The sequence below is a fragment of the Colossoma macropomum genome, unplaced genomic scaffold (assembly GCF_904425465.1).
Source record: "Colossoma macropomum unplaced genomic scaffold, Colossoma_macropomum, whole genome shotgun sequence".
NCBI classification, from domain to species: Eukaryota; Metazoa; Chordata; class Actinopteri; order Characiformes; family Serrasalmidae; genus Colossoma; species Colossoma macropomum.
In genome coordinates this window covers 8,144,125-8,216,213 of record NW_023494785.1, presented here as the reverse complement: position 1 = coordinate 8,216,213, position 72,089 = coordinate 8,144,125, and the positions used below count along the sequence as shown (strand labels likewise).

Here is a 72,089-nt window from a genome sequence, read left to right as displayed (position 1 = left end):
TTCTGTGAAATCATAAACCAGTACATTTATACATCATCTGATTCCGCCCATAGTAATTTAGCTCTGCCCATTCATGTTGAAGTTGTAAGGAGTGTTTCAGCCTCTGACTCCTTTTTGAATGAGACACAATACAGGGCAGCCAATCAGAACAGAGCTCATTAACATAGATCAATCTTAAAGACGAGGGATAAAGAGAGGTTAGAAAACAGTCATGTAAAAATGAACTGAATGTTTTTGGTATATAAAACCACAGTAAAATATATCATGAGTGGACTTGATGGGGGAGAAGTAAAATCCAAGAAAATTGTGGGATATGAGCCTTTTTAAATAACTATTTTAATTCAAGCACTTCACTTAAGAAGAGCAACTAAATATAGGCTAATAAGTAAAAGGATGGCATTTCTGATCCTCATTTACGTTTATACTAACAGCATGTAGCCCACGCTCTTATCCACGGTGACTCGAGCACTATTGGGACAGGATTAGTTTTGCATGGGGAGGTGAGGTAATGCCAGTTTATCTCAGCACGTCTGTAATTTTTCATTAAAGAGAAAAAGGCCAGAAAGACACATTAGTGTTTGTAGTATTAAATAACGTCATTAAGAACACCACACCTCCTGTAACTCTGACTATGCTCTGTTGTAGTTTATCAGTTGCTGCAGCTGCAGTCTTGCAGGTGGTTGAAGACCAAGCAGAGTAGAACAAAATGGCCCCAAGAAGATGTGTACCCTTTAGATGCTTTTTCCAGAAAACTCTAAGAGGAGAAGATTAGCTTGATAGGTGGACTTAGATGAAGTTCAGAAAACTCAAACTAAATTTTACGAAAGCTAATAAAAATGGCTACTAAAACTGCCAAAGCTCTTACATAATAATCTCAATTAAGCTGGATTTGGCATCTTATTTGCCAGCTTCTAATTTTAACTTTCAGTTCTACCTTAAATGCAGTGGCACTTTATACGAAGAATGAATTTTGTAAAAAAAAAGCTGCCGAATAAGAGCCAACATCATCTTACCTCAGTAAATGCATTAGTTTACTTCAGTAAATGCATCCTTAAACAGAAAATCCTTCAAGTTCATCTTTCATTTGTTACCCCAACAGCAACAAATCAAACAAAATCAAGGTGATACGCTCAGATGTACTGGTTAATATACTTAAAAATTTGATTTAAAGTGAGTATTTCCAAAAAAATGTGTTTTCTTGCCTTCACTGAATTGGTTCTGGCCATGTTATCTCATCTCATAACAATCCGCCACTGCACTGCCAAATGAACCTGAAGTTGTCTACCAAAATGGTGGCAGTGCAATTGTATGATGTCACTGGAATACTATGGATATAGATAAAAAACGTAGGTAGACGTCAACGTATGACAAAGTACCTTTTACTGGAGTACTTCAAATATAAAAAATGTAAATTTTAGTTACATATATTTACTTTTTATTTCCTCTCGTCGGGTGAGATTATGGGGTTTAGGTAACTTTTAGTAAGCCAAATTAAATGCCCTCGCAAATGATCAACGTCAGCCAGCAGGCCACACTTTGCGCAGCCTGGTCTAATCACTGTTTGAGGTCTGACACATTCTTCTCTCAAGATGAAAGCACTCCAAGTGACTGATGCACTAACACTGTAGGCAGATAACCTAACTCACCTTGTGAAGTAATGCTACATTTATGTCAGACATAAGCAACACACCAACTAGATTGGCTCTATACCCTGCGGTCACCCCAGATGGCTGATTATTTGAGCTTTGCGGTTCTTTGAGACGCACTTGAACACGCAGAGTGCTCGTGTTTCACCTTTTCACTAGGAGTCAGCCTCCATTTGTGGCGCGTGAGAGTTCACATGCCCTGAGCCGGCAAGACCCAGCATGCCTTTTAAAACCCCAGATAACACTGTATACACACTCATACGTCCTCTCCTCACACACCTGGACCATCCAGACGTCCGTTTACGACAGCCACACTGAGCTTTACGTCCAAGGCAAATGTCCTGGGTAAGGTGAATTTGAAATGCAAAACACTTGGTTTTGGACTGTCAGGAAGCTCAGTATGAATCTCTTTGATTATGAGGTGTGATAAGCAAAGAAGGAGCAGGAAGGATCAGCGCTGAAGCGTTTTGTTTTCACTCGTTTGACCTTTAACCTGAGAAGCTGAACTTTGTTTCCATTTTAGCTAAGATACACAAGTCCCTTTGGGCTGCACCTGGCTTTGTTTCCAGTTAGTCATCGTTGACTAGAAAAACCCTGCTGACTGCTCATAGTGATACAACTCCTGAGGATGTCCATAACTCTGTAAAGCAGATGTAAAGACATGGCTACTTTTCCATTTTATGAATCTTGCTCTGTTAGTAATGTGATCTAAGAGGGCTGAGAATTCAACGATTTTTGTTCAGGTTGTCATCAGTTTCAACAGGAAACTCTAAATGAGCTCACACACTCTGATGGGAAAAAAAAAAAAACTGCATCCGACAAGAAATGAAGCCATGTGCATCTTTTATGCAGTGATAGGAACATGGTAGCACAAAAGCTCCTGTTCTACGAAGTGTAGTTGCCAGTGGGGATGTGCATGCGGCATGTCCTCTGAAGGCTTAATTAAACCAGCGGTTTTCATTTTTTTGGGCCCGTGTGCAGCTTCATGTGAAGAGCCCCTTAAACTCCAGTAACTTGCACCGATCAGGCGTAACATAATGACCACCTCCTTTTTTCTGCACTCATTGTCCATTTTATCAGCTCCACTTACTATATAGGTGCACTTTGTAGTTCTACAATTACAGACTGTAGTCCATCTGTTTCTCTGCGTACTTTGTTAGCCCCCTTTTACCCTGTTCTTCAGTGGTCAGGACCCCCATGGACCCTCACAGAGCAGGTACTATTTGGGTGGTGGATCATTCTCAGCACTGCAGTAACACTGACGTGGTGGTGGTGTGTTAGTGTGTGTTGTGCTGGTACAAGTGGATCAGACACAGCAGTGCTGCTGGAGTTTTTAAACACCTCAGTGTCACTGCTGGACTGAGAATAGTCCACCAACCAAAAATATCCAGCCAGCAGTGTCCTGTGGGCAGCGTCCTGTGACCACTGATGAAGGACTAGAGGATGACCAGCACAAACTGTGCAGCAGCAGATGAGCTATCGTCTCTGACTTTACATCTACAAGGTGGACTGACAAGGTAGGTGTGTCTAATAGAGTGGACAGTGAGTGGACACAGTGTTTAAAAACTCCAGCAGCACTGCTGTCTGATCTACTCAGACCAGCACAACACACACTAACACACCACCATGTCAGTGTTACTGCAGTGCTGAGAATGATCCACCACCTAAATAGTACCTGCTCTGTGAGGGTCCATGGGGGTCCTGACCACTGAAGAATGGAAAATGGAAAATGAGCATAGAAACAAGGGGGTGGTCATAGTGTTATGCCTGATCTGTGTTGAAAGTGTTCAGACTAATACTTTCCATGGTTTACTTTCTTAATTTGATTTGTTATGGCTGTTTTTGAAACCTCCATCTGGAGAGGTGTTTTGCAAAGCCAGATTTCTTAGTTGCTTGCATCCCCTGTTGAAGGAGAGGTACGGGACTTTCTTATTAGTCAGTCCACACTTTGGGCCTAAGTTGTGTAGTTTATGGAGAGATCCTGCTTTGTGAAATATCCTCCAGGTCATTTTACAGACAGCGTCACATTGAGTTTGTTCTTCAGTCCATATAGCCACTGCTGTGGAATCAGTCCCCTTTATTATCCATGTTAGAGCTGACAAATTTGGCAAGCTAGCAAAGTATCTCCTCTGTCTGTAGCTGAAACGCATGGTATTCACTGCACTGATGTATTTCAGAGACTCTATGGGTGGGCATATAGATGAACTTTCTCCTGACTGACCAGCAGCCATCACAACCAGACAGATAGTCAGTTCACCCAGTCTTCAGTATCAGAGTTAAATTTGTCTTTCACCAGATGTCCTTGCTGAACTCTAGCCTTGCTGCAGAATGGCACGGTAGATTTTGCTGCTTATGAATGTATTTTTGACCGAACAGTAAGAGAATGTGTTTAATTTCCCTCCCAGTCCTGGTGTTCTTGACTGGGCCAGAGAGCATCTCACTGCCAAGTGGACATTCCTTCACGGTAACACCATTCGCACACGCCTGCCAAACCCGGCAACGTGTCCTGGAGGCCTAGGGCTCCAATGTTTTCCCAGTAATCCTCCGACCCGGCCCATTTGGACCGACCTAACGTGATGTGACAGGGCGGACTCCTTGGCGTCGCTAGAGGACCCGCCCTGACACTCAGTCGTATGGTCTTTCACCACTCCCTTGCTCTCCCCCTCTATCCTTCCATCTCTCCCAGCAAATAATGACAATGGGTGTGGTAATCATTCCAATGACACGCATTGTGTGAGAGATATTCTCAGTGCATTTCACAATACAGCAACAGCAAAATTAGACCACACATCTGGCTCCAAACTGTGGGTGTGGTTGGAGGCAACAGCTAACAGTATTGAGTAAAGTAGGAGTTGAATCTATGTAGAACTGGAAGGACACATTAAGCAAGATAGGAAAACAACTATGGTTCAATGTCTGCTTTCTTTCAGGCTGGGAGGCTGAGAGAATGTCGGTTAAAAAGCATAGAAAAAAGAAAAGGATCAGACTTGGGGTCTCATTTATGAAACCTTCTGAAACTTAATTTTAAATATGTTTTAAAGGTCCCACTAGTCATATATGAGTGATTTGTAAAAACTTAATCACGTAAACTTGTGTTGATCTATGAACATATTTGCGTCACATTCAGAGTTTATGAATCAATACTTACATGTGCTTTGTTTTACAGATGAGCCAGCTGGTCTTTGTCATGTTCTTTTCTTACGGCTTGAAGGGTTTTGTTGTTTGTGTGTTGTTTTTCGTTTTTTGGGGAATGGGGCTGATTTTACAATAAGCAGATAACATTTTTTGCTTCCATTGAAGCATCTTTTACACATAGTCTTATAGTGTGAGATGTGATCTAGATGTGATTAGTAACCAACCCTCGTCCTGGGATCTACTTTCCAATAGAGGTTATTTTTAGCCTGAATCTAAAGTGCTGCCTCCTCCTTCCGTAACGCTAATGCATCTGTTTCAGACAATCATGGACTTCAGAAGAAGATTAGCTGAAGCAGGTGTTGCAGATTGTGTTGAAATCCTATTCTGCAGGAAGGTGAACTCCAGAACCAGAGTTGGAGAACACCATCATAACAAGAATGTGTGGGGACAATGATGAGAAATTTTGGCCTAAATGTGGGTGGGAACAGATTTATTAGAGTGGAAACAAGTATGGAAGCTCTAAACCAATTTAATATCTTGTGAACACACAGCTCAGTGTGATTTTGTCGGTGCTGTTGAGCAGTAAGCCTGTTTTTAGCCCATTACTGTAATGTAAGTTAGCATGGCTCAAAGGTCCCCCCGAAAAACTCCAACTAAGCGTATAGATTCATGCCACTTGTGTGGAGAAGACGTTACATGCAGAAAGGAAAAATTGCATTTCCCTAGCTTGTGTTGCCAGTTGAACTCCAGACGTTAAAAGAGCACAGACTAGAGGAATTTGGGGGTCGGTTTTAGAGAGGGCGGACCCTGGTTTGCGGTGCAACCCAGCTCCAGAAGTTTAACAAGTTGTCCCCAGATGTACATTTTCGTTACAAGATCACGTCTGGCCCCGTGAGACTGCTTCACACAATGGTGTAGGCCTCTCCTCACTTTTTTCCAAGTTTGGAAAAAACATGGCTTGGCTGCAGTGAATAGATGGTGGCGAGATGATTGGTGAGCTTTGATCATCTGTAATAAAACATGCCGGGTGCCTTACCAGTGCTGACTCATGTTCCTGACAGAACGCTGCTCTGAAATAGGCACGAGCAAGTTGGCTACTGTGTGCAGTGAATGTATGAAAGGAACACAGGCTTGAGTGCCCTGAAACATGTGTTTGGACAAGTTCTCATTCTCGCATCCTGCCTGCTGAAGCCTGTAACAAACCACAATACCTTTTGGGTGCGGAGATGAATCCCACAAGAATGAATTGAGTGTGCAGAGACTGACATCTCCCCCTTTTGAGCACCCATGTCTCGACGTAGATGCAGACATTCTTGACGAGTGTCTGGTGTGAATATTTTGGAGATATTGAAGATGTTTTGACATTGATTCTTGGACCTTGGAGTACTTGATTTGTTTTACTTCCTACCAAATGCTCTGAGGTGCATGAATGTGCGATACTCGAAATGGTGGCGACATTTGAGGAGTCCGAGAACTACAACCACCCGATTGCTATGACTTCATGGCATCTGGCATCATCAACTTTCACCAACGCTTAGGCATGTTAGCATTTGTTTGCTCGACTATCCGAGACATCTCACATTCCTCCAGGGGGTCTGTCCCTGCAGTTGGTTAATGTCAGTAATTCGGTCAAAGTCAAAGTCAACGTTGTCATTCCGTCTCGCCGCAGCCATGTGTTGTGAGCCATTTTGGTCAAAAGCATAAGCTAATTAACTATGTGTAAAGTATGCTTTGTATTTAAGACGCTTCGCTAAGATGTGTGCATGCCAGTGCACATTACCAAGGACCCTGCCACTAATTACACTGTCCCACTTCTGACTGTGCAGTCTCTGTTCATGCAACATGATACTTGCAGATGTAGCAGTTCTGCTCCAAACCCTAGCATAAGGGTGCACCATTGAATGCTTTTGAAGATTGCTTTGATGTTCTTGATTTTAAAGTATAGTGATATGATTTCTAAAGCTTTCTTCACACTGAAAAAATCAGTTTCCTAATGCCTGAAGGATCTGAATATGGTGTCTCAGTACATCAAATAAATTGTTTAGCTTCACAGTTGGTGAGATAAATATTCCTAATATCCCTAAAGTGTTGTAGCAATTCCATGCACCTTAAAGACCCAATCATTAGCTCTGAAACTACTGGTTTGGACAACGTACATATTAAATAGGAACAGTATTGATTAGTTGAAACCCAGGAACTGCCTTCATGGTGAAGTGATTCCTGCGTGGGCCTCTAAGCGCCTGCTTCTTGGGGTAGTAACAGGATTTATTTTGGTTATACTTTGTATGCGTTTCTACGGTGCGGATCTGGGTCACAAACAGCCCATCCAGTAGATCAAACAAATTGTGAAAGCACTCTAAAGCCCTATGTGGCTGGGATTATTTTTACTTTGGGAGCAGAAAGTGGTGGGTAGAGTAGCCTAAACCTGTACTCAAGTAAAAGTATTGATACTTGTGTAAAATAATAAACAACTTGAGGAGAAGTACACAAGTACCAGGTCAAACTACCAAAAAACTACTGAAAAAGTACTGAATAACTTTTAGAACTGCAGTGGAACAACTTCTTAAATCCAGCATTTATGAGGACAGAAACTGAACTTTGTTACGCTTTTTGGATCTTTTCGGTCTGAAGTAAAATGCTGAATCTCCAGTTCAGAAGTGTGACCAGTCACAAAACAGTGCGGAGATGTTGTCACCAACAGAACCTGAAGAAATTTTACATAAAAAAAAGGTAACTGAGTAAAAGTAGATTTCTTCACTTATTATTATACATAAGTAGATGTATGATCAACTGAAAATACTCAGAGTACAAAATTATCAGTATTTTACTTACGTACATGTACTTCAGTAAATGTAAGTAGTTACTACCCACCTCTGGGGAGCTGGGGAAATGTAGATATCACTGTAGTTTCTCAGAGAATTTAGTCCAGTCAGAATCCGCCTCATCAGTCATTTTTACAGGCTGTGTGATCCTGCATCAGTAAAAATTCTGGCGCCTTATACAAAATAATGTAAAAAAATGACTCCAGATTATATCGATCCTGTGCAAATTACCATGATGGTAAATATTCTGTGATATGCTGTGGGAAATGTGTTTTTTTTTCTGTAGTATAGAAGCACTCGTTCTTGTATTCTCTCGTCTCAAATCAAGATGTTTGTTTACAACTCTGAACATTTAAACATGTGAAAGGAAAGAAAAGTTTTGAATTTTTCTGTGAAGTTGACTGTTGGCTGCAAGTTCCTAAGCAAATGACAATGATAATTTCATTTAAGATAGCTAAGCAAAGGCAAACAAAATGATTAGATGAAGTATTTGGATATATTTTCTGCTTGTGAGCAGCTCAGTGTATTGCATATGTAACTATTTAGATGTGACAGCGGTGCATAAATCCAAAGGCCACTTCCATCTCTGAAATTTATCAATCAGTCATAATCATTACAAAATGTGGCACAATTACATTTCCCCGCCTCCCCATTGAAAACGAATCCTGTCTTCATGCTTGAGTTATTAAAAAGTCTCATTGTTTGACAAAGTCGTGAATCCAAACCTCAGATATGAAAGCTGGGTTTTGAGTAACGCACGTATGTATGTGCCTACAGGGATCGGGAAGGTGAAGCGGAAAACAGGGATGAGGGAAACAGCATCGAGTGCAGAGGCGGAATTTTACGCAGACAACGGCGAGCGGCTGTATGACTTGAACCTCCCGGCGCTGGTGAAGTTCAACTACACGGCCGAGCGGGAGGATGAGCTCTCCCTCGTTAAGGGCACCAGGGTCATCGTCATGGAGAAGTGCAGTGACGGCTGGTGGAGAGGCAGCTACAATGGCCACTCGGGCTGGTTCCCCTCCAACTACGTGACGGAGGATGCCGATGGCTCGGCCAGCGGAGACATGGGCTTGTCTGAAAAGCTTGCTGCCGTGGTTCACAGTGCCAACGGGAACAGGGTTCTGCACACGGTCCAGGCGCTCTATCCCTTCAGCTCGGTCAACGACGAGGAGCTGAACTTCGAGAAGGGCGAGGTGATGGACGTTCTGGAGAAGCCCGAAAACGACCCGGAGTGGTGGAAGTGCCGTAAAGCTGACGGGCAGGTTGGCCTAGTGCCCAAGAACTACGTGACCGTGCTGCAAGAGTCGCAAAATTCTGCCAACATGGCTGGACCGCCCACGCCTGACTGTGATTACATCGAGCCTTCAATGAGCGGCCGCTTTGCGGGCAAGGAGTGGTACTACGGCAAAGTGACCCGCCACCAGGCAGAGGTGGCTCTCAACCAGAGAGGCACGGAGGGAGACTTCCTCATCAGAGACAGTGAATCCTCGGTGAGTGGCTCCATCTCAGCTACCTTGAGTTATGAGTTTTGATAAACAGTAGCCAGGTTCTCAGGTTGATCCCTGGGTGGTTAGCTGAAGCTGTAATGTTTAATTTTGGATTTATGTGTATCAGGTTAAAAATGTTCGTATTTCTTGAATATATAGGAATGTCCTGATCTGTTCTAAAGGAAAGCGTCTTTCAAGGACTTTATTAAACTTGGATCGACGTCTGATCCTTTCCTAAAGATATTTTATTCCATAATGCTCTGTTTATGCCAAAGTTGTAGAGGTGACATCAATGGATATTATATACAACTAATAACAGTCAGCCAAGATGTTGGTAAAGGCAAAACTGGGCTAAAGCAGGGAGGGAAATTTTGAGTACCTGGCTAAAGTGTTTATAAGTAAGAGTAACGGTGTTCAAAGCTAAGACAAAAGAACATGTTGCACATGTCAGCCAAACGTGAAATAAGAAAGCAGAATATTTAAGACTATCAGATATTGATTTCTAAAAAGTTGTTCAAAAGTCATATCATAATCTCAGTTTTGCTTGTTTACTCCTTATACAATGATGCATTTTACTGTTAGTAAAAAAGTCTTTTTTTTTTTTTCTTTAAAAACCTACTAAGCTTTAAAATGAGCTCTATTTTATTGAAGCACTTCACTTAAGATGAGCATCTAAAAGTAGTCTATCGGACTCCCCCACAGTAGGGCTGAACAGTATGACAGTATATATCGTTATCATTATGAATTGTCACAATGCAATACAATATGCTAATCTGAACATTTCATGTATATTATCAGTACTTGTAGAACACTGACCAGCTGCAGGTTTCATGATAAAGAGAGCAAAAATAGTCCCATTTAACTAGATTTAGTGCAACACAGTATGCCAAATCACTGTATTCACAGTTTGTGATAGTATATATTTTTTTAAATATAGCACCTGGTTCTTTTTGCTCAGTTCCAACTGAAGAAATGTCTGAAAAAATAAATATAGTGACTTATTGTGTATCGTGAACATATCAGAATATTATATTTTTGCCATATCGCCCACCTCTACCCCACAGGAAGAAATACACTGCTAAGAACACATCACAGTGTGTGAATGAGTGCTATGTCAGGATAGATTTGTTACAGGATTATTCATTCCAGCATTTGCTGCTGATATCGGCCCGATACTGATATACCATTTCTAGTATCAGTTTTTAAAACTATATACATATTAAAAATGAAGTGAGTTAACTGTGATGTTTTAAAGTAATTGGCAGGCTAGTATAACTTACTCAAGTGACATTGAGTTTGTCCTGAACCCACCATGTCTTTGTCTCCATGCAGCCCAACGACTTCTCCATATCGCTGAAGGCCCAGACCAAAAACAAGCATTTCAAAGTGCAGTTGAAGGACAACCTGTACTGCATCGGACAGCGCAAGTTCGGCTCCATGGAGGAGCTGGTGGAACACTACAAAAAGGCGCCCATCTTCACCAGTGAGCAGGGCGACAAACTTTACCTGATCAAGGCCCTGCCCGCCTCCTGATCCGGACTGTGGCCCGGACCGGAAATCTAGAACCACATGGCAGGACTGAGAGACTTGGAAAACAAAGCATTCCGACAGCAGAGAGAGAGAGAGAAGGGGAGAAATGGTCTTTGGACTCCCATATTCATGCTCTGAGATGGTTTCATGGGCAGACACTTCCATATATCAAAATACAGTTATGTATAGGGCATAGGTGATGTATTTTGATGTCAACATGTATTAGAATTACACCTAGGTGTTCTTTTGTTGGTATATATCCTTTTTTTTAACAGTTTCTTTTAGTAATTGTGTCTTTTGATTTCCGACTACCGAGCAGCCATTTGGAACTTGATCATGTTGCTGAATTCCAGAAAACTGAGAACTTGCGTTGCATTTTTCCCAAAGTGTTGCGTATTGCCTGTGTTTTAATCACGACGCTTGAATAACACGACGCAGTGAGATTATTTAACTTGATATATTTATAGGGATCCAACGTTTCTGCTAAAAAATAAAAAAAAAAAGGGGGTGACCAAAGCCTGTTGCTCAGAGTGAAGGCTGGCTGTATCAATCAGGCTTAAGGCTGAATGTTTACAGATCATGTCAGCTGTTTTGCTGTTGCCGAGCAGCTTAGCAGGATGTAGTGGCTGCATGCTTCCTGCTCACATCATGTTGTACTGAGGACACTTTATGTTCAAAGTGTTGGTTCCTCGTACAGTGATTGCTTGTTTCCTTATCAGAGTAGCCTGGTGGAAGCATTAGGATTGGCACCCAGGTCACCGACTGATCGTAACTGAATCCCAAACCGCTTATTTTCTTATTTTGAACAGTGAGGCCGATTCAGTGATGGCGACATGTTCCTGCTTACTATAACACTGTTGCTGAACTTGTCTAGAGCGTTGTTGAGCTACCTGAGTGGATTCAAAGGTCCTTTTCACAGTGATCTGCCAGGGAATATGAAAATGAGAATTCTTTTGCCCTTATCCAGAAGGTCTGTCTGTGTCTGAGTTGGTGAAACAGGTGTTTGTTTGTATTGTAACTGTTATCAGTGGTGGCGTATTGCTTCAAAGCTTCACCAGGTGTTTCGTACAAGTCACTGCATTGTGCTTGTGTGCTTTTTTTTTCCCCCCGCCAAAAGGCTGCGCGCTAAACAGGGTCAGAACTGGGTTTCTGTGGTGTCTTTTGGAAGCTGATGTGGTGGAGCAGTTGCAAGAGTCAGTGTTCAGAATCGTATTGGAAACGTGGTCAAAAGGAAGGAACCCAGGTGGGCTGGCTGATTGCGATACGTGGCAGTGGCACAGGTTCCTGTTGTTTTTTTGTTTTGTTTTTCTTTTCAGTGGGTCGATAAACTGCTCGAGGATGTTAAGATGTTCCAGCGAGGAGCTGACGCCAATATGTAAAACCTCAGCAGATAAGAGGATGTTTGTGAAGGGGAAGGTGGACCGAGTGGACTAAGCTTACAGCCTGGGGAAGATCACCCCTTGCAGATTACTTCCCCAGCTGTGGGGAGTTGGACTGGGACGAGAGTGAGGAATGGGGATTTTCAGGGAGCGTATGGAAAATGTGCTCACACGCACACATAGAGATGCAGCATTGTGAGTCAAGGGTGACTATGAGGTTTACAGTGAAATTCAATCTGGAATATCTATCAAAAAAAGGGGACATGAGGCTCTAAGAGGGGGGAAGAAGCAGATAGTGTACAAGTGAATAGTGTGGATTATATGGTAGCCATAGCTTTTGACTTTGTGTTCTGGCCAGACAGTCTGTTCTTTAAAAAGAAAAAAAAACAGAAAAAAAAGTAAAGAAAAGTGCCTTTGTTGCTGCTGCTCCTACCAAAGGTTTAGCGTAGTAGTGTCTAACCTCTCTCCTGGCTAACCACACCTCTTTTGTTATTTGAGTACTGCTTTGCATGTGCGTAATCTGTCTCTGATGTGATTTTTTTTTTTTTTGCTCTTCAGAGGGACGATGTCCAGCTCCTGCCCGCTTCCCTATGGAAATTGATCTTACTGTTAAGCCCGTTGTTGATTTACGTTGATTCACAGTGTCGATATGTATCTGAAAATTTGACTCAGTTGTTCATTTGTATAGCCTAGTATGAAGTGACCTTACTATACAGCTGTATCACTCATCACGGTTAGCTGTTATTCTGTGGTGGATTTGCCTGTATTTAGGACAGTCTGACTGTAAAGTTCGTAGTTTAGGCCACCCAAGGTTTCATTTCTTAAAAGGGGATTGTTAGTCCTGTACTCTAGGTCATATTTTTATAGTTTTGAATGAGCTGCTTTGCTGTTTATTGCGTTTATTGGGACCTTATCAACTTAGTTCTTAAAGGGGAATTCCACTGATTGATAATATATATATATACATTTACACACAATGTGTCTAATAGGGTAACAGGCATTTTCACATTATGTCAAACTGAAAAACAACAAAAATGGAAATACGAGGTTTTTTATATACGATTTCTTTAACAGTGGTGATAGGAACCAGGCATTGCAATGCGTCTTCAACGCAAATGCAACCATTTCATATACTATTCTACACGTGTCTTCTGTGTTTTATATGTAATGTTGATGGTAAAATACTGGTAGATCTCAAAAATAGCGTTTTCCTTAGAGGCTATTTTGCCTTACAGTGCTGTGCATGTATCGTTCCAGCATGAATACATTTTAAAAAATACGTTTTAGCCTGAAACCTTCTCAGAACTGTCGTTTTGGGCATCAGGCAGCATATTCATAACCATTTCATTGAAGTACTTTGTGAGGGTGAGTGTGGTTCCTGTCACCACTACTGTGAACAGTTCTTATGTTTCTCTGGAACAGAGTATTTTACATCAAACCAATCTGAATGACTTGGTTTACATCTTAAGGATTCAGTTATGCAGAAATTTTGAAAAGCTGATGGAATTCCCCTTTAAATAATCTTTGGGAACAGGAGTGAGAGGATATTTAACAGTGTAGTCGTTTGCAAGGTTTTATTTCTGAATAGTCTTTAATATGTACACTTTTACTTTCCCTGCGTCTCTAAAATGTCCACATGTACATCCAGCAGAGCCGTGCAGGGTGACGCCATGACTGTGTTGCTGTGTGAATAAGGACATTGCAGTCTTTTATCTCTTGTTTAAGGATGTTCATTAAATGCAGTTGGCTGGTGTTCACAATTTGATCTCCACTTTAAAATTGGCTCGTTTCCCTGTTTGTCTCACAGCAGCTGGAATGGTGAGTGTTTGTGTCGGTCACTCTTTAGCCTGCCTCCACCAATCCAGTACTGTTTCCTGACATACCATGTCCTGTAAAGGGAAATTTCACCATTTTTTTTAAAACATAGTTCAGTCATTGTCATGTAAACAAACCCATTCAGTGTGGTTTGATGTGAAATGGTTCATTGTAGAGAAACGCATCTGCTCGGATTAACAGTGGTGTGATGGGAACCAGGGGTCATGATGTCTGCAATGCAAAATATAGCTGGAGATACAAGGTTTTCTTCCAACAGCAGTGATATGTAATGTAATAATATGTAATAATAATGGTAAATATAATGTGTAATAATAATGGTAAATAGTGGTAAATCTGAAAAAGTATGTTTTCTATTTTTCCTCACAGTGCCCTGCACCGTACTTATTTTGTGGAATACCTTTGCGTGGTGAGAACATTTTATATGTGATGTTCAGACGTCTGGTTCGTATCACCACCACTGTGAACAATTCTGACTCTGTATGTTTCTCTAGAACAGACCATTTCACACCAAACCACTCTGAATGACTTTTACATCTTGACGACTGCAATTTTGAAAAATTGGTGGAATTCCCCTTTACATTTCCTACTTTAATAGCGCTGATCTAGGATCAGTTTTTCCAGTCTAACTATTGCCCTTGCATGTAACTGATCTTGGAACAGCGCTCATATTTTAAGCCCTTGATAGACTTGTTGACCAAGTGCTCTCCTCACTATTAATCGAGCCACTAGCTGCTCCAGAAAGATCCTCTTTAATGATTTAGATGCTGATGACTGCAGCATGCTCAGATATTAAAGACCCACTTTGATCCTATAATTTCTAACCTGGAGCATTTTAGAGAGATTAATTAAGTACTGACCCTGAACCTGTGCTGAGGGGCCAGCGTGTTCGCGCTCTGTCAGACAGAGGAGATGTGGAGGAAATATGGGCCAGACAATGCTGTGAAACTGACTGTACTTATATGCTCACTATCTACATGGAACTAAAACTCGTCTTCGTATCTAATAGAAGTTTATTAGACTGTTCAAAGGAAGTAATAAAGTACATAAACCAACACTCCTTTCTCTCGTGTCGTATGTAGAGAAAATGCACGGCTGTGGATTAGCGAAATTAAGGTTGGGTAAGTGCCTTAAAGTGAATTGGTGTCAGAATGTTCTGAGTGCACTGAAATCATGATATTAGACAAACGAGATTATCTGTTGTGTGATTATCTTTGAAAATGATGCCTGAAGAGTAAATAAAAGACAGGCTTGCATTTCTTTACCAAACAATTCCACAGTTTGTAAATAAATGTAAATATATCTTCATACTTTATAGTTTTCGAGCTACTTTTACTGTGGAAAAGTTCAAATCTTTGAAAGGGGAGAATTTCCATTATTTCCAAACTGAAAAACTATTAGGAGAGTTGCTCAGCTGCTCCATCCGGTGGCTAATTTAAAAATTACTTTTATAAAAACAATTTTTGCAGATTTCCCCACCAGAACATGGAAAAACAGGATTTATTTCAGTGTAATGTGCTAAACATGATGTTTGCTCTCTGCTATTTTCTTCTCCTTTAACGTCCCATTTAATATATTTTTAGTCCTTTTATAATGAAAAACAGGGTATTTTCAAAAGTTCTTAAAGGGGAATTCCACCAATATTTTTAAATTTCTGTAATCAAATGGTTAATATGTCAAGACAAGTCATTCAGAGTGGTTTGATGCGAAACGCTTCATTCTAGAGAAACTTGGTGAGCCAGAATTGTTCACAGTGGTTGGTGACAGGAAGCAGACTTTAATGCCTGAAGAGTTTAATGGCTCTAAAAGCTAGATGAAAGTGCAGTTACCATACCATTTTACCTTCATTGGCATTAAAGTGCAGTTACCATACCATTTTACCTTCATTGGCATTAAATTTAAAACTCAGAAGACTCGTGTAGGTTCACTGGTGGTTTTGGATAGTAGATAAAATAGCTAAATTTGTGTTAAAGATGTCCTGACCCCTGGTTCCTATCACCACCACTGTAAAGAAATCAGGGTTGGTCACTTCTCTACAGTGGACCATTTCACATTAAACCACTCTGAATGACTTTGCTTACATCTCAACAACTGAATTATGCAAAAATGTAAAAAAAAATGGTGAAATTCCCCTTCAGTGTTTGAACTAACTGATTGCTTTAGAGTCAGCTTTCCTCTGTAGATAGACTTGTTTATTAGCACTTTTAATCTGTTATAGACCTTAACAGGCTCTGTTTCATTGTTCTGTCAGGTCAATTATTTTGCGGTAGTATTTCAGAGAACGTATTATTGACATTAGAGTTTAGCGAAGGTGCCCAAACCTGTTCTAGATGATCTTTGTAAACTACAGCCTGTTGATTTAGGTTATGCAATAAGCTTAACTTGCTTAAAAACACTGACTCTTGTGTAGTGAGAGTACTTCCATGACTCTATTAAGGCTGTTTAGACTCTCACAAGAAACAATAGTTGACCAGATTTATGCTGATATGGACCATTTTTGTGCACTATTTCGCAGATCTTCCTCCTCCTTATGAGGGTATATAAACTAAATGGTGTCACTTCTGCTGAAAGCTTTTTGTCTGCATAAAACACTGCAACCCAAAGTAGTAATCAGGGGGCCCTGTTACTCATTAGCTGTTGTGCTGTTGCCCACACATATTGTTTTGAGCAGGGCTCGGCCTTATTGTCTCACTGTTCCCAGACCATAACCACATTCATGCAGTCTTCGTTTTAAAGGGAGGTTCCAGTGAATTTTCAAAATGTCTGGATAAATAAACAGTGAAGATGTAAACAGTCGTTCAGAGTAGTCTGAGGTGAAAGGCTTTGTTCTAGAGAAGCTTGGTCAGAATCGTTCATAGTGGGGGTGATAGGAACCAGATGTCTGAAGAGTTTAATGCTTCTAAAAGCTACATCACAGAATGCTATTATACAAAATGGTTAGAAATGATAGTTTTGAGAAGGATTTGGCCTAAAATGTGTTTGGTTTTAAGCCATTCATGGCAGAGAGTCACATGTAGGACGTTGTTGGGCAAAACAGTTACCAAAACATCACATATAAAACTCATAGGGCACGTGTAGGTTCATTGCTCATGGATAGTAAATGAAATGGCTATTTCTGTGTTGTCCCCTGGTTCAGTAGGTTTCTTTATAATCATCCATTTCACATCAAATGACTCTGAATGACTCTTTACATCTCAATGACTGAATTTTGCAAAATCTTTCAAAATATTGGTGGATTTCCCCTTTTACATCTGCATTTTTTTTTTTTTACTTTAACCCCCAACACTTCCCATTTTCACTGAAGAAAATATGATGACCTGCATGGGTTTATTTGTAAAATTATACTTGCTTTTTCCATTACTGGCAACATTACACCAACAATATGTTCAATATTTGTTCAAAAGTGTCATTTCCTACCTGTAATATAATACATGGGCATCATATGACCTGTGCTACATATGAGCCTGTGATGGGAAAGTCTGCCACCTACAGGGATATATTACAACATGACTGCAAGTAAATAAAAGACAGGCTTGCATTTCTTTACCAAACAATTCCACAGTTCGTAAATAAATGTAAATATATCTTCATACTTCATAATTTCTAACTACTTTTACTGTGGAAAAGTTCAAATCTTTGAAAGGGGAGAATTTCCATTATTTCCAAACTGAAAAACAATTGGGAGGGTTGCTCAGCTGCTCCATCTGGTGGCTAATTTAAAAATTACTTTTATAAAAACAATTTTTGCAGATTTTCCCACCAGAACGTGAAAAACAGGATTTATTTCAGTGTAGTGGTGCTAAACAAAGCTGTTTGTTATCCAAATGAAAACGTGAATGATCGCCGTGTGATGCGTGCATTCCAATACTGGAGGATGAGAAATTTATGGAACTATGCAATGTGTTCTTTGTTTAGCAGCCTATTAGCTGCTGCCTAATGTCAGGCAGTCTTTTGTGTCTGCTGAAGGAGCTCTGACAGAACCACAGGCATCCTCTTTTATTCTGTGGCAGTTTGCTGAAAAGGATCCAGCCGAGGCATCTGCTCTGGAAGAGACCCCAGCCAGAGCCTGCAGAGCACTGCGCAAACACTCTCTCCTCTGAGCTGAGCTGTACAGTATTTATGCCTTTAAACTAAAACACATTGGAATGTTTAGTTCAGAGAAACTGTACACAGTTATTTCAGATGATCAGCCAATCAGCCAAGACACGTCTGGTGTCTGAAATTTGGTGTATTGCATACCAAAAAATAGTAGCAGCCATCCTGAATAGGGATGCACTCAAACGTGCAATCAGGAAATTTATTATTTTAATTTTGGTCGATCTGTGTTGTAATTTTATCATGTAATGTGCACTTGGGCTGTTTTTTTGCGTGCTGATTTTACATCTATGCCAAATGCTGTAGCATAATTTTGCAGGACTCACTGTGCTAAATAGCCAGTGACCTCTAACTTGTGATAGAGCACTTTACTCCTGTTAAACTGTCCCAAAAGCATCTTAGCATAAATATGATTCTTAAACAGTAAAGTGAGTTCATCACACTGAACACTCTCTCTACCAGTTAAGATCAAAGTATGAAATACAGGGGTCCTGGGGGGTCCAGGATCCTCTAATTAACCTCTTGGACCCCTTAAATGTCTCAATCAAAATTCTGGATGGTCCCTGAAAATAAACTTATGACATTATACTGGCTGGTAGGAGAAAAATAGACGCTCAAATACAAACGAAACAAAGTCATTGTTGAGCTGCTTCACCTACAACTGGTGCAGCTTCTGTTTTTCGTATTCTTAACTAACTAGAGATGCAGCACTGGTCTGCCTCAGGGTGGCGCTGTAGCAAACCAGCTCACCCAGTTGGTCCTTTATAGCCTAGTAACTGAAACTCTGCCCAGATACCTCTGAAAAATTTTACAATATGCCGTAGAATACTCATAAATGTAAAAAAACTGCCCAATTCACCAAGAGATTGATGGAAAGAGTGAATTGTTTCTCATCTCTTTAACTGAAAATAAGGAGATGTGTAAGATCTCAGTTAATGTGTAGAAGACCAAAGCAGAAAAGAGCATTTCCACAAAAAGAATCGTTGAACCAAACATTTCTATCAGTGCTGCTATGGTGAGTGAGTTAGCAGCCAGCCAGCACTGGACAAGCCAGCCAATATGGGACCCCCGAATACCAGGGGGTATTTCGCACACTGGTTAAGATGATCTTAACACTAAGATGCTTCTGAGAAACTAGCCCCTGATTTTTCCTTTAAGAGTTATAATGCCAGTTTGGCCAATTTACCAAGAAAATAATGTTATTTCTGTTGCAACTTTGGCAAACAGCAGAGTGAAAAAGACTGGATAATAAAGAATTGGCCAGTTTGGCTGCATAGAAATTGGAATCTGCCACACAGTTTCATGATCAGTGCACCTCTAATCCTGCAGCCCTGCATTTATTCATACGTTTGTCCATTTTTAAGGACAACAGCAACAGAAACCACATACATTTGAGATTACTGAACAGCAAGCTGCGGTGCAAAAGCTAAAGAAGCGAACGTCGGACACTAAACATGTCTTGGCTGAAAATCAGATTTGTCCGGTCAAACATCTTTAACCCATGGGTCAATAATTTTATCCGCAAAAGGCCAGTGTGGTTGCAGTTTTTCATTCCAACCAAGTTAAGAGCTCACCTTGAATAACTAATGAGTTATTTAAAGGCAGAACGACCTATCAAATAAGTAGAATCACGTGATCCTGCATGACTGGAACGAAAACCTGCAGCCAAAATCAGCCCTTTGTGAAAAAGTTTGACACCTGCTTTAACTTTTCAGGTGTTTGAATCTTGAGAGTAGTGAGTATGTACTGTATACATGTAGTGATCTGGAACATAGCTTAAGTGCTTGGAATGACCAGTATTGTAGATGTGATTAGTGGGTAGGCCAACAGTGACCGCAATTACTTCAACTGATTACCAAAAACTGTCCATTTTCCAACACAGTGTCCACACTCTCCACTGGGCATGGTCATTAACACTTCGGTCATGTCAAACAAGGGGCAACAGAAACGTCTGTGATCGGTCAGCATGGTTACGGAGCACTTCAGACATCTCAGTGGTTTGTTAGTGTCCATCCGTGTGGTAACATTGTTTACAGGAACTAGGGGTCGCTTAATTTCGATGCAGCTAACACACGATGGCTATGTGTAATACAGCAGTCGGCAGCGTTTGGAACGTGATTTGCTAAGCACAGAAGCCGTTATTGCGAGAACGATTCGTATACGATTATAAGTAATTCCCAATTAGTGGAGAGGGAAGCGGAGAGGCACATCAGAAGTAGAGCCGGTCAGAAATGGCTGCTGGGAGGTGGGTCATGACCTGCATGCGAATCCACCAGTGAGGCTCCATTGGGTTGTAGCGCGTGTACGGCCGCTTAGACGTGATGGCGTCTGCGATGTCGTCCAAAACCGGCGTTACGTCTCGCTGGCCGCTGTTGCAGTAGGAGCGCATCAGTGCCATGTACTGCTCAAAATGGGCCTTGCCGTAGTCCTCCTGCACATCAGAGGGCGCCTCCTTCCACAGCTTCTCCGCTGTGGTGGCCACAATGTCCCGGGTCAGGATTCCTGTGGCCACTATGAAGTTCCCCGGCTCTATGACCGACACTTTCACGCCCCAGGACTTCATCTCGTACCTGAGGCAGTCAGAGAAGGCCTCCACTCCGTACTTCGAGATGCAGTAAGGAGAACGCAAGGCATTTCCCATCTGGCCATACATGCTGGCTATGTTCACCACACGGCCTGGAAAACAGAGGACAAGATCAGCGTCGTGATTCGGCTCAGTGTGTAAACGAACACGCTGCCCGTCAAATGTTTTGGGACACAAAGCTGTTCAAAATGGTTAGAAATACACAGTTGCATACGAACACTTGAGGTCAAATTACAGATTTTGCTGAAGTGAAAATACATGAACACATTATTTTCAGAGAACACATTTAAATAGGGCATTTTTCTGCACATTCCAGGACACAATTCCTATTTACTTGCTGATTTTTTTTTTTTATTTGAAAAAAAATTAAACAAACTATATAATGTGCCAAAAATTTTGCAAAGGCCACATTCTCTGTTTTATTTTTTTTTTCCAAAATGTTAAAATCAGCCAATAAACAGTAACTGTGCATTAAAATGGGCAGAATTGTGTTCCCTGTTAATGCATTAACTTATTTTGACATAGAAAATCACCAAAACGTGTAATTTGATGCCTGAACTTCTACAAATGACTGTAAATCAAATTATGTAAACTGCAAAAACAACATTTTGAATTCACCATTTTTGTGATTTCACAAAACCTGGCATATTTAAACAACTTTTTTAGACAGTTTAGACTCATTCATTCACATTTACGCTATAAGAAGGATTCTAGCCTGGACGACTTTTTGAACAAGGCACAATATAAGGCAGCCAGTCAGAGCGCAGGTCATTTACATATAAGTCTCAAAGACACAGTGATGAAACTGGCTGTTTCATACTGAGGGATAAAGATAGGTTGGAAATGGTCCTGTTAAAATTAACTATGACTGTTTTTGGTACATAAACCCACACAAATGTTATAAAAGGACCACAGAGAAATAAAATAAATGTGGGAAAACAGTAAATGATACAGGTCCTTTAAAGACAGGTTTCGGGTGTTTAAACCAGCTTTGGGCCCAAATATGTGCTTTTAAATATGTGCTTTTAACAGTAGTTTCCAAAAGGAAGCTGTCAATTCATTATTTAGACAAAACCTGCTCTTTATACCAAAGAAAACACCTTGACAAACTTGAAGCTGAGAGTTTCAAAATACAAATGGGTGACAAATTAAATGAAAAACCACCATAAAGTGTCTTTGTAAGGTGTTGGGCCACAACGAACTGCCAAAACATCATCTAAGTTTCTTGGTCTATATTCTTCTATTAGTAAGTTAAGAGAACATTTATCTGCGTTTTATATTCTGTTAACTTATTATTTGAAGCTCAATTAACTCAAAACTTTAAGGCAACCAGGTTACTTAATGTTATAAGTTAAAACTTGTTCAGTAACGTCTGCAACTGCACTGAGTGAAACACTGTTCTTCCAAAATGTTTGGTGTTTTGATGAGAGCACTGTCTAACATGGTCCAAAAATCTCCCACAGGTGTTGACCTGAGTTGTGATTTGGTGACTGTGAAGGCTGTATCATCATTTACATACACATCGAACCATTCAGTCACCCCTGTCAGTGGGGATACTGTATCCTGGAAGAGACCACTCCTACTAGAACAGAAATGTTGCATCACAGGATGAAGGTGATCAATCAAAATAACTTTATTTGCAGTGACCCTTCCCTCTCAGGGGACAAGATGAGCCAAACCATACAGCATGCCAGCAAAATGCCCCCAGCAGCATAACAGGGCAACTGGACCCCCTCATGGTAGGGGTCAAGCATTCAGGCCTGTAGGGATTTCTCTGTGTACGCTGCACATGTGCTCACCCCCATGTGGCACTCACTCACAATGTGGTGAAGGATGAGTCATCTGACCATATCACTTTACTCACTGTTCCTAGCCAGATGGGCAGCCTTTGTGACTGAAGCTCCTGCCATCCGTGCCCCAATAACGAACCTTCTTCAATAGTTGGATTTCTTCCCCCTTCCATCCAGATCCAAAATTAGGGTCAGCTGGTCCTGCTTAGCATTTCTATACATGCCTCAGGGCTAGATTGCATCATGCAGCACATATCGGGAAGCATCTGCATCTGTATCTGTTATGTTTTTCCAATTCGTTGCCTGTCTGTATATCTAAAGTATTACTCTACAGCTGTTTTAAGTTAGAACCTTTACTCGTATTTTTCTTGCTTAATTGAGAAGTGACTGCAAAGTGTCCTCAGACCTTTGACAGGCAGTTCAGTAAAGTGATCCAGACATGCATCGTCAAATATTCAAGCTCACATAAGGAAAACACGCATTCTAAGAAAATGGTTGAAGCTGGACTGTAATTAGGTTAGTATGCACATCTAAGTAAGACCTTAAACTCAAAGTCCATTTAAGATGTGAGTCATAAAGCTCTGTCTGAAATTTCTTCTGTTACAAAGTAAAAGATTGACAGGGGCCCCAAGTGGGCCGCCGTTCTACCAGATTAAGGCCAGTTACAACCTCCGTAAGATTAGGAAGGAGACCCCATACTAACAAGCTTCTTAGAACTTAGAAACATCCTCGAAATTTCTTAGAAGTACCTTTTCTGACATTCAGATTTCTGGCTAACTCAGATATTACTTTTACTCTTAGCAGGCACAGTTATTATTGGAGTTAATATGTATATATTATATATATAAATATATATATATATATATATATAGAGAGAGAGAGAGAGAGAGAGAGAGAGATAGATAGATAGATAGATATAAATATAAATGTTGAAATTATATATCATAATAAATTATATAGTTACATAATGTATTACATACAGAACAATTTAACTTGATCTAACCTATCACTCTTACAACCGATGGTTCTTCAAGAGTTCTTTAGTAAAGAAATGAACACTTAAAGAACCCTTTGCATGATTAAAGGGTTCTGTGCATCGTGAAATGGTTCTTCAGGTTGATGGAGAATGTGCCGCAGATGGTTCTATATAGAACCCTTTTTTATTTAGTATCAAAATGGGTTCTTCTATTATTACAGGCTTGACATCATAACAATAGAAGAACCCATTTTGGTGCTATATAGTACCATTTTTAACTAATGTTCTATATAGAACCATATAAAACACATTCTCCATCAATCTGAAGAACCATTTAATGATGCACAGAACCCTTTAATCATGCAAAGGGTTCTTTGACTGTTCATGGTTCTATATAGAAGCATTTTCTTTACTAAAGAGCTCTTGAAGAATCATCTTTTTAAGTGTGTACATCAAATAAGCTATCTTCACTTACACTGATTTCTCTGCTTGTTGCTACAAGTACAAATAATATAAAATTACAATATGCTTTTGTTACTGCTGGCAGTAACTGAGACTTGTAGAATTAAAGGGGAAATTCTGCCGAGTTTTCAAAATTTCTGCATAACTAAATCATTAATTAAATAAAGTCATTCAGAGTTTGATGTGAGCAGGGGTGCCCAATCTTATCCACAAAGGGCCGGTGTGACTGCAGATTTTGATCCCAAACAAGCTGAAGCATATCTGATTCCACTTGCTTAATCATTTGCTCTTCAAAGTATCGAGCAGGTCTGTTCCTGCTTTGTTGGAATGAAAACCTGCAGCCACACTGGCCCTTTGTGGATAAGACTGGACACCCCTGCTCTAGAAAAACTACTTCACCATTATTACCTTACATATAAAAACTCAGAAGACGTGGTTTTGTAAAGTAAATAAAATGTCTATATTTTGATTGTAAATATGGAACAACTGGTTCCTATCAACACCACAGTAAACAGATCAGTAAGAATCTCTACAGTGAATCTTTTCACATCAGAATTCTCTGAATGACTCTGTTTACATCAACAATTTATTTCTGCAGAAATTTTGAAAAACTGATGGAATTCCCCTTAAGGTTTGCTCCTAGCATTCTTCTTTCCTCTGCCGCTCACCTTTAGCTCTGCGGATGAGCGGGAGAAGAGCTTTGGTCACTCTGATCGTTCCCCACAGGTTGACCTCTGATACCTGCTTGTACGTGTCCATTGTAGTGAATTCCACCTCACCAAATGTAGAGACCCCTGCATTATTCACCACCGCCCACAGACCTGGCCAACACACCAAACAAGACCGGAGGTCAGTCAAATCACACTGCTGATAGCACAGACTGCTGCACCTGTATTATTACGGTAAAACTGCCCACAGTGTCCAACTGAATGTCAAATCACGCAACACTGACAGTCAAATTCAAAGCTACTAACAGTGACTGACATATAGATTAATTTAATACTATAAACACAGTGAGTGCGTACAAGAATTCATCCACTTACTTATTTCATATACTTCCAGTGAATAAATCCACTTCAAATTTACACATATAATGCCTTTTGACTTAGCTGTACTTCTAAATATGAACAAAAAATATGAATTCATAAGCATAAACAAAGACACTTTAAAAAACTGTTAGGGACCCCCAGATGGTCCACATTTTTGCTCCAACCCAATTCACAACACATACAGAAAATTGTGGACCGGCTGGGGGTCCCTGAGCACCGGTCTGAGAACCACGGAGGAAAAATATATTCAAATGCTACAAATTAATAACTAATTAGTACTTTGTTGCAAAACCGCTGTTGGCTAATCCAGCTTTGAGACGTGCTAAGATGTGATTAGCTTTTTGCAGCACTGTGGCTCAGTTTTCCTCCATTCCTCCAGGAAACCCATCTTCAGCTTCCCAAGGTTACAAAGGTCCTTCTGATGGACTCGCAATTTCAAAATCCTCCATAAATCTTCAGTAGAATTTATATCAGTAGATTGTCTAGGCCATGGATGCACCTTCACCAGTTTTTAGAAACCAGTCTTGACTTATTTTGGGTATATGTTTGGGGTTGTTGTCCATCTTGTACCTTTTCTTGGCCAAAAACGCTCCCGGTATATCACTCCATTCACATTTCCTTTGATGACGTCTACTGCTCCAGTGCCGTTTGTAGAGAAGCAGCCCCAAATCATGATGCTCCCACCTCCGTACTTCACTGTGTGTATGGTGTTCTTGGGATTATTCACACAACCCTTCTTTCTCCCAACATGATGAGATGAATTACTGCCAAAGAGCTCAGCAGAGTTTATTTCAAACTGTTCAAAGACCGATTGGATTTGTCTAGACGTTTGTACTAATTTTAGACACACATCTTTGTGCTTCTTTTTTGGTTTTATGTAGAGTGGAATGGAGATGATGACGATGTAGTTCAGTGCTTGTTGTTCTCTGTGTAACTGTCCCATTCATTCTTCGTAAGATCTTTGTGGACCATGGCTTTTGGAGTAGGATGCAACCAAGGAGTCAGGAAAATCCTCAGGAACAGCTGAACCTTATTTTAGGTTATTCTGGGTCACTTTAATTGATGGCAGGGGTACAATGTCTACTGTTTAACATGAGTTTGTGGTTGGTTGATTCTGAACACAGCCACAGCCCCGATCATACGTGCACACACATGCAGCCAAATTAAGTTTTTTATTTTTTTATTTTTTCACTTTAGGTTATAGGTTGTATTTTGTGCATTAAAGCTGACATGACTTATTTAGTTTTTTTCATTTTTAACCTCATAAAACTTGCCATTTTTACAGGGGTGTGTGTGGAGTTTTTATATCCACTGTAAGACAGTGAGGAACTGTAGAGTGCATCCACAGAAGGGTTTTTAGGTTTTAGGGGTTAACAACACAATGTGGTTTGAGGTGAGCGTGTGATGATTTAGGCATGCAGTTTTATGGTGGTTATAAGCTTTCGTCACTTCTCAGTTACATTAGCCCCGTAGCTCCACTGCAATACAAAGGCAGCAAGTTTCAGACACCAAATATTGTTCTCTAAACTTTTACTTCAATGTATAGTGGGCAAGATGTAATGAATAATGCCAGCCTTTATCAGATGGTCAGTGTGCTGGCCGTACTCACCTTTCTCTGAGTCATCCAGGTTGGCCTTGATGAACTCTACAGCCTTTGAAACCTCATCTTCATTGCAAACGTCCAGCTGAACCACTTTCATTCGGTCGGAGTGCATGTTCTCCAGCTCCACCGCGCCCTCGCCAGCCTTATCCTGTGGGCACAGAGCACCTGGAACACTCAAATATGGGCTTTCCTTTTACTTCTGTCTGACAAATAGAGCACAGCTCTAATCCTGAAAGCTGAACTCTGCAGTTCTAAGATCTTTCCTTGACCTGATTCAGCTCAACAGCTAACTAACTAAGCCCTTCATGAACTGAATCAAAGGTCTTACAGTAGGCAAAGAACTAAACCATGGGCTCTCCAGCACTCCAGACAGGACCTTTATCCCATTAAAGTCTGAAATTCTAAATATTCACATTGTTGCTGTAGGAACAAAATCCTGTACCTCATAAATGGTAACTTTCCAGCAAAAGGGAAAAATGCTTGGTATAGTTTAGTGGGTAACACCTCTGCCTCCTATGCTGTAGACTGGGGTTCAAGCAACCTACACTATACCAATAAGAGTCCTTGGGCACAGACTCCTAATACTAACTTCACCTACCTGTGTAAAATGATCACATTGTAAGTCGCTCTGGATAAGAGCGTCTGCCAAATGCCATAAATGTAAATACTTACAAGTTTTAATGTAAATTCTAAAAGATTTGTTTCCAAGTGATTCTGAACCATTTGCATTTGGCCATTTGTCTTTAAATATTCACACAACGTACAGAGCTGCTGGAGCTTTCAAATAGTGGGGAAAAAAAGAATAAAAAAAAACCTTTTTACCACAATAAGACAGAATCCAACATGTAGGCTAATAAAAAAAATATTAGATGTTTGTCCAACATTTATAAAACATTTTATCACTTTATATCTATTAATTACATTGCATTTGCTAGATTTACTTGCTGGGCACGATAAGTCACTTGAAACATTGGCACTATACTGAATGGCTGCCAATTTTAGTAACATACTGCAATTTGAAAACCAATCATAATGTTTCAAAATTTTGTAATAACCAGTCTTTAAAAAGTCATACTGTAAATAAACAGCCTATTGCTAGTCTCAAAGTGTGCACCAGGATAACATGTTTGCATAGTTATAATCTGAATGTTATAATCTGAACTGTAAACAGTAGTTGTGCTTGTAATTTCATATTTATATGAATTGTAGTTTGTTTCTTTGGTGTTAGAAAGAAATATGAGGGGTTCAGTAAGTTTGGGCACTCCTGGTCAAATTACACACTGACATGGCTTCTGCAGAAGTTTTGGCACATTTCATATTTTATCTGTTTCCACCAATATTTGTGGAGTTAAACCCAACAAATAAATAGAAACTGTGCAGCAAAATTTGAAGAAAAATATGAGAAAATTTAAGTTTATTCTCTGTGGACAATGCGTTGAATTATCTTCACTTAGAAAGATTCTGACATATTAAAACTTGTGCATAAGATTTTATATATATGTATATATATATATATATATATATATATATATATATATATATATATATATATATATAGATAGATAGATATATATATAGATATATATTAATGTATGTATATAAGTATATTTTAACATTGTGACAATACATAACCCTCTGGTCATTTTGGTCACTGATGTCATGATGGGATGTTTTCATACTGTCCCATCCCTACCTGAGACCATATTAACATGCAGTGCACTACATGCACTACTACTCCACGTAACACAAACTAGACCATTTGTTTCAATGCGTATCGCCCAGAAGGATCTGTAGTGAACGTCTGCTTGTGAAACCAATTTATGGCTTTATGTTAACATGTTAACCGTCTGTTAATGCTCAAGAACCCTTACTCAACAATTTTGCAAGTGTTCGTTAAATCCATTTCACAAATTAACCCCCCGCCCCCCACTTCCTCCCTAAACCCCAACCTGTGGGTGGAAGATATTAACCAACCAGAGACCACAGCTCTGTAGTCCACCTCCTGCTGAAGTTTACCACATTACCTTTAAGAGGCACCCAGCGAAGACAGTGAATCCGAGCTTGTGGAGGTGTTTGGCCAGAGAATGACCAAAGCCACTGTCACATCCAGTAACAAACACCGCCTTCCCCTCCACCTGCAAACGGAGAGACATTGCACAACGTTACGTCCAGAAAGCTTGCATAACACTCCTCTTAGCATGAAATGGGCCATCTTTTGGCAAGAAAAGCAAACAGCACAAAGTTCTTTAGCTAAACCAGAAGCTTAGCGCTGGTACTGGCATGATTCACTGCCTGTAAGTAAGCAGAGAAGGAGCTGTTTAAGCTTTTCCCACAGTCTGTGGTTTTAGGCATTAGAAAGACCCCGAATACCGCAAGAGCGTAGCAGCAGTAGCAGTGCATACTGTAATAGCAATATGGAACCGCATTTTACTGAGAATTAAAGGAAAATCATACGAGCGCTGATTTGTAGATTGAGTTCAGATAAAGAGCAACACTTATTGACACTGTGCTCTGTTGTCACTGGCTGATTTTCGTCAGCCAGTGACAACAAATGTTACCTTGATGTTTTTGTATGTGAGCTGAATATAAATGTTATGTGGGCTAGACGCTGCTGTATGTGGGGCTGATTATTATTTATTTTTGACAAGTTTTGCTCATTTTGGGTTTGGCAGTGTTTTTAAGACTGAATACTTCAAAAAATAAATAACTAAAACCTGAAGTGAACAATATTTCATGTCCGTGTTTAAGTCCACTTTGAGCAACACTGGAAATTCCTTCACTGTTTGTTAAGAAAATAAACAAAATGAACCCCTTAAAATCCCAGGCTTATTGCATACTGAGGCTTATTATTCAGTAACTACGAGCACTTCAATGTAAACTGGTTGAGCTGTTCTTAGAGTATAGAAACATGTAATAAAACATGGATGTTTTAAGGGGTTAACATGACTAATGTGCAATATCTCACTGAGTACGTTTACATGCACTCAATAATTCAATCATAATCAGATTTCTGCAGTTACCTGATTTGAAGAGAGCTGGATTTTAGCTCAGTAATCAGATTTCTCAGTGCATGTAAACTCTTACTCTGATTTCTTTCGGTTTTCTCAGTCTGAGCATGTGCGAAACAGACAGCGGTACCGGAAATAAGCGAGCAGCGTAAACCAAATACATTCTCAACGAAATGAAGGATTTAAATATTCTTCATCTTCTAGATGATTTATGTTCATATTTTCAGGTAAAGTGGCTCAATGTTTTTTAAAAAAAGCTTTATATCACGTTTACGTCACGTCTTCTTCTGTAGCAGAAATGTGATTACTGTCTGACTCCTGTAGACCTGGAGTTTCCCTTTATCTGATTACTCAAGTAATGTAAGAACACTCATTGTTTCTACATCATCACAATTCTGAGTGCAATTTGAAGACTCTTATATAAGATTTCTTTTTTTATTTCAAGCTAAACCGAGCCATGTTGCGAAAAACAGAAGTAGTCCTACACACATGGGAGAAGAACACAAGGACACACTGTCTAAATCATGGCCAAGGCAATTTCCCATGAGCTGAGTCACGAATAATGGAAAACAGGAGATGGGCTTGAAAACGTAAAAATTTCTTCACAAGTTTCAACGTGAGTTAACGTGAAGGCATTTTACTATCATTTTGGACCATCTGTATTGGCCCGGTAGGCATGAACAAAGACAAAAATGAAAGCTTTTTTTTCCTTCCTCTGTTATTTTTATGGAGTTACAAGGTTTCGTTCCAACAGAGACAATATAATCAAGGGCCGCTTGTTCTTTTAATGTTTGCATCAGCAACTGTTGCATGTTTTTGAGCCACGTTAGGCCTTGTGGTCTGTGGCCCCTGAGCTCTGACCCCAATGGCTCGGTCAGTAATCCATCTCTGATTCTAAAGAGCTAAGGCTGCTACCAAAACGCGGTTCATCTTCTCTCCTTTGATAAGGGGCTGTTGATAATGCGTTTAAACTGTGGACAGAGGGTCACATTTTATCATGCTGAATCCTTTATGATGGGACTGTATGTCTGTACTATATATATGGTACAAATAAACACATACACTAGTATGTTATAAGGAAAATACAGCCCATGATTTTCAGTCCAGTGGGTAATGCAGAGTAAGACCTTCATTGTGCAGTGTAACTCTGTTTCTCTGTGCATATGACAAGTATATGAGAATAAACTCTTAAACCTGAATCCTGAAAGGCAGCCGTAAGAGACGAGGGGGTTGGGACCCTCTTTAAGCAGATGCAACAGATGCAGCGTTCGATTTTGAAAGCAAACATTAACAGACTTCAGTGTGGAAATATCACTGAAGTTGCGGTCGAGTCTGATGTTGGCCAAGAATGTGCTGTACTGAATTCACTCTAATACAAGCTATACTACTGTCGGCTAGACTTCCAGAGATTATCAGCGGCTAAAGGGGAATTCCACTGATATTTCTAAATTTCAGAATAATTCATTTGTTGAGATGTGAACAAAGTCATTCAGTTTGTTGTGAAATGCTCAGTTCTGGAGAAACTTAGTGAGTCAGAACTGCTCACAGTGGTGGTGATAGAAACCAGACATCCACCTCTCAAAGCTCCCTCACAGAAAGTTATTACTTGAAGTGCTTACAGATATACTGCCTGATGTATGTGACACTGTTTTACAATTGTTCTGAGTTCTTGGGCTAAAACATATTTATTTAACCCCTTACCAAGCCATGGGCCCACTGTTATCACACACTTCTGTAAACTAAGAAGAGCTCCCTTAGTTTGCGTAGATGTCCCTGTAGTTAATTAATAATAAGCCTTAGTATGTAATAAGCCTGTAATGTTAAGGGGTAAAAGCTGTTCATGGCAGAGGGGTACATGCAGGGCATAATGAGGCAAAATAGTCCCCAGAGAAAACTGTTTTTTTAGATTTATCACTATTTTAACATCAACATTACATATAAAAACCCAGAAGACAGGTGTGGGTTCTCTGGGGGTTTTGGATGGTAAATAAAATGGCTTTATTTGTGTCGTAGATGTTGTGACCCCTAGCCCCCCTGGTTCCTATCACCACTGCAAAGAAATCTGAGTCTGTAAGGTTCTCTACAATGAACCATTTCACATCAAACCACTCAGAATGACTTTGTTTACATTTTGGCCACTGAACTGCACAGAAATTTTGAAAAATCGATGGAGTTCCCCTTTAAGCATGCACGAAGAGACTGTACGGGTTCTCTACGCAAATAAAACGAACACAACTTTAGATCTGACCTCTATCCTCCCCTAACAGCCTGGCCTGGACCACAGTCCGGCACAGAGAGGGCAGAAAGCACCCACCTTGACGGATCCCCGGGGCAGCCGAGGCAGGGCGATGTAGAGCACGAAGAGCGCGTAGAGCAGCACCACGCACTCGGTGGCGCTCGCCTCGGGCAGACCGCACAGCCGGGCCACCAGGTTGAGCGCAGACGGCAGACCGAAGCCCAGGATGAGCGTGAGAAAGACGGAGAAAGCGACGAGCAGAGCGGCTCGGACGAGCGGCAGCGAGGCCATCTTGGCGGACTCAGATTCGCTGAGCTGTGGCTTTAACCGCTGAAGGGGACGGGCTGTCTGAGAGAGGTCTGATTCACTTCACAGAACCGACTCCTCCGAACTGTCCGATTCCAGAAACCGAACCTCCGATTCAGTGATTCATTTTAGAAACACTTTAGAAACAGAGTTTTCAATAATTATGACGTAGTATTTTTAATAATGACTTAGAATCTCATAATAATGACGTACTTTCTTATAATTATGAGAAAGATGCCCTTTATTATGAGATATTAAGTCATAATTCAAAGACAGTACGTCATTATTCTGAGATGCTAAATCATAATTATGGAAAACTCGTTATTTCTCACTATTATGACTCACTACGTGGCTAAAATGATGTGTTAAATAACAACACTACAGAAGTCCAGCACGGAGCCCTGCTGGTGACACCCACTGTAAATAAAAGTAATGCATGGCCACGACTTTGTAAGGCATGGGAATGAGATACTAATGCATGGCCATGACTTACTAAGTCTTCGCCACAACGTAATTGTCTCGTTTCCACGCCTTACTAAGTAGTGGCCACGCATTAGGATCTAATTCCCATGCCTTACTAAGTCGTGGCCACACATTATTTTTATATTCTGTAGTCCAGAGAGGCCATGAGGTAATTATAATTTTCTGCATGGTTATCTTGAGATCATGGCTTAATCATCTTGCGATCTCAAGATAACAAAGTTAAACAATCAAACAGTTGTCCTGTCCTTGAATCATCACTCTTAAAATGCCTTTTAGTACAATATCGTCACTGTCTACAAAAAAGTTATCTCCATTTTATATATTATTATTTTATATTATGTTAAAATGTATATCATGCTGTGAGTTTACCGGGTTAAACTGTAAAAGCTGATTATCTGAATTTGGGTATAATTTGAAATCAGAAGTCGTCACAGACGTATAAACGCTGTAGAAACGCTACGAAACAGCGTGATTCAATTGGACGTGCGAATCGATTCGTTTAAAAGAGTCTGTTCAAATGAACGATTCTGTTGACGAGTTGCACGTCGCGGACTGTTGCTGCTGAGTTTCCATCACAGGGCGCTGGATCGACACGTTTCAGACTCCGCCTCTCGAGAAGGAATAACAGTGACCAAAACCCCACAGAGAGTAGAAGTGTGTGAATAGCTGTTTTGCGGTTAATATGCTGTTATTCTGCTGTGTTAGAGCAGATTAATCGCGCCTGAATGTAAGATTGTAGAAATCGCTGAGAAGTAAAAGCAGAGTAGGAGTGCCTGACTGACCGTGTGCGCTGGGGGGCGCTGTGGGACCTGAGTACACACGGGGACGTTTAATCAGTGCAGATGTGACACCGATAAGCGTACTTCCTGGTAATCAGCAGAGATTTTGTTGTCTGCGTTAGTGCTGCGCATCCACACCGCCCTCATTTAGTACTCCGTTCTCTCTGCTCTGTTGCTAGGATACGTCTTCCGGTGCACGTAACGCTACTACAGTCTGTTTACAAACCGAGCGGCCGAATTCCGACTCCCCGGCAGAATCCGACTCCCCCTCGCGTGCACGCGCTTCACGTAAACATGTGGACGTTACGGACTGCACTCAGGATTTCTTAGGTTATTTCTGTGTAAATAACGCTTCATCTTTAATTTACCTTCACAGCGAACAACACAACAAGATCTAAAGCCAAACAAAGACGCTCACCGCGACGGTTTAGTTTAATATTACGAAATAAAAACGATTGTTGTTGCTGCAGTACTTGAGAACTGGTGGGACTGAATGGCTTTCAGTCATGACGATAAGTGTTACGACACATTAAACACAGCTTTAAACCTCTGGAGCAATAAAGCTCACATCTGAGGACCTGACGCTGCAGTATTGGCCGACTTGTTTTACTTGTCATTATTCAGCAACCAGACTTTCATTGCTTGCATAGCTGGACAAATTAACGAATTAGTATCCATTACTGCATAAAAGAGTTGCCTATAATTAAAAATTGCAGTAAGAACAGTTGTTGTAATGGTAGTAATTTAAGATTAATTTTGGCTGAAAAGTCTTCAGCTTTTACATAGTCAGAAGGTGTTTTGTGAACCTGTCAAAATGATGCCCCTCATATCTCTGGGGATGCATTATGACTGGAATGATTAACTTGTTCTGCTGACTTCTGGTTCATAGATTACAGCATATAAAGCATATGTCTCTAAATTCAACAGGGGGGATTTTACTGGGGGAGTAGAATTTTGGCAGGATTATTTTGACAACTGCCGAAATTACACTCCTCCTCTGATCTCAGCACTGCAAGGCCTGCATGACATCTCCTTTATTTTGCTAGCATGTCCTGGGCTGTAGATTGTGTCCTGAAATGCATTTTACTTTTGATTTAACAGGAGGGATTTTACTGGGGGGAGTAGAATTTTGCCAGCGCGTGCACGTGAGGGGGGAGTCGGATTCTGCCGGGGAGTCGGAATTCGGCACAACACCCGGTTTAGGAGGAGACTCCACTCTTTACTCCGCAGCAGAGGAGGATATTTCACAAAGTAAGACCTCTCGGGCCACTGGATGGTTTGAGTCCAGCTGGAGCGCCTCTTACTGGACAGGCTTGACATCTGAGTCAACAGTGGACAACCAGCGTTACAGCCCAGCTCCCTCATCGAGAAGGAAACAGTCATGAGGAGCGGAAGATGCTGGAGGTGCATAGATTGTTCTAGGCTTGTGGGGTCGGATACTTTATTTTTCAGCAAAAAATTAATGTGGAAAGGAAAAAACACTGTATTGTTCTTATGCTTAAGTGGGCTGAGACTGACACATTTGTATATTTAAGAAAAAATATGCAAGAATTGATTACAAAACAACTCCCAGGACTCACACAAGAGTGAGCTTGACTGGGTCCCATAACAGCAACTCAACTGGGGCCCTACATCTGTAGCCCAAACTGTGGCCCATAAATGTACCTTAATAGGGGCCTACACATTAACCAAACTGTGGCCCATAAATGTACCCTAATAGGGGCCTACACATTAACCAAACTGTGGCCCATAAATGTACCCTAATAGGGGCCTACACATTAACCAAACTGTGGCCCATAAATGTACCCAATTTGGGGCCTACAACATTGCCTCAACTGGCGCCCATACATGTACCCTATTTGGGGCCTACGACATTAACCCAACTGGGGCCCATAAATGTACCCTAATGGGGGCCTACAACATTGCCTCAACTGTGGCCCATATATGTACCCTATAGGGGCCTACACATTAACCCAACTGGGCCCCATAAATGTACCCCAATTGGGGCCTACAACATTGCCTCAACTGGCACCCATAAATGTACCCTATATGGGGCCTACGACATTAACTCAACTGGGGCCCCCAAATGTAACCCAATGGGGGCCCATAAATGTACCCTAACTGGGGCCTATAACATTAACTCAAATGGCACCTACAAAATGTCCCCTTTGAAGGTATCTGATTATCAGATAAACCTAATTTGTGAAAATTATTCATTTTAAGAAATCAGTCTTTAAAGGACATGATCAGAGACTGCTGCCTTGACTGTTCCTGCAACATACTTTGTAAAACGCTGTTGGAGTTTAGGCCTACAGGAGCGTCTTAGTTCAAAAGATGATTCTTAAATGGTAAAGCTAGCATCACAGTGAACACTCACTCTACCAGTTAAGATGATGTTAAATGCTAAGATGCTTTTAGGGAGCCCAGCCCAGTTCTGTTTTGTAGGAGTAAAGTAGTGGCTCACTCTCATATCCTGGCTCAGAAAAATATACAGAAGAGAGACACTGTGCCCAAAGTTAAAAGGCCAGTTTAGGCCAGCATACCCGTTTAAGCAATTGAGATGTCAGAATAGGTGCCAGGAGTGAATATGAAACAAGACAAGAAGCCCAGCATTTCATAATCTCACTAAACTTTATTTTGCATGTGAAAATATAAGACAAAAAACAGTTGTGATGTGTAGAGAGAAAGAAAGAGAGAGGACAGCAGCTTTAGCTGTCGGCCTAGAAAGAGACATAGTAGTCCACTATACCAAAAAAGACTAATAAGGGTCAACTCCTGTGATGTGATGCAGGTGTTCACACTGAGCAAAACTAAAGACACCGTAACTCAAGTGCACGAAAAACGAACGAGGGTGAAAAAGGCATTTGCTGTGATCCACTGTAAACAATCAGGTGAACAGTTTTTGTCCTCCAGGGAAGAAAAGCGAGGTTATATTGCTAAGAGGTTTAAAAACAGGTGTGTGAACAGAGATGACTATGGAAGTCATTCAATTGGCACTATGGACACCAGGTCATTGGCATCAGTAGACTTAAGGTCTCCTCGCTCGTGTATGTGAACACATTGAACGCCTTCTTGGAAGTCAGTGCTACTAAGCATTACCACCTCTGTGTGAACAAAGGTTGAAATTCAGTAGAAAAAAAATAAGCAAGCAGGCGACCACATGCGGCACATGTACAAAAAGAAAAAAGCACTCCCTTTTATACTTCCCATTACAAGGCTGAGCATGTGGAATATGTTGCAAGAGCTTTTTTGTTGTCAGGTAGGGAGGCGCTGGCTGATAAACAATAGTTTCACAGTGTATGAAAGGTTTGGGGGCGGGGGGGGGGATTGGCAGATGTTGGCACACTGCATCGCCACTTTTGCATAGCTGAAGGAAACCACTCACAGCGGCACTGAAGCTGTGTAACTACGCTCACGTTACAAAACGTTCACTCTGTAACACCATGAAGCAACCCTTTGTTAACGTTCGCCCCTCCTGCTCTCCCCTATTTAAGGAAAGCAGCAAGCTTCTTCTCTATGTTGTCGAAAGAGTCTATTCCCATGTAGTCGGCCTGGCCCTGCTCCCAGCGCTGCTTTCGCTCCGCTGAGGAGATCGGGGGTGCGGCCTGCTCACACTGTGGCACCTCCTATGATAGAGAGAGGGATAGATAGATAGATAGATAGATAGATAGAGAGATAGAGAGATAGAGAGAGAAATTAAATTGCAGTGGAAAAAAAAGGGCCACAGTGGAACAAAAGTGCAAGCATTACCAACAGAAAGACGTGTTGATTGTATGGCTGCATGTACTGATTTGTGTTTCCACACAGCTTCTATCTGGTTCCCAAAAACAATTTTAGCTAAAACCATTAGATCTATTAACAATTAGAAGCAGCAGCTTCATCAGAAAAACAAGCTGTGGTTTTAATTCAATCATTTCCCACTAATGGCTCACTGAAACCCGCAGAGAAATTCTGTGGAAAGTACAAACTTTCAACCAATACCACATCTGTGGTATTTTACACAATTTCCCTCAAATTGAGCCGTCGCCAGTTCCACCCACTAGTCCGGTCTCCCCACCACGTAATGCTGCCAAGCTGGGAGGGTGAAGACTAGCATGTGCTTCCTCTGGGTCATGTGAAGCCTCACCGCAGCTTTTCCAACTGCTGCTAGTGCATCGTGATTGGACAACTCAACATGCTCAGAGGAGAACACTAACTGCCAATTCCGTTACGTCAGCTAGAAGATGGCCATGATGGCTGAAACTGAGCAGAGTGACGAGGGGAGAGAGAGGATCATCCTGCATATCCAGAGAGAGCGAGAGCAATTATGCTCTACTGGGGATGGAAGTTATAATCTCCAGACAAGTAGGGCGTAACGTTCAGAGGGCTGTGCCACTCAGGACCCAGGATATTCTGTTATGATTTGTGTTTTTGTGGAAAATCTTTTACTTTTCTCAAACAAACAGGAAAATGTTGGACTTGAACTTATCAATGCAGAATGTAAATTGAATGGAATATAGTCATGTAATTACATTTAAGTCAAAGGCTATAGCACAGTGGTCTCCAACCCTGGTCCTAGAGAGCTACCTTACTGCAGAGTTTAGTTCTGAACTGTATCCAGTAAGCTGCTCTGCCCATTACTGAACTCTAATCCATCTGATCCAGCCAATCAGGGACCTGTGAAGAGGGGGATTAAGCTGCAGCAGGTGTGGCAAATTGTGGTTGGAACTAGGCTCCGCAGGAAGGTAGATCTCCAGGACCAGGGTTGGAGACCTCTGACATAGCAAAATGACCGTAACACTCCAGTGGTTCTCAAACCAATCATCAGGACCCCCAACACAGTCCACTTTCTGCTCTATTCCTTGTGTTGGGAGCAGAGACAGAGTGAAAACATGGATGTGAGCCCTGAGGACCAGTTTAGGAACAACTGCACTTGACAAAACATCAATATATTGCATGTTACAGTAAAAGTCAAAATCCAACATGCTGGTTATAAAGCTGGCTCACTTCTGACCCCTAGTGGCCAAGATGTGCTATAGCTGGTGTTGCCTGGCTGTTGAAGCTCACCTCACAGCCAGAGTGGAAGGGCTGCTCTCCGTACTCCTTCTGCAGCATAGGCACCACACAGCTGCTGTAAAGGGTCCACCATTCCAGTAGGAAGCCGGGGTGCGTTGAGGCCTCCTGGATGTCCCCCCTCACCGTCCTCTGCTTAGGGTCGTACGTATAGCTCCATGGCTTCGTCTTTCCCAGGAAATGCACCACCTTGGCATTTGCTCCGTACCTGAGAAGCAGATGTGGTTAAAGCAGACGCTTAAATCTAGTACCCCAATATACATCTTTTACTTTTATTTAAATCAGCTCTGTTAAACATGAGTGTTCTCATCTCTCCATCAATCACTTTTATTATAAGTTATTTTGCATAGGGTCTTTTTTTGGAAGTAAAAACATGTACACTTCTGCTGTTTCTGGACATTGAAACAGAGTTGCAGATTTAAACCTGTAGATAGAGAATGCAATTTGAACGTAGGTTTAATTGATTAAGTATATATTTTTTGTAATAAGAGTAAATTTAACAAAATACCGAAAGAACAGCGTCAAGTCTGTAACCTCTAAGGATTAAACATGGGTGCTGCTTATGTGGCCTTTAGTTGGACGTCTTCCCTTTGTTTGGATGCAGAAAGATTCAATGTAATGTGTCCTATCTTTGCTGAAGTGCTGCAGTAGGTCATATCCTCAAAGTTGCAAAGTTATCTTGTAAGTCAAAGGAGGGACCGGGAGTGCCACATTAAAAAACTACAAAATCAAAAAATGTGTGTACAATGATATTTAATAAGTTTACATTTTGCACTGCACTTAATCCAGTTAATCAGGACAAATTATGCTCTCTTTGTAATAAAACATGCATTTGCCCAGTATTCTTTAAGGTACAGTCACTGGGGCAGTACCCTTCTTGTCACCAGGGTGGGACCCTCAAGGGTACATCTCAGTACTTTTAGTCAGGGAACATAATTGTACCATAATCCAAGTTGACTCCACACACCCCGTCTCGTCTCCAGGCTTTTTATTTTATTGTTCTGTTTTAAAACATTAGTTTATGAAAAGAACAAAAATACGAACTTTTCACCTGGAAAAACGTATTTAAGCTCCACAACTGGACCTTAAAACCACTGTTGTACCTTTAAGGGAACATTTACATTGTTTGTACCTTGATGAACAAAAAACGTACCTGCACAGAACCTTTATTTCTAACAGTGTACTCTCATATTTCTCACTCCTATCCAGTACATAGTAGTATAGCGTTCACTATGGAACCGGAGGCAGCTGTGTAATTGGTTGCATGCACCATAAGTGAAGGAAGAAGCATTTGATAAGCTTCACTTCACTAAAATAGGGAAGCTGACTCTATAGCCGAGGCTCTGTTTGTCTTGGCAATAGAGGAAAACATTGCTTGCATCCTGAAAGGTGAGATTAAGCCATTTGAGGACCATGTTAACAACTGAACAACAGCTTCCAGGTCACCAAATCAACAAGCTGCCATCTGCAGCATGCTGGACGTTTCAACAGTTCATTAATTGATTGGTGGCTGTGGCCAACACGGCCTTTGTGCCAGAAATACTAGATAAGGGCACGCCAGTTGTTCTTGAATACCCGGACAACGTTTCCATTCCACAACCATAGCTCAAAAGGGACTAATACTTGTAAGAGTCATCAAGTGGAAACAGGATGTCTCCATCATCAGACTGCTTGGCTGAGGGATATTTTGTCCTCAGAGACCACGTATCTGCTAAAGCCTTTTGTACCTTTTACAGAGAAATGAACCCGAGCCTTTGAATTGGCTGGCCCGGACACAGCAGCTCAGAGTGCAGTAGGAGTGCTCACTCTGCAACAGAGTGAGGTGAACACCTTAAATAAGCACCTCTATTTTAGACTTGTGGACACCGTCTTGTGGATATTCAAGCCCTGGCTGGTCTCTCACCCGAGTCACGGCAAGTACCATGAAATTTCATATGCCACAATGTCACAGGGCAACGTTCATGTGATCACGTTCATGTGACCACGTATCCTGTTACTTTACATACTCTAAACTGCACATCGTGGTCTTCACAGCTGAAACCCAAAAGCAATGACAGGAATACACATCGATAAATAAGCACAAAGTTTCTTTACGCTTCAGTCAGGTACTGCTGAAACAGCGTGATTGAACAGGATTTACACTCAAAAAGGAACTTTACATGTCCATACTGGACACTTTCTAGCTGCAGTATTGTTATTTGAAAGTCTTTGCAGATGCAACAATACAGCATGAAATCAATACTCAACACAAGCTTACAAAAAATTCTAAAAATCAAAATGCACAGTTTTCTCCTTTCTCCAAATGTCAGCCATGTCTGAAGTTTACTTCTTTAGTTCTGCACTGGTGCTACAAGGCCAACTCAGGTAACAAGTAACAGTAGACTAAATATTTCACCCATTAGCATCATGCAAACTGCAGCAAGTAAACTCAAACAAACTTCCTTTAGTTTGTGACACTGTACACTCTCAGAAATAAAGATACTAAACTGTCCCTGGGGCAGTGCCCCTCTTGTCACTGGGGTGGGACCCTCAAGGGTTCATCTCAGTACCTTTAGTCAGGGAACATGACTGTACCGTAATCCACCAAAATGATATTTTCTAAGTTGTACCAACTCCACACACCCCGTCTCGTCTCCAGGACTTTTATTTTATTGTTCTGTTTTAAAACATTAGTTAATGAAAAGATAAATACATACTTTTCACCTGGAAAAACTTATTTAAGGTACACAATCAGACCTTAAAACCACTGTTGTACCTTTGAGGGCACATTTACATTGTTTGTACCTTGATGAACGAAAAATGTACCTGCAGAGAACCTTTATTTCTAACAGTGCATGACATACTGTTATTTATATATAAATGGACAAAGTACAGACAAAGTCATACTTCAAGATGGCTGCTACCAAGATGGCTGCTACTATAACAGCAAGCAGTTCATTTAAAGTTTGACTTGTGTCTTATGTTTGAGATTGACAGATGACAAAATAATGTCTTGTTTAAGATTGACCGTGTCGGTGACACTGACTGATTATAATGAAATAATGGCTTTTTTCCCCCTCAAGATTTTGACCGTGTCGAAATAATGGCTTATTTTCTTGAGAATTTAACTGTGTTGAAAAAAATTCTTATTTTTGAAATTTACACTGTCAAAATGTTTTATTTTTTCAAGATTTTTTTTGAAGGATTTTGTCTGATTATGTCAAAATAATGGCTTATTTTACTCACATTACTAAATATTTTAAAAATAATGGCACCTTTTCTTGAGATTTTGACTAATTACAAGTGATATAAGGTCTTATTTACAACAGGACATTTCCACAATGTTAAGTGAATAATTGGTCTATCATTATACCACTTTATCGTTTTATAGACATTATAAATAACATACAGTGGCAGAAACCACAAAAGCAAATTTACTGAAGATTACACAATCTGATTGACTATTGGATTAGGGGGAAATGACGACTGACGACTGGACTAGGGGGAAATGGTGTGCATTTGATTTTTTGACCAAAATATTCTTTTACATGCATGAGTTTTCCAGAAATAATGAAGTTCAGAAGACGTGCTTACTTACTGTTTGAATGCAGGAAGGTAAGTGTAGATAGCTATGCTGCTCATGTTGTATATGAAAGGGAGGTGTTTTCTGATATCAGCTGTTGCCCAGTCACTGAAGAAGTTATTGAGGACCCCCTGATCCCCTCCTGCAGAACAGACAGAGCATGCTTAACAACTTGTCCCTCAAACGTAGAACTGGCACAAGTGGGTGCAATGACAGTGGAGTCAGATCAGATTCAGCTCTAACTCAGCAATCTCTAATGAAAAGGTTAATGAAGTGACAATGAGGACAAGGATGCTCAACACTTCAAACAGCCTTGAGAGCAGCAGCCCAGCATAGTGAAAGTTCTTCCTGATATCTCTTGATACCAGGGAAGTTCCATTCAGTACAAGCAGAGTCCATAAAAACCTGAAACTCTGTCACTATTCATCTGGGAAACCGCAATGCCGTACTTCACCCTCCGACCTGGCGGTTATAACACTCTACTGCAGTGGAGCGCGTACAATGAGTACGTGAGGTGTGAGGCACTGGAAGAAGGTGGCTTGGAGCATTAGGCTCTTATCCAGCTGGCATTCTGAACGCAGCAGGGATTTGTGTGCTTACATGGTGGGTGGGGCTCAAATAAGTACAAACAACCCATTCACCTGCACCGCTCCCACCCAAACCAGCCCCGAGCGTTTTCAGAAACGTGACACACATACTGACTAGCGAAGAGCTGGCTCAGGGGTGCTCAAACTTGCTGAGGAACATTGTTCAAACCCTATTAAACAAACCACAAAATAATCAGTAAAGAGAATAAATGCAGCAGCTCTGTAAGATTCAGCCATGTCTGATCACCCAGCCCAGTGGTTCTCGATTTTGAGTTTCTGAAGGTGGTCTGAGACAAAAATAATTATTAAAATTAGCTAATCAATAAATGAAGCTGACAATAAATGGGACACTCTGAACAAAAAAAACAAAACAAAAAAAAAAACAAAAACAAAGAACATTTAACCAGTGTTCACAACAGATACAGCAGATATAGCATGCCTACTCGCATCCTATAGTGGTGCCAAAGTCTCTAGAGTGAGGTTTTCTGGCTTAAAGACTAAGAAAACACTCTTCTGATGATGTATTTTGATAAAACTATTTTGGAGTGGATTTTTGGGGGTGAGCGGGTTTTTCTACCAGTCAGCTGGTGCATCCACAAGGAAGGCAGATAGCTAGAATTACCACTAGGAAGCCTAATTTTCTTATTGCAACTGTGTAACTGTAGTAACTGCCTTGGAGTCATCATTACAGTGGAGAGAATGGATCACTCAAAAAAATGGCTCATCCGTTGCGCAAGACTGCAAGTTAAAAGCTGAAGTTAGCAAGGTGTCCTTGTACTAAATGAAGACTTTTTTCTTTACGATTTTGTTTGACAACTGATGACACACAAAAATGCTAGCTTTGTTGTATTTATTAGCCTATACCCAAACCGCGAGTATGTATAGGTCCGCTGGCTTGATAAGGTCGGTACCCTGCTGACTGTTTGCCGCTGCTGGTCCACCCTCAGACCACCTAGACTACTGTCCTGCATACAAGCTCTAAATAGTCCTCAAACTACTTTTAAATGCACAGAGACTTTTATTTTGGAAAATAAAATGAGACAAATACTACAAACAACTCAAAAGATAACCCAAAAGATTATGCCTAATATAAAATGTTTATATAGAAAATGTTGCTGACACTGCTAGATTAAAATTATTTACTAAAGTAATTTACGAAGTAAAGAAAAGGAAGGAAGGAAAAACAAGCAAATTGAGCTATGAGTGGAAAATGAGTGAGAAGTGGATTTTTGCCTAATACTCTGCTTACTACTGGTGGGCCATCCAGAAAAACTCCAAGCAAAATGCCAGTGGACCACCAGCTTTGCAAGCAGTGGGCCAACAGTGGCCCTCTATCCTCTTGCTATCAGGGGGGGTGTCCGTAAAATATCTTCGAAACGGGATGTGTGCAGCATAGCGCGAAAGCCCTGTTTCGCAACGACTGAGAACTGGCGTTATAAGACTGCAGGTCACATAGCAACGATTCACATTCATAAGCACCGCAGTTGATTCCTGGTAAGTTAAATCTACAACGAGAGACTGTCAAACACAAAAGTTGCGAAGATGAAGTCGCTTCTCTTTCGAATTTTCCCGTTGGAAAACCAGAAAATTTGAAAAAGAAGCTGGAGAATGAGAAGCGACTTCAGCCTTGGAAAACAGTTGAACGTTGAGAGACATTTTATGAGAAACTGGTCTATTTTAGAGGAAAAGTTTTCTGGTGGAGACGGGAGGAAAGTGGCTACAGCTAAAGCTGAAGTCCGCGCTTTTGTTTATATTTTTTAACCTAACTTATACTAGGACATTCGCACATACTGAGACATACTGGACATAAACGTTGTGGCTCCCAAGGTGGTCTGATTTTTGTTGAAAGGACAAAATGGCTCTTCTTATCATTTGTGTTGTGACTCCTGACCTAACCTGGCTTTTAATGCAGAGGGAGCCGGTTGGATTTCTCACTCATCCCGTTGTGTTTTGTTATGTGCACCTCACAGACTGTCCGGGCGCTGCACTTACCCAAGTTGCTCCTTTGTGTTCCATTAACATTGCGTTATAAATTAAATATTTAGAAAATCGATTTGACGTTTGTGAATCGATTCAGAATCGTTCACGTCCGCATCGCGATGCATCCAAGAATCGATTGTTTCCCGCACCCCTATGAATGAACATAAAAAACATTATTAGATCGTGAATTCTGTTAAACTGATGAAGCTGAGTGATCTAGTGCTGCACTGTAAAATACCATAAAGTAAAATAAAAGACATTAAACTCAGGCTTTAGGCCAGAATGCTCCTTTTAATGCATGTCCAAAGTCAGTATAATGGTTATACTGTTGATGTTAACAACGACAACCCAAATAAATAAATAAATAAATAAATAAATAAATAAATAAATAACTGCCTGACTGCGACCTATCATGGCATACAAGTACAGAACTTAATTTGTTTTTCACTTCTTAAAAGCAGTGTGACCCCCTAAAAACATTTCTGCCCACACCAGCTATTTACTTTGGTTGCTCCTAACCTCTAAAAGCCCATTGTTTCTAGCAAAGGTCGTTCTAAGAAAGTGCTCATTCACTCTGTGCATGCCTGCTGTGTGCCAGGAGCTGGTTGCTGGGGTACAAACACGTAGTTCAGTCCAGAAATGTGCAGTTTAAAAACACACGCAACAGCAGCACACCACCCTACTGATACCATTCAACATACTGTACAGTCCCATATGTTCAGAGTAAGTCTCTCTACATATGCATTATAGTGAGTAAGAACTGTGTTTGAGTCAGTGGTGGCTGGTGCTGTTCTAGGACTGTGACACAGGCACATTTAGACATGTGAAAGACGGTCAGCCAGCACAGCTACTGAACAAATGTTAAAGATTAACAGCCTGCGCTGGAGAAGACCCAGTGCAGTAGAGCAACGCTTCATCCCTAAATACTAATGTAGCCATCAATGAAAGACAGTCAGTGGAGGCCAGTTAACATACTGCAAACATGCCTGTCCTGGATATTCATCATCAGCTCTAATCCATTCAGCCATGTTCGCATTGTTTGGATGGATCATTTCTTTTATTGTTAATGCAGACATACTAGTTCATGGGGCTGATCTGTTTTGTGCATGGGTAGTGGTGGGCAACATGGCAAAAATAAAACATCACAATACATCAACACAGTTTTACAAAACTCAATGGATTGTGATTTTTTGATTTGATACATTTCATCAGTTTTTTGATAATTTTTATTGACAATGTCCCACTCACTCTGCTGCACTTAAACCAGTTAGCCATGTAGGCGGAATAGCCAAAAAAGAATTGCACAGTATAGTTCATTTCTGATGGTTTTGGTATATAAAGGAACATTTTATAAAGCCCTTTTTAGATGCTTCAGTAAACCTAATTTTGTAGGTTAACAGTGGCTTATTATTCTGGTACGTTCCTTCAGTTTAAATAACAAACATATAGAACTAAAATATATTAGAAACAGTTTTTTTTGTGCAAAATTAAAACACCCACATAATATACAGAAAAAACAGCATCAACACTTCTTCCTAACTCTAATCCTACATGTAAGCACCCAGCTGATTCTCTCGCTTGCCAAAAACTCTGATGGACGTTGTTATATGTCAGAATTTCATTGTTTCATGTCTGTTGAGCGGACACCACTCACCATCTCACTGAACTATTTTAAACACTGACTTCAAAATCCATAGTAGGTGAAGTGGCTTAAAATTTACCTTAAGAAAATTGCTAATCTGAAGTGTTTAAGATAAAACAGCTGAACTCTGTTTTCACCTCAGCTAACACTAGTCACATCATGCCTTCCCCTCAAGAACAGAGACTGTGAAGAGTTAGTTAGCTGACACCAAACGATGCACTCATTAATTATGCTGAAGGTTTTATTCCATTAAATGTATAGGAGTGTAAAATGAGCTTGAACTTCTTGGTTATCAGTGCTTTTCTGCACCACTTCATATGTGCTGTACTATTCGCTATCCAGCACCAGAGAGTGGCAGCGTTTACCCGTCCCCAGCGATGTTTCATTCTCCAGACAAACAATGTTGGACTTTAAAAAATAAATAAATAAATAAAAACAAAAAATGGATCACTGTTGGTATCAGACTTTCAGTATCGGTATTAAAAAGAAAGTGGCATAGTGCCATTTCTATCCAAAACTACTGTTTTTAACTCCACATTGTCAGGCGGATATGAACTAAAGAGTCACAGCTGCCATGTTTCTGTAGAAGGAAGGACACAATGTGCTCTGTTGATAGGAAATGAATATCGAGTCTCTCGCACACAACTTCGACTCTAAGCTGGAGGGAAGAAGTTTTCCTGCTCAGAGACCAGGAGAGAACATTACTCAACAAGAGCAATTAAAGGGATTCACATGCGTTGGTGTGTTCCAATCACTGAGTGAATAAGTAGCTTCATCGTTACCCCAGCGTGTTGGAGTTTAAAATAGGCATGCTATCAGCAGCTCAGAAACATCCCCCTGGGGCTTTCCTCCTGCGAGAGGCTCCACAAACATTACACAGGCTTCAGAGTCTTCATTTCGAGGGGATGAGCGAGGCTCTGTAAGAATGCGCCTTGCCTGCTGCTGGTTTACTTTGGCAGAAGATAAGAGTGAGGCCATGTGTGCCCACATCACCGCCGGCCATCGGCGCTGGAGGAGTGGAGGAAATGGAAAGATGCCCCTCTAGTTCACCTTCTGCCATGGATTTAACTATTAAGTATCCTTCATTTTGGACAATGTTCGCCCCTCAACGCAGCAGAACACACAAACCTCTTTCCTTCTGCTCATCACTGGTTTAAACCTTATGGTCTAAGTCCATCACTGGATTCTTAGACTTTGGCGACTCATAAGCTAAAAAACAGATCTTCTCTGAAAAGTATTATCGAAGTTTGAAAGCAATCCTGTTATATGCTGTATCCACCACTGCCCAACTCCAAACTACGAGCAACACAGGAGAGTGGAGACAAAATGTCAAAAGGTCACAGAGAGTTCAAGTCTCGCATACCACAGCACTGAAAGACCAATCCTACTAAAAATAAACCATCACTATTAGCATCTTTCAAATGCCATCGGACCATTTTGTGTCATTCACATGCAACACAAATACATCACGGGACACTTCAATGGTGAGCCCATCTGGGGCCCCAAACACAGTGACCAAAATTCCTCAACGAACAACGAGCAAGGCTTGTGTCGCATTTATTTAAAACCGCAACAGGCCTCCATTCTCATTATCACAAACAAAACAAGAACCGGTTACTTGAACAGGATCCAGCCTCCATGATGCAAACAGCCGTGTTTCACTTCCAATATTCCAACAGTGCCCCTTGCCCACCCGCACCACCTAGCAAACTAACGAGCGCCTCGATGAACCCATTTAAACTGGCTGCCAGAAATCCGAGAATGGACCCATTGTCTAATCGTGCTGAATGAAAGTCCAATTCATTATTACATGCTGCTCTGTATTAAACCCTCCTTTGTATTTCCATCGGTAATGGTGACCGCAATTGTCTGAGTCACTACATCTTTGATTTATTACATATGACCAGATGAAGAAAACAGTTTAAAACCTTTCTAGTCATTCAGTGGGCTTAAAGGGCACTGATTAAAAAAAAAACCTGAAATATGAACGATGAAATATAGTTCATCATAGGCAAACGTACAGACTTGGATTTTCTGTGGTGGTGGTGACTGGTACCAGGGGTCACAACATTTTATTTGCAATCCAAAATGACCAGTGAACCTACAAGTGTCTGAATTTTTACATGTGATGTTGATGGTAAAATAGCACTACAGTCAGATTAATTCATTTTCTCTGGGGACTATTTTGCCTAACAATGCCATATGACTGCTCCACTTTTAGGCCAAATAAATAAATAAATAAATAAATAAAACCCGAGCACTGTCCCAAGCAAGACAATGTATTCAATTTCATGTAATTTCTAGCCATGTCATTAACATGGGCACAAACAAGGCAGGTGTACTTAATAAAATGCTCAGTGGGCGTATGTTCTTAATGACTTGCCTGGTAAAATTAAAGGTTAAATAATTAAACCAATATTAAAAAATAAATAAATAAAAGACACGCACCAAAATCGCCACCACTGTGAACAATTCTGACTCTCCATCCATTCACCTATCCAGATTTAAAATCATTTCAGATGCTTAAGTAAACCTATTTTGTAGGTTAGCAGTGGCAACTGGACATTCTGAATGTCCTGTTGACTTTACTAAGAACGAACCGATATCGGTTAACTGCAGGGAAGGAAAAAAAAATTTAAAAATAATAAAAAAAACAACAAGGGAAAAAAAACAGACTTTGGCCAACACTGATGTAGGCCTGTAGGCTTACCTTTTTAGGCGATAGCACTGGTGTTGTACATTTAGCATCACACAGAGGAAAACCTTTGAAAATATGTACTATTATTCAAAAACAGCTGAGGGAAATCGGTAGGTTTTCATGTTGGATAGTTAAAGGAAGCTGCCTCTACAGATAAGATAACAGAGTTAACTGTTACAGCATGGGTGCGGATCAGGGGTCGTCATCTTCTTACAGGTGGACGATGTGGCAGCATGTTAGTTTGGCAGAGAAATAGATTTTCTCCGTTTCTGGACCTAAAGAAATGGATAGCTAGAGTAGTTAGCCTAGTTAGCAATAAAGCCATCCAAGAGCCGGCCATACGCTCTCTGCCTCCTCAGCCATGTTCTTGGCATCTTGCTCATGTGTTTCATAGTAGCAAAGTGCAACATAGATAATTACTCACTAATACTAGTAAACTTGCCACATTTTGTTGTATAGTTAAAACGTAAAAATCAGTGTTTCACTGAACTGTTAGCCTGTATATCTTTCCATGATAAAACAAACGAATGGGTGATTTCAGTATCTGAATGCTGGCACCCCGAACGTTTAACCAAGTACTCAAACACCTGTTCACGCCCCTAGTTGCTTCATGTCCAAATTTCTCAAGTCATATGTCTCATACATGTAATCAGGACATGTGCTTATGTATTTATGACTGTCAGATGTTGTTAGAATTTGGTAAACATTACAGGATGTTAAGGTCACCTGAACCAGCAGAGAAGCAGCTTTGGAGAACCATGGCCAGAGACTGCGGAGTCATCTGACACAGCTGAATGAGGGAGGCGACACGGCAGGAGGTGCGAGATGAAACATGGCAAGCAGGCTGGTGTTCATGCTAAGCTAAAAACTACAAGAAACTGGCCATTCATTATATATTTCCTCGTGTTTGTCCGCTCCTTTGACAATAAACTGGACCTCAGACTGCATCTGATCACACAGCAGGAGATGAGCAACTGCTGTGTCAGCTAAATGGAATAACCTCAGCTTGTTTTGCACTGCTTGTACATCTTGTTTATTGCGCATATGGCACATCAGTGTAAAGGTAAATCGCAAAACTAATACCTTATGAAGACTCAACCGACGCAGCAGACGAACTGGTACATCGGCCACTGCTAGCAAAAACTTGAATTCCTCTTAAAAAACACCAACTCTCTTCTGGGACTGACCACTGCGCATAAAATATACATTTCTAAGAACCTGCTCAAAAAGGAGACTACATTAATGCCGCCCCTGCTCCTAAAAGCCAGATACTAAAGGCATAGCATGAAAGAGCTTTTTGTCTGCAGGCGGCCCCAGTGCCAAATTCCCCATGTGGAGCATGAACACTTTGGAGAGCCACAGCTACTGCTTGTGAGAGACTTCGGGTTGTGTAACATGAGTGGGCAGAATTACAGCATTAGGTGTTCACTTGAGCAGATGAGGTGGGACAGTCTAATTACACCTGTCAGCATTAGAAAGAACAGCTGATATGAGGTTCGCTGAGCATGAAGTTATGTACTGAAGAGATTTCCACTGGAGCAGACTGAAGGAATGAAGAATGCAGAGAGCTCACTGGCAAGAGCGCATGAGAAAATAGGTCCATTTCAACGAACCACACCCAGAACATCAACCCAGAATACATCTGGAGGGCAAATACAGCCATGGGCCATGATGGGTCCTGGCCAGAGAAAAGCTGCTCAAGAAAGGCTTCATTCATGGGTGGTGTAAACATTCGAGGGCATTTAACAACCTCTGTCAACAAAAGTCAGATTACTATTAGGGCTTCCCAAATTACTCTGCACGTACTTGCTGAGAGGTAGCTTTTAAATAAGCAAATACCACCCATATTTCTGAAGCCACATTCATTTTAGAACATCCTAAGTCTTGTACTGGGGCCACATTTCTCTGGTTTACAACAACACGGTGTGTCTGTGCACAGACAGTCCGTCCTTAATGGCCAGAGAAACTGTACAGCTAAATCATTTTGAGGTCATACACCAAATCACCGCCAAAAACTAATGGGTGAATCAAAGACAACATAATCTGTGGTGAAAAACCATAAGGAAACCTTTTCAGGTCTACAGGCTGCATCCTAACTCTCAGATTTAGGTCGTAAATCAAATCTCAAGCAGGTTAAAAGCCACTGAGCCTTTACAGAGCAACACAGAACCACAGTATCTATTAAGATTCATTTATGTTGTTTGTGTTCCAAGCCAGAAAGAAAAAGCTACTTTTTGCTACAGAATATAATGTGTATGGCTGAGTGAGCCAACTGAAAAACCACCACACGCATCAAAAGTTTGGGGACACTTCGTCTTCTTTTGAACGTTTTCACTCGGCCTTCACGTCCACCAAAGGGTCTTCCATCGTATATGAGGTTTGTCTGAATAATGGTTTGACAGATGTCTTCTACAAACTAAGCATGAGTAATTTTGATATTCAAGTAACTGTAATGAGTTAACGAACAGATGTGGGTTTAATTGCAGGGGAGGGTGGAATAAAAAAATAATAATAATAATAATTAGGGCTGTGGGCTTTTTTTTTAGGTGTTTTTTGGTGAAAGTACTGGTTAGGAGACTAAAATATTCAGTAGCACAAAACTAGCAGCCCACAGAGCATCTGAAAAAATATTTTATAATTGAAAAATAGCCAATTTTTTATTTATTTATTTATTTTTTTATGCTGGATAAGTAACAGAGGCTGGTAATGAGCTAAACCTACAGCTAACCAGTACAATGCTGGATGCTGACAGGGACTTGGGGTCTTCTACACGAGGTCTTTTCTCCACAGTGGTCTCACCCTGCAAAAAAATGGTTTCTTGTCAAGTGAAATGATCTTAAATATTGTCGATATATCTAATATTTCCCATTTTGAGATGGTCATGCACTTGTAAGGTTATTTAGCTTATTTCTAGACATTATTTACGTAAAATTCTCACTATACTGGCAGATAATTTTGCTGGTTTCAAGCACATTTCTTAAGCAAAATTATCTGTCAATATAGTGAGATAATTTTGCTTAATAAAATTACTCAAAAAAGTAACAATGTCTAGAAATAAGGTAAGTAATCTTAAATTAACAATCTCAAGAGGAGAAATATTAGATTTCTTGACTATATTTCAAATGATTTTACTTGACAAGAATCCATATTTTCCAGTGTAGTTCGGGACCTACTTAACACCAGCCACAGTAGTCAGCCTAATTAGCAAAAGCAGCATTTCCTCTGACTTCTCAGTCACATCCTTGGCCAACACTAGTTGGATTAGTTAGCCTAGTTAGCAAAAACAGCAGCACTAGCCCCAATTTCTCAGTCAGTTGCAGAGTGTATTATAACGTACATACTGTGTCACGGTGACTTCAGTATTCGAATACTGGCACCTTAGACAGTTAACCCAGTACTCGAGTACCCATGCACATCCCTTTCAAAACTACTGATAAAAACACAAACTCTTTTGTCCTTTTGATGAATGCTGATCTCACAACAAGAAGACAAATGCATGGTTGATGTCATTATTACAAAACCAGTACTTTTGCCAGTTGTTCCTACGATTTTATAGCTTCTGAAAAAAAAAAGAAATCTCAAGCTTTCTCTTTAATATGTTATTGCTGACACAAAATGTGCTCATTAACTAAACATTTTGAAAAGCTAAATGTCCACAAACGTTTGGCAGGTAGTGTACATAAACTCAAAAACTAAAGTGAAATCTTGCAAACCTGAAAACATCATATGTTCTAGCAACACACATACAGAGGAGGAGGGTTACTTGCCATCGAAGCTGCCGTGCTCTGTGCAGTGCTGGAGGAGTTTGCCGTAGGTTTCGTTGGAGGGGCGGAAGACGAACACACCGGAGTTGAAACAGTCGGGCCAGCCTGGATCTGGAGCTGCTGATAACTCTTCTCTGTCAAATAGCTCATCAATATTCGATACCACCTGAACACAGAACACCAGATTACAGCACATAACCAGAATTACTCACCCACAGTCTCTGTACCAGGTGTCTACTGCCTGGAGTTCAAGGCCACATTACCTATATGATGGCACACGAATGTCCATATTCTCACTTCATCCCTCAACATTTGGAAGCCCTCAAAACACCCATGGATAAACAGGTCATCGATAAATGTCAAGCTGTGACTCTTAGAAATATAATGGAATGAAACTCATCATTTATGAAGTTAAGGTGTCAGCTAACTAGCTCTTCACAAACTCACTGTAAGACGTGAGGGGGAAAAAAAAAAGAATAGCAACCTGATGTCCCAGACGATTAGCATTCTCTCTTGAAAGTCCTTAGAAAGACTGCCCTTCACTGTGTAGACTGTGAGCCACATAATCTACTATGCCTTTTTGTAGTAATAGTAAAACGCTGAGTGGCACGTTCAGAGAAATTAAACAGTGGTGGGGACTGCGCCAAATGTTGGTGCCATCGTGTGCACCATTATTAAAAACAATGGTTTCGTACATGGTGTACATGGTGCAACATGTCAGGTGGCTATAAACATTCATGCAAGAGATGCCACAGTAACTTATATACTAAATTTTTCTTTTCCCGACACAATCCCATTATTGAAAACTAAAGGTCCATATTGATACTGATGCTATGTGTTTAACACATATGCTATGCCACACCCCTCCTAATTACTGAGTTCAGGTATTTGACACACCCAGGTGTATAAAATCAAGCACACAGCCATGCATTTTCCATAGACAAGCACTGCCAGTAGAACTAGTAGATCGTACTGAAGAGCTCAGTGACTAAGCGTAACACCATCATAGGATGCCACTTTTGCCAGTCAGTTTGTGAAATTTCTGCCCTGCTAGATCTGCCCTAGTTAACTGCCAGTGCTATTATTGTGAAATCTAAGTGTCTAGGAGCAACAATAGCTCAGCCACGAATTAGTAGACCACACAAACCCACAGAATGGGGCCACCAAGTGCTGAATATAAATACATAAAAAAAAAAAAAAGTCACCTATCCTCTGTTGCATCACTCTCAAAGTTCCACACTGCCTCTGCAAGCAACATCTGTCCATAAGAAAATGAGTTTCCATGGCTCAGCAGTTGCACACAAGCCGAAGGTCACCAAGCACAATGCCAACTGACCTCAACCCTACTGAACATCTTTGGGATTGTGAACCAGGTCCTCTCGTCCAACATCAGTGCCTGACCTCACAAATGCTCTTTTGACTGAATGGCTACAGCTTTCCAGACACAGACACACTCCAAAAACTTGTGGGAAGCCTTCTCTGAAAAGTGGAGGCTGTTAAAGCCAGAAAAGGTGACTCCATATAAACATCCATGGCTTTGGAATGGGATGTATGACAAGCTCATATAGGTGTGATGGTCAGTTGTCCACATACCATACAGTGTGTACTGACGAGTGACCCAAACCTTCACTTTATATCTATACCTGAATATCCAAGCAGCATTTATTTACTTTTTTGGATATGATGAGTTTGGATATCCTTATATTCAAAGATCTATCCCCCCTAAAAAGCTCCCCCAGGTTTGTTTCAGTCCTATGGGAAACACTGACATGATCTGTGAGTGCTATTTCAGGATAGATTTGTTACAGGATTGGATCAGATTCAATCTTTTTTCCCCCCTTCCAAAATCCCATCCAGCATTTTCTGCTGTTGTCCTCATATAAATGAGAGCCATTTCTAACTCATATGTTGGAAATGCTCTGAATGCCATGTTAAAAGTCCTGGGTATAAAATTTTCATTACACATATAATCAAATATCCTGGCGCAGTTGCTGAGGTATCACAGCAATGCGTAATCCACTCATAGAAACCACACGGAAGAACACACAGCACTGCAAGAATCTCATGCATGTCTTGACAGAGCTGTGCTGGCACTCTTCACCAGCCACTTGGCTTACACAGGGCTTAACCTCATTCTGACCCAGCAAGTCCACTGGCCACCTAAACGGCTCTTAGCAGTCCAGGATTTTACCTTCAGAATTCAACAGCACATTCCAGATTGCATAGAAAGTCTCTTATTAGCCTGTCAGGCTTCTTTCCAGTCTCTGGCATCGGACTCAACTTTGAATGATGCCCTCCTGCCAGTGACTCGCTATTGGTCATTTAAAATCCAAGCTTCTTTCTGCAGTGTAAGCCTACTATCTACTACCAAATCTAAAGTAAATTGTTTTAGGCTTTATCCGGTTAGCCGTTAAAACCCTGTACACGCGGTCTCTCTAGCACTTCGGTTTTTAATGTTCTCTCTACTCAACTCATCAGCCAACTGTAGAGCCCACTGATTTGAGCTGAAGCAACAAATATAGTAGGTCACAGGACTGAGCCTGATAAGCACTGCTGAAGTGGGGCCTAAAGCTAACTAGAAACTATAGGCATTCTTAAAGGACCCATACCATAGAAATCTGAATTTCTGAAAATCTGAAAAACTGAAAACTTAGGAAAGAAAATACATACATACATACATACATACATACATACATAATTTTAAATTGTTAAGTCACAAAAACAAGTATCCACCTATTCAGTGTACAATAGCTTCATTCCTCCCACTCAAGCAGAAGTTATACGGAGTGTTTTTGAATGAGGCGCAACATATACCAGCCAATCAGAACAGAGATTAACACTCCTCAGTCCTAAAGACACAGTAACAAAAACAGCCTGTTTAACTCTAAGTGATGAAGAGGTTGGAAATTGATCATATAAAAATGAAAGAATGTTTTTGGTGCATAAAGCCACTTAAAGGTGGATCTCAAAAATAAATAAATTTTAAAAAAAGCTAAGAAAAAAGGAATACGGGCCCTTTAAGTTCACTTGCACGCTGTAAAAGTGGATACCAATAAAATCTTTTTTTGGTGGCAGACTGTGAGATTTGAGCTGCGTGCCTAATTATGCAATAAAGTTTCTATGACAACAAGCCTACAATCGAGAAAATGAAGACATTCTGCTTGTGTTATCCATTAGTGCCGTTGCCAGGGCCTACATCTACATGTAGCTGGTGCCAATTGTGCATTTCATGCTGTTCTGCTATTGTTGGCTTTTTAGAAATAATTCCACATATGACATGACTTTAATCCAGAACCACTGACCCCCCTGCTGTAGGGCCATCTTTGGTCATGAATTTCAGTGTAAAGAACATTTAGCCGTAATTTTTTTAATCTCTTGACCCTCACCAGAGTGTCTGCATCCATGAACACACATTTGGAGTAGTGTGTAAGAGTCCAGCAGTGGAGCTTGGTGAAGGTCACTCCTAGGTCAGGTCTCTTCATCATGGCCAGGTGTGCCGTGTCCCCACTGTCCAACACGTCCACCAGCCTGACCTCATCATAGATCCTATGAAGCACTGCCCTGCAGAAGAGGACAGAGTTCAGTTTGACACAAATAAAGCTAATACTACTACTACTTTCTACTCTGCTTAACCATAAAAAGTGCACTAAAAGTATTGTTCTCATTTACAGGCACTTGTAGTGGAAACAGGTGTTCTGCCCTATAAATAAACTAACGCTAGTCGTCGACCGTATTTTCCCCAGCATGAACAAAAACCCATCACAAAGACTTACACCTCTGTCAAAAGCAAGGTCATTAAGATATAAATTTATACCCTATTTCTATATCAAAACAATCATGATTATTTCAAATACAGTGAAAATACAGCTGTATGCAAAAATCGAACACCTCTGGTCAAATGCTGGTTTGATTTTCTAAGTGAAAATAATTAACACGTCCTTACAGAGAACACACTTTTGCACATTTTAATGCATATTTACTGTTTATTTTCTAAATTTAACATACCAGGAGGAAAATTGTGTAAAAATATGGCCTGTGCAAAAGTTATTGCACATTTTATTTTTGGTAATTTCAGCAAATCCAAACTGTGCTGTAAACTTTGAAGAAAAAAGTCATAATTGTGTTCTCTGTAGAGCACATATCAACTTATTTTCACTTAGAAACATCAATAAAATGTAATTTGACTGGGGGTGTTCAAACTTTTGCACACTTTTGTATACTTTATTCATGCTACAAATCATTTGTACAAGAATATGTTCTAGCCTTCTACCAAAATAAGGGGCTGCTTCCTTGGCAAGGGGCTTCTGTGTAGACTCTGAGCACCTCAAAAGCTGTACTTTGTTCCATGGCTAAAACACACATGTTCATTCATTACAAACTGGTCTTTTCTTGGCTGTCACCAGAAACCTATTAGAAAAGTTACAGAACCCAGGTTTCCATAAGGTCATTTTAGCTTTTCAGCAGCTTTGGAAACAAACAGCATGATTAACTATTCTGTTTGCTCTGCAACTACATTTCTGTTAGATGACAAAGGATGAGAGATCAAGTAAATTGGTTTGTTTCCATTCACTCATTAACACTGTTTTAGAGCTGTTACTCTGGGACTGAGTATTCTGTGTTGAGCCTTTAGAGAGTCATCTTGGTTGGGCGCCCAATTCCAGTGAGATTTTGACATTTTGAGATAGATATTAATAAAAGCATCTGCTGATGTGAACCACGCTACGCAAAAAGAGATCTCAGAGGAGGAGTAGACACAGCAGTCCATAATTGCTGTGTCTACTCTTCTCTGATATCTATTTTTGCATAGCGTGGTTCACACCAGCAGATGCTTTTATTAATATCTAACTCAAAATGTTTTTCAAAGCAGCTCTAACCCACACCCCTAATCTCATTTCACTGACTGAACTCCAGGTTCGCCAACGCCTAGCTCCAATTAGCTTTTAATGAAGTCTAGGGATATCCTAGGGGTTCAGATACATTTTCAAACCTAAATTGTGAATGTCTGAATGGTTTATTCATTGTGGGATGAGAACAATACATTATTTTTGTGTTATTAAACAGATTGTGATTGTTCTTTATTGTTTAGATGAAGACCAGGCCATATTTTCAAACTACTTTATACATCATTGCTAGTATTTCTAAAAGGTTCACATACTTTTTCTTGCCACTGCTTTGAGGCAAATAATAGGCTGGCAGTATTTAATCACTTTATGTCGGCATTTACAAACAGCCGAGTGTTTTAAGCTGTCTTTTTAAAACATATTTAAGTGCTGTCTGGAAACTGTCTGCGTAATTAGTGATGGGATAAATTACAAAACAACCCAAAGATCAGCTCATGCCTATTCATCTCTTATAGGAGTGCTGCAGTAGTCTCTGGAGTGAGATTTCCTGGTTTAAGGGCTGGAATACCTGCCTGATGTATTTTGAAGGTGGAAGTAAGTAAGTGGAAGTAAGACTACAAGCGGTTTGGAATGGATAATGGGGGGCCGGGGGTGTTTCCTGTTTCACTACGTGGCCAAATCTTCGACAAAATTGTTCCTTTGATGGAAACGCATCTCAGGTTAGTGCAGTATCTCACCACAGATGTATTTATTAGCCTCTAGATCAGTGCTTTGACCAGCAGTCGCGGTTGGCTGACAGGGATTCCCAGCAGTTATGTGATGTGTTTGTGTAATGCATGCTGGGTACTGTAATGAAAGAACACTGACGTACAAAAACAACACAAGACCATCAAATCTGTCAAATCGACAAGGCCAAAGGACACGCTGCATGCTGAAAATCTAAACTGACTGATCAAATCTGGATTCGGAAAAAATTCTCTTGCAGAACCATCGCTGCCTATACCTCTACGTAGCACAACACAATCTATTAATAATTAAAAAGAAGTATGTTATTTTCCTGCCCAGCACACCCAAAAGGCTTTTTGAGACAAAACTGCTAAATGGCAAATGAACCCGGAAGACTCCACTGTGCAAACCAGCTTACCCCCCTTTCTCAAAACAATCAATGCAATCAACAATCAATGCTTGGCCCTTTGTATGTAGTCCAACCACTTCACATCCCCCATTATTGGCCCAGTTCAGATAGATAGATAGATACAGCCTACAGGCTGTACAGATTGGTGGACAATGCCATAAACATGAGGTTAATCGTGATCCCTGCTCTTTGGGAATGAAAGGTGACTTATTTCCTTTCTGGCGGCTGACTTTACATGTCGCATGCTGGCTTTCACACACCCAGGCTGGATGTAATCTGATAGAGAAGACTCTGACAGTGAGTGGGAATTGGACAGGACTAACATTGAGGAGATAACTGGGCAAAAATACAACTGTAAGGAGTCCTTCAAAGTCAGTTAAGTAAAAAAAAAAAAGAAAAGCAACATCCCATAACAGACCTCTGAAGTTGTGCTGTTGTTCTATAGTGTCTTTGTCATGCCCATATTAGGAACTCTGTGTCTAAACGGGTACAAAACGAATGGAGCTCTAAGGGGAGTTGGGGGATGGATTCACTGAAATCGCACGCTGTGGTAAACTAAAATGTTTTAAAGGTTACAAGTTTATTATAGAGATAAAATACGACTATTTCAACTGTTGGAAATCTGCAAAGGAGAAGAGTCTGGATTTAAGCTAACATTGCTGTGCATTAAAATGACATAAGACTCGCAACCTCACCAAAATACCATGCACAAGCCAGCTGGTGTTAATACACACATGTGCAGAGCTCAAAAACTCCATCCTGAACTTCAAGCCTGTAAAAACTCTGTACTTGAGTCACATTCAGTAAGAGGCACACTATTCTAATAATAATTCATATATAGTTCTCATAGTCATTGCAATGTCCAAAAGCTTTATAGAATGTCATATTATATGTCCATATTGTACAGCCCTACTCCCTTTATTCTCAATTCACTTACTGAATAGTTGTCCATTGTTATAGATAACAGTATCTCACACAGTGTCAAGCCACATAAGCAAATACATCTATTTCAGATTATAAGACAACTAAAAGACAGTCTGAGGAAAGTGTGTGTACAAATTGCATCCCTACATCATCAAACTAGTTGTTGGGATGTAAGCTTTTGTTACGTGTTAGCTTTGATTGATTAATTACATTTAAACACCAACTACATGTATTTCTAATCAACTACATTTAAAGGGGGATGAACTGTGTAAATGACATGTTTTGTAACCTTTGTAATCTCTTTAATAATCAAGGTTCTCTGGACTAATACTCTCAGGCTAGAATCTGTTTCTAGACCAGTACTGGCATGCTTTGTGATTCCACATACCTGGACTGCTCTGACACGTGGGGTCCGATGAGGGCCACCAGTTTTTTGGAGGTTTTATGGTTCCTAAGGGACTTCCCCAGCACCAGCGCTCCTTTTGCATAGTTATCATTCGTGGCCAAGGTGACGAATGCCTGGTCTGCAAAGCAAGAGTTCAATCACTTTAAAGAACAGTGTTAACGCCACTAGACGGCTCAGTATAATCTGGATCATTCTGCCTTGCCAAAGTAAGATTCTTAAAAAAGCAATTACACCACTTTCAGAGCAGGGGACTTCTGCGAGACGTCCCCTCTGGTCCACTGCACGTTAAGTTCTCTTGTCGGAGTTTAAGTGGATTTTCCATGACCTAATGCAGTACACATTCTTCACAAACACCCCAGTTTTCCAAATTCGATGGTACAATACAACTGTTCATGCTGAGAATTAAGGCAAGGCCCACTGCTCTCCTGCCTAACCAATGACAGCTGAGTGCGAGTGGAACAACGTGCTACCCCTGATTACTAACTATCGGGTGCGATAATCTTTATCATATAGACAGTGACTGATATGTTTGGTACATACTGTGTAGCAGGGTAACAGTGCACTACAGCATTGTAATACTGTATTGCAAAAATATTACAATGTGCATCACAGAGACGTGGCAATGCATTATGGAAAATAGGCATTCTGTTAGTTATGCCAATAAACAGCCCATTCCAGCTTTCTCATGTCCCACCCCTCCTGCCTTCCGGCTCTAATCTCATTCCTAAACTGTGCAACAACATGAATACAGTCATCCTTTTGCTTCATTCAAATGTTGCTCGGAACAATGTGGGAATGTCAAATCGTGAAGCCAGTATCATCATTCAAATCGAACAGTGAGTGGAGTATCATTACATCCATAATAACGAGGACTAATATATATATATATATATATATATATATATATATATATATATATATATATATATATATATATATATATATATACACACACACACACATACACACACACACACACACACACACACACACACACACACACACACGACATAATGCCCATACATAGGGATGCCTCTGTTATAATGCAGTTTGTCTTTAGCTTTTTAATTCTATTTTGTTGGCTTTACTCATCCAGGTATCTAGGAACTGATGGTTAACTGCAATACGTGTCATGCATGGGTACTTTTTTCCTCTTTTCCAGTTTTAAGATGTGTGGTACATGTACCAAAAAAACATGACCATTTTCCAGCATTTTTTATTGCCTTACATTCAAGCAGGCCGTTTTTGCTACTGTGCCTTTAAGACCGATATATAAACATACAATTTCTTTTCTGATTGGCTGCCCTGCTTTGGGCCGCTTTCCTAAAAAGAGTTCTAGACTCCTGATAACTTAAGTGTGGATGGGAGGTGAATAGTTAAATGCTATAGGCTGAATAAGCGAATATGCAAGTCATAGTTTGCGTAACATCACGAAAACAGTTCAAAACGGGCTGTTTTTGCAATTTAGTTTCCATATATGGACTGTATGGAGTGGGAAGTGAAATCTTGTTTCTCAACAAAATCCATAACAAGTAATTAAGTAAGTTTCCTGTCTGTCTGGTTAATGTCTACAAGGCTTCTGGTGTCGCCTAAGTGAGGAAAATGGAACAAAGTAGTTGAATTAACGTAAGACAGTCTATTAGCATAAAGCAGCAGCACAAATGAGTTCAACAACTTTAATACTTACCAAGTTATACAGAGTGATATGGAGATAAAGTAGGAAAATGTCACTATTTTGAATTTTAGCAATATTGCCCAGACCCAGTGATATCCTACCGTTCTCAAACTAGGCCCATTTACATCTCATTTCACTTTCAGTCTTAAGGCAGAAGAAAAAACACTGTTAAACACTTACTTTTCACACTGCTCTTACTGAACTGCTCTTAGGTGGACTAGATGGACTAGGCCATAAGCAGGGTAAAAATACTCGAATTGTACTTTGATCCTAAACTTGTACAAATCTTCCAAAATATTGTTATTCAAATATTAGACATTCATAGAACTCCCATGACTGTGCTTCTAAAGTATACATTTCACTGAATTAAAGGAGAACTCCACCACTTTTTCAGCATTTCTGTGCAACTGAATTGCATTCAGAGTGGCTTGATTGAAGTTCTCTCTTTTCTGGGGAAACTTTCAGAGTCAGATTTGTTCACAGTGGTGGTGATAGGAACCAGATGTCTGAACAGTTCAATGCCTTTAAAAGATCCCTCACAGGAAGCAATTACATGAAATGGTTATAAATATGCTGCCTGACGCCTGAGACATTGTTTTATGTTAGCCTTGAGATAAGATTTCGGCCTAAAACAAATTTTTAAAAAGCCATTCATGGTGGAGAAGTACATGCAGGGCGTTGTAGCGTCAAACAGTCCCCAAAGAAAACATTCTTTCAGATTTACAACAATTTTATCATTATCAGCATTACATGAAAACTCAAGACGTGTAGGTTCACAGGTTGTTTTGAGATAAATAAAACAGCTATATTTAGTTGTAGACATCAGGACCCCTCCCCATCACCACCACTGAGTCAGTTTCTCTGCAACAAACCACATCAAACCACTCTGAATGACTGTTTACATCTCAACGTATGAATTAGGCAGAAATGCTGAAAATATGTTTCATGATTTTGACACAGTATCAACACTTTCATAGTTTAACACCTTACAGTCACAAGCAAGAAGGAATTCAGACCTTTCTATGAGATGACATAGAACAAAAGGTCATGTCAGGCAAATATGTTAATGAATACTGAGGTATGTAAACTCTACTTTAGGCTCTTTGAGGCCATGCTGGAGTTATAGTTTTGGACTGGCTGGCCTGGACAAAGCAAATTGACACAGGCCTATAAAACTAGGGGGCTTGTGCTGGAGGCTACATTAAGCCAAGGCATTAAATGAAATCAAAACATTTGCAGACAGGCAGGCAGGCAGTGTCAGTTCCGCAGATTAAGCATCAGCAGTGAAGCGCATGTTACATAACAATGCATTCTCTCTCTCTCTCTCTCTCTCTCTCTCTCTCTCTCTCTCTCTCTCTCTCTCTCTCTCTCCCCATTATCAGACAACATCCAACCTGTAAGCCGTTCAACACTACCATGATGAGCACACAGACGACATCACAGGCAAAAGAGCACAAGCAGAAATAAACAGTAACCCTGCTGTTGGGTCACTGAAGCTTTACCACAGGTTTGCATGAGCACACACTGCTGTTCTAACAGTGTGCCCTACTGAGCCTGCACACATCATAACTGTAGTGTAGTAACTTGTTGTGTATTTAAAGTGGAATACCACCAATTTCTCAAAATTGCATAATCCTGTCATTGCTATGTAAACAAAGCCATTCAGAGTGGTCCGATATTCTACGGTCCTCTGTAGAAAAAGTTACTGACTAATTTCTTTACAGCGGTGGTGACAGGAACCAAGGGTCACAATGTCTACAACACAAATTTAGCCATTTTATTTGCTTTCTGAAACCACCAGTGGAACCTACACCTTTTCATGTTGGATTATTTATAGCCATCTTGTGTTTTAACTTTTTATAAGGGTTTTTTTTTATACAGGCATCAAACTCTAGATGTCTGGTTCCTATCACCACCACTGTGAACAATTCTGACTCTGCAAGTTTCTCTAGAACGAAACATTTAAAAATCAAACCATTTTGAGTGACTTTGTTTACATCATAACCATTTAATTGTGTGGAGCTTTTGAAAAGTTGGTGGAGTTCACCTTTAACTCAGCCTGACCTCAAGTCTATTGTGCAGACTCCGCTTCATATTAGTACTTACCACCTGACAAGGTGATCTGGGCTGTCAAAATATCTGAATTATTCCCTTTAACACTGGTAGCATCTTTGATAAAGTAATTTAGGCTACATAAATCTCTCACCTCTAGTGATTCAGGCTGCACTGGATGCAAAAATTGATAGTTTTTTGAAAGGGGCTGCCTATAAACAAGCGCTACAGTCTTAAAAAAGGATGGTTCTTCAAGGGTTCTACATAGAACCATGAACACTCAAAAGAACCCTTTGCATGATTAAAGGGTTCTCTGCATCATGAAAAAGGTTCTTCAAATTAATGGGTCTATGTAGAACCTTTTTGAAAAGGGCTCTATAGTGCACCAAAAAGGGTTCTTCTATTGTTATGATTTCAAGCTTGTTACAATAGCAGAGCCCTTTTGGTGCTATATAGAACCATTTTCAAAACCATCTACAACACCTTCTTCATCAATCTGAAGAACACTTTCATGATGCAAAAAGGTTCTTTTAAGTATTCATGGTTCTATTTGGAACCTTTTTGAAAAGGGCTCTATATGACACCAAAATGGATTCTTCTATTGTTACGATTTTAAGCTCGTTTCAATAGAAGAACACTTTTTAGTGCTATACAGAACCCTTTTCAAAAAAGGTTCTATATAGAACCATCTACAGCACATTTTCCATCAATCTAAAGGAACGCTTCCACCATGCAAAGAAACCTTTAATTATGCAAAGGTTCTTTAAGTGTTCATGGTTATAAATAGAACCACTGCCTTTACTAAAGAACCCTTGAAGAACCATTTTTTTAAGAGTGTATGGTAGGACATCTCGGCAAGGCAGCACAGTTGATCGGAACAGAAGAGTCTCAGAGCAACTCCGTTTCCTGCTACTTCACCTCACCGAACACCTCCTCACACTCAGTATTCAGGACTGCAGCGACCAAAGCAGAAGCAGAGCTGCGGTCACTCAGTGAAGATCAGCCTCACTACACAAACCCCAGTGCGGACTTTCATCACAGTAAACGAGCTGCAGGCTGCTGCTGTTAGGAAGAAGCACCTGTTCTCTCCAAAACAAAGCAAAGCCAACTTCCACCAGCTCCACCACGCAGCCAGCCAAACGCCATCGTCCGCGTCCCACCTACCTGCCATGGTTGCTCTGAATCAGGGATGAGCCGTAGTTTGGACCCTTCACCGCGGCAGCGTCACTTTCCAAGAGACTCGGCTAAAACTCCAGGACTGCATTTATACCAGCGTGGAGACCGTCAAACTGCCACGCCACGTGACCAACCAGAGCGCGCTTCCTCGCCCACACGCCCACTCTGACTGTGAGAGGCGCAGAGCTCCGCAGTGACAGCCTGGGTGAGTCTCAACTCAGCTCTGAAGGGATCTTCTCTGCACCCTACACTCTGCACCCTGCACCCTGCACCCTACGAAGGCCAGGGGCGGATTTAGTGATTCTGGAGCTCTCGTAGAAGACAGCAGTGGGGCCCTCTACATCAGGGGTGTCAAACTCAACCACTAAAAGGGCCATATTAAAAAAAAAAAAACAAATCCGTGGACCAGGGCACATCTGTGTTTTTATTTCATTTTTAATTTACATTTTTGCTAACCCAACTGACTGTTTATTCAAAATACGCCAAAACTTAAATACATACATACATACATCATCTAAACCGCTTATCCTTCTGGGTCAAAACTTAAATATAAAATATAAAATATAAAAGTAAAATATAAGAACTTGTAGTAGACCTTTGAAATATTACATCAGTACTTGAAATATTCCAAATTCAAACTCCTGCCTTCTGCCCATTGACCGCTGGGATAGGCTCCAGCACCCCCCCAGCGACCCAGAAAGATAAGCGGTTTAGCAAGTGTGTGTGTGTAAATGTTTCCAGGAGCTCGGTCTTTTAAACCTACCTATTTGCTTGACCTAGACACCTGGAATCCTTTCTTTGCCGCAAGATCATTAATACTTGGGCTCAGTTTCTGAGCTGCTGAGCTGACGTTAAGCTTTTATATTGGCTGAACTGCAGTTAGTTGTTTGGTGATATGACTGGGTTGGAACTGTGTAGAATTGAGGTGTAACCGCTGTTCCATAGATTGCTGTTGGGGTAGGACAGTCAGAGTGCATAAAGTTGCAGTGCATGCTGGGGACTGTAGTGCAGCGCATTGTGAAACAGCCTAATATTAATAGAATATTAAAACATATTTGCGGGCCAGATAGGATTGTGTTGGGCATTGTGTTTGACACATGGGCTCTAGTGCGCATTTTTAATTTAAGTTCTACACTGCAAAAAAATTATGTCTTGGCAAGAAAACAAACCAAAAATCTAGTCGATAGCCTATATCTACTACAGGGGTGCTCAGTCCTGCTCCTGGAGATCTGCCGCCCTGCTGAGCTTAGCTCCAACCCTAATCTAACACACTAGATCCAGGTAATGAAGGTCTTCGGAGGTGTCTGAACATTAGAGCCAGGGTGGTAGATCTCCAGGACCATGAATGAGCATCTCTAATCTAATATTTCTCATTTTAAGACTGTAAGAATGGGTGGCACTGTTGCCTCACAGCAAGAAGGGCCTGGGTTCGATTCCCCGGCCGGGCGCCCAGTGTCCTTTCTGTGTGGAGTTTGTATGTTCTCCTCATGTCTGCATGGGTTTCCTCCCACAGACATGCAGTTAGGCCAACTGGAGATGCTAAATTGCCCCTAGGTGTGAAATGCGTATATCTGTGTCTGCCCTGTGATGGACTGGCTGCCTGTACAGGGTGTTTCCTGCCTTCTGCCAAATGACCGTTGTGATAGGCTCCAACCCCCTCCCGTGACCCAGAAGGAGAAGTGGCTTAGAAGATGAATGAATGAGATTTAAATAATAAGAATGATAATAATACTTGAAACAAGCAGAAGTATCTGCCAACATACGGGGATAATTTGGTACAGAGTAATGTAGAAGTTAAGTAAAAAAAAGTAAGTAAGTAAGAAACAAAAATGAACTCAATCCCATTACATTTTAAGAGGAGTAATTAGTAACATGTAATGAGTTACTTTTGTCAAGTAATGACCCCAACACTGAGCTCTCTATGTTAATATTAACACTAGCATTATGTACGGTCTGCTGAGTCTGTCCAGCGCTCTGTTCTGACTGAAAAAATGAAGTTAGCTCTGGGCGTGAAGCGACTAACCTTTTGCTTTCCTTCCTCTTTTTGTGTTTCTCTGCTGCACTTGGATGACTTGATTTGATTTTGCCTCTGAACACCCAGTAATTATTGTGTAATTGCTTTGTTCATACCAGTCTGTCTTTATGCAGTTGTGTCATCACATGACAACACTGAGTAGTCCATTATAACCATGACCAGGTTTAATGTATGTATATATGCAATATACATATAAATATTATGTAAGAAGTCATTTAACATCAGTGTGAATAGTATGTCTCATGGGGGTCTTAGGCATCTGCCTATCATTATCTAGTGCAAAGACCACCCCTGACAAAGGCTCCAACCACCACAGGGAAAACTCAGAAGGGACTGTGTTCATGGGGCAAAAACAGTAACCAGTGTGCTTTGATACAAAATACAGAAGTCCTTAAATAATCTACAGAATGCAGCAACCAAAAGAAGTTGACTTCTGTGTTCTGTGTGTTGAAAATTAAAAAAGACATTTTCAAGGGTCCTTTTCAACACTGCTACAACAAGCCCTTATTCACTTCACCTTAAGGGATGTGCTATTACTTTATTAGCTTAAGTGAAGTTTGCTACAAGAGCCCAGCGGGGCAAGGGATCAAGCTGATGGAGTGTCAACTTCAGCAGTAGAAAGAATGGCAGACAGATTGATTTATAAGCCAAAGTAACCTACTTAAAATGTCTATTATTTCATAGCCATAACATTCGATTTGCTGGGCTTTACTCTGCAAACTACTCTTTTCTGTGCTAGTTTGCTAGTTGGCAAACTAAAGGCTACATAACAACACTACACCACAATTTTAAACCACAGTTTATAGCCAGATAAAACAATTGTTCATAAGTTTTATACACCTTCATTTCAAATATCTCAAAAAATTATTGCGTTCAAAGTTTGCATGGCTAGCTGATTAGCTCACTGAGGCTAACCTAGCCAAGGGTGAGCGTGTTCCGACTGAGAGATTTGCTCTTCGCTGTCCCCTCTTTCTTTCCTGAAACGGGGCGCCATACTTTGCAAGTCTCCACTTCTAGTAGCCAAGCCCAAACAATGATAGAAACGTATTCTTTACCCATTAGCGCTGCCACTTCCTTAAGCAGTTTCTCACACTGTAAATGTTAAAAATTATAAGCTAAAAGTCGATGCTGCATTAGTTGCTTGTTAGCTACATTAGCTACAAAACTAAAGAGACAATCTTCAGTCACAAGCACCTCTTGGCTGATCGACTGTGTTTGAGATAAAGTGGTAAAATGCAAATATCTGAGCACACAGTGGCGTAGCTACTACTGGTGGCACTGGGACTCATGATGTAGAGGTGCCTGCAGCGACTGGGCCCCCTATAATCTTTACTGGGCATCTCATATAGAAAGATAAATAGAATTTATAATTATTGTGACCCAAACAGGTTGTCTGAAGTAAACAATTTAGAGGTCTGTGGCAGTTTGTACAATGTATGTGTTTAATCAACTAATCAAGTTTTTGACATAATTTGAAAATGCCTGTGGCCCTTTACATTGTCTGTTTTTCACGATGAATGGACCAAAAGAAATGGCACAAAATTATGTGGAAAAATGTCTGGTTCCATTGACTTACATTGTTCCGACAGCATCAATGAGCCATTTTTAATATTTACATGCTAATAAATGCATGAATTGTAATATATTGAAATATATGTACAGATGATATGTAATATCATAATTTATGTGTTAAATATACATGGAAATGTGTTACAAACTTGACCCATATTTTAAAAAATAAATGCATGGAAACAAATTTTCCTTTTTATATGGGAAGGGTACAAACAACCTGGACAAAGTTTAGGGCCCAACTTTCAGAGTCATTTGAAGAGACTGTTAACAACACTTACTTGTGGAACAAACTCACAAAATAGGCCGAATCTCCCTACACTGTTAGAAATGAAGGTGCTGTGCAGGTACATTTTTCGTTCATCAAGGTTCAAACAGTGTAAGAGTTCCCTCAAAGGTACAGCCGTGGTTTTAAGGTCTGTTTGTGTACCTTAATTAAGTTTTTGCTGGTGAAAAATGTGTATTAATACCTTTTCATAACTGAATGTTTTAAAACAGAACAATAAAATAAAAAGCCTGGAGACGAGACGGGGTGTGTGGAGTCAATACAACTTAGAAAATATTAATTCAATGGATTACGGTACAGTTATGTTCCCTGACTAAAGGTACTGAGATGTACCCTTGATGGTACCACCCCAATGACAAGAGGGGTCCTGCCCCAGTGACAGTTTAGTACCTTTTTTTCTGGGAATGTACATGGCGTACTTTAATATATCTAACAAAGATATAACAGAATTGGGTGAATAAGCCAACAACTCCTACCTAACTCACTTAGTGCACTGTATAGGAAATAGGGAGCTGTTTGAGATTGTTCCAGTGTTTCCTGTCAGGCTCCCTTTGGAGTGCCCTAAGTAGGCTTAGTGGGACACAGTTTCAGATACACATGTTTACAAAGCTTTCCTTCATCCTATGTTTTTACTAAATGATGGCGTGTATGACTATCATTTTCCTACAGGGTTTAGATGTCTTTCTGTTATAGTTTTGTCCGTCACCCGCTCATATTCGGGTCTGTCTCGGTGTTGTCTTTGCCTTTACCTATAATGGGTGCGTTCACAAGGCTACATGTTCATGAGCTAAGAGATAAAACTGAGCCAGTGTTTCAGTATCAAAAAAGCAAGTAGCTTCTTTAGCACGCTGTACACTGGCGACATCTAGTGGCCAGACTAGTGTACAACAAGTGGTGCTCTGAAGGCCATTGACCCACATTACATAACAGCAGACTGTTTTCGGCTGTTTGTCTCCATCTGTTGCCTGCATAATGTTGCCAGTGGGATGGAGCTTTATGTTTTACTGCAGAAGGCTGCCTGGAAGTTGGTCTCGTTACTGCTTTATGAAAACAATTCAGCTGAAATCATAGTAGAGAGATGGTCGGCCCCATAAAGCACCTTTTCATAGAACATCCAGTCTGCCATTTCCATTTCTATATCAGTTGTGTTTGAACACTGCTATAAAAAGAAGCCCAGGCTGTCAGGCTGGCTGTTTGTGTGTGTTATTAGTATTCAGAGGCTTTCCGCAGTGTGTGCAGTGCGTGTTCACATGTCGTCTGCATGCTTGGCAGGATAAAGGGGCAGTCATGGAGTCTGTACGGTATGGCCATCACGTAGCCTGCAGCTGGCCCACAGCACTTTTGGTCAGAGTCAGAGACACCCCCCCCCAGCTCTGTCTCCTCTCCTCACACTGAGTGTTGGATTCCAGCCAGGTCACAAGAGGGGGTGCCTACAGTACCCCACAATGAGCCATTAGCCGGCCCACTCCAGCCACATTCCAGCCCAATGAGGGCTATTCACACAGAAACGCCACCATTCCCAGCCTGTTCTTCTCCCGAAGTGCGGAGCAGCTTACCATCCACATCCTGCTGGAAGTCCTTCACTCCAGGGCTGACTTGCAGAACGCTTGCAGGACCTTACAAGTTAATTATTCAACTGCCTCATTCAGCGGCCAATGAGAGCTATTTAAGGAAGAGGCCACGAAGAAGAGGCCTCTGTGTTTAGAGTAGGGTTTCTGTTTGGGTTCTCTCCTGTTACCGAAAAGAAACTGAGACTCACACCAGCACAGAAATCAGACACTCTTAGTTAGAAAATGATTATATAGGGAAATCAACATTTTTTAAAGTTAAATAAACAGCACATAAACCTTAAAGTGATAAATCTATGATAGATCTATGGAAATTTCATTTATACAGTTCCCCCTTTACCCCAAATGTAGTCAATCAGTCAAGACTTAACGGTCTGAAATGTGATTCTTCAGTTTTGCATTGGAGCTACGCAGGCACAGTCTTTGCACTAGACAAAGGTAGGCAGCTGCCAAGGGTCCCCATGAGTCCAAGGCCCCATCAAAATATAAATGAGATATACTGCATGTGTTTATGTTAAATAACATTAGAGTAATGTTTTGGGATTACCTTCATATTTTCTACAAAAAGTGATCCCACATTGTTAGAATTAAAGATTCTGTGCAGATACATTTTTCATTCACATGGTACAAATGATGTAAATGTTCCCTCAAAGGTCCAACAGTGGTTTTAAGGTCCAACTTTGTACCTTTAATAGGTTTTTATATAGAACCCTTTTCAAAAAGGTACTATATAGAACAATGTACAACACATTTTCCATCAATCTGAAGAACGCTTTTGTGATGCAAAGAACCCTTTAATCATGCAAAGGGTTCTTTGAGTGTTCATGGTTCTATGTAGATTTTTCTTCTCTTTACTAAAGAACCATTGAAGAACCATCCTTATTAAAAATCTGGGCTGAGCCCCCGGTCTTTACACGTCCACATCCCTGCTGAGATAATTTTACCTAATCAAGTAACTTAAGTAAAAATAAGAAATAAGTTAAATAATTTTAGAATATTCATACAAATGAAAAATTATAAATATTAGATATATCAAATTTTAGATATATTGACTAGATTTATGGTCATTTCATTTACCTGTAAACATTTTTCAGTGTTAGCCCCCAGATGCGATGACCACCTTTCTCCAGCAGCTACACTTTTTACCCAGTGGCAGAGATTGGGTACTGCTAAGTGTAGTGATGGTTCCTTTGCCAACTTCAGGGCCCTCTTTGAAGAATTCTTGTTAAAATGGTCTAGGGTCTAGCTTATTTCATTATTTTCAGATCTGTCTTCCCATGCAAACTTACCCAGATTCTAAAGGCCAGATCTCAAGTATACTGAACACAATTTTGTCCCTTAAAAATATGTCATTAGAGAAGATCAAAGCAGACTGGGTAGAAGAATAGAAATATGACAAAACTTGGTGCAGTGCTTTGAAACGAGTCAATGGAAAAACTTCACATGCTCGTCTTTGTCTAATAGAGTTTAAAGTTCTTCATCAAACGTTGTACGATAAACCAAAACTGTCTAGGACAGGCGTGTCAAAGGGGAGATCACCATTTACGCTCATTTTATGCTTTGAATTCAGTTCATGAAGGCCTTGCTAATTAGCTGATGAGCTGAATCAGGTGTGTTTTGCAGTTTTCTGGCCTGTAAGCACTGAAGCCTGACATATGTGGTCTAGTATATATTCCAACCTAAATGACACATGACCAATATCTTGTTGCAAAAGCAGACTTGACCCACATGGTGGCCGATACAGGGCAGCCAATCAGAACAGATAGGAGATATCTGGATTGGAGATTGGAAAATAGTCATAGAAGAATGAATTATGGCCATTTTGGTACATAAAACCACATGAACATTATGAGTAGACTGCAGGAGTGAAACTTAAATACAAGAAAAATGTAGGACATGGGCCCTTTTAAGATAAACAGAGAAATGCTAAG

At 40.6% G+C, this 72,089-nt stretch overlaps 3 protein-coding genes across 5 annotated transcripts in view; 1 reads left to right on the top strand and 2 right to left on the bottom strand.

Annotated features, from left to right (window-relative positions):
- nck1b (NCK adaptor protein 1b) overlaps positions 1–14,892 on the top strand; it is a 73,761-nt gene extending 58,869 nt beyond the window's left edge. For all 3 annotated transcript variants that reach the window (XM_036582273.1, XM_036582282.1, XM_036582290.1), the window contains 2 exons: positions 8,381–9,096; positions 10,426–14,892. In XM_036582273.1, coding sequence (XP_036438166.1) covers positions 8,381–9,096; positions 10,426–10,626 — 917 coding nt within the window. In that variant the 3' untranslated portion in view covers positions 10,627–14,892. The remainder of the gene's footprint in view (positions 1–8,380; positions 9,097–10,425) is intronic.
- A 2,251-nt stretch (positions 14,893–17,143) lies between these two features.
- On the bottom strand, positions 17,144–32,000 carry bdh1 (3-hydroxybutyrate dehydrogenase, type 1). Its single transcript, XM_036582302.1, has 5 exons — positions 31,717–32,000; positions 28,419–28,529; positions 26,401–26,542; positions 24,411–24,563; positions 17,144–20,606 (listed from the first exon to the last, which is right to left on the bottom strand). Exons 1-5 carry the CDS (start codon positions 31,927–31,929, stop codon positions 20,140–20,142), a joined length of 1,086 nt encoding a protein of 361 aa, XP_036438195.1. The 5' UTR covers positions 31,930–32,000; the 3' UTR covers positions 17,144–20,139.
- A 3,818-nt stretch (positions 32,001–35,818) lies between these two features.
- Positions 35,819–64,837, bottom strand: gyg1b (glycogenin 1b). Its single transcript, XM_036582261.1, has 7 exons — positions 64,689–64,837; positions 59,780–59,915; positions 55,878–56,052; positions 52,495–52,657; positions 41,836–41,962; positions 38,253–38,466; positions 35,819–36,832 (listed from the first exon to the last, which is right to left on the bottom strand). Exons 1-7 carry the CDS (start codon positions 64,693–64,695, stop codon positions 36,692–36,694), a joined length of 963 nt encoding a protein of 320 aa, XP_036438154.1. The 5' UTR covers positions 64,696–64,837; the 3' UTR covers positions 35,819–36,691.
- Between the last annotated feature and the right edge of the window lie 7,252 nt (positions 64,838–72,089).

Bases quoted from the DNA above. Each gene is read 5' to 3' on its own strand.
- bdh1 (XM_036582302.1), bottom strand. From the start codon at position 31,929: ATGGCCTCGCTGCCGCTCGTCCGAGCCGCTCTGCTCGTCGCTTTCTCC. The intron at 28,530-31,716 runs GTGGGTGCTTTC...CTCCGTTTGCAG, and splicing joins TGCCCCGGGGATCCGTCAAG to GTGGAGGGGAAGGCGGTGTT. The intron at 20,607-24,410 runs GTGAGCGGCAGA...TCTGTTTTCCAG, and splicing joins GCTCATCCGCAGAGCTAAAG to GCCGTGTGGTGAACATAGCC.
- gyg1b (XM_036582261.1), bottom strand. The intron at 52,658-55,877 runs GTGAGGGTCAAG...TTCTGTGTTCAG, and splicing joins TCATGGATGCAGACACTCTG to GTGGTATCGAATATTGATGA. The intron at 36,833-38,252 runs GTGAGCTTCAAC...TCTCTATCATAG, and splicing joins CCTTCCACTCTGGCTGTGAG to GAGGTGCCACAGTGTGAGCA.